The 70,767-nt window shown below is 37.9% G+C and overlaps 6 protein-coding genes across 7 annotated transcripts; 2 read left to right on the top strand and 4 right to left on the bottom strand.

The window, feature by feature from the left end:
- Window positions 1-12,981: 12,981 nt before the first annotated feature.
- Window positions 12,982-21,206, bottom strand: slc22a4 (solute carrier family 22 member 4). The gene is made up of 10 exons (XM_023429456.2): window positions 20,688-21,206; window positions 19,975-20,078; window positions 19,719-19,873; window positions 19,182-19,353; window positions 18,029-18,155; window positions 17,606-17,706; window positions 17,200-17,414; window positions 14,656-14,838; window positions 13,980-14,115; window positions 12,982-13,437 (listed from the first exon to the last, which is right to left on the bottom strand). The coding sequence occupies exons 1-10, from the start codon at window positions 21,093-21,095 to the stop codon at window positions 13,359-13,361; spliced, it is 1,680 nt and encodes a 559-aa protein (XP_023285224.1). The 5' UTR covers window positions 21,096-21,206; the 3' UTR covers window positions 12,982-13,358.
- Window positions 21,207-22,205: 999 nt separating this feature from the next.
- On the bottom strand, window positions 22,206-31,904 carry slc22a5 (solute carrier family 22 member 5). The gene is made up of 10 exons (XM_023429361.2): window positions 27,944-31,904; window positions 27,721-27,824; window positions 25,905-26,059; window positions 25,637-25,808; window positions 25,382-25,508; window positions 24,730-24,824; window positions 24,404-24,618; window positions 23,361-23,543; window positions 23,036-23,171; window positions 22,206-22,622 (listed from the first exon to the last, which is right to left on the bottom strand). The coding sequence occupies exons 1-10, from the start codon at window positions 28,331-28,333 to the stop codon at window positions 22,526-22,528; spliced, it is 1,674 nt and encodes a 557-aa protein (XP_023285129.1). The 5' UTR covers window positions 28,334-31,904; the 3' UTR covers window positions 22,206-22,525.
- A 149-nt stretch (window positions 31,905-32,053) lies between these two features.
- On the top strand, window positions 32,054-42,936 carry LOC111672087 (organic cation/carnitine transporter 2-like). The gene is made up of 10 exons (XM_023429379.2): window positions 32,054-32,547; window positions 33,068-33,171; window positions 34,367-34,521; window positions 34,628-34,799; window positions 36,915-37,041; window positions 38,671-38,768; window positions 40,162-40,376; window positions 40,651-40,833; window positions 41,894-42,029; window positions 42,295-42,936. The coding sequence occupies exons 1-10, from the start codon at window positions 32,149-32,151 to the stop codon at window positions 42,377-42,379; spliced, it is 1,674 nt and encodes a 557-aa protein (XP_023285147.1). The 5' UTR covers window positions 32,054-32,148; the 3' UTR covers window positions 42,380-42,936.
- LOC111672086 (organic cation/carnitine transporter 2-like) lies at window positions 38,018-50,017 on the bottom strand. Its single transcript, XM_023429376.2, has 12 exons — window positions 49,709-50,017; window positions 47,874-48,056; window positions 47,584-47,687; window positions 47,019-47,173; window positions 46,679-46,850; window positions 46,351-46,483; window positions 45,978-46,078; window positions 45,395-45,609; window positions 44,613-44,795; window positions 44,312-44,447; window positions 39,710-39,809; window positions 38,018-38,827 (listed from the first exon to the last, which is right to left on the bottom strand). Exons 1-12 carry the CDS (start codon window positions 49,913-49,915, stop codon window positions 38,816-38,818), a joined length of 1,701 nt encoding a protein of 566 aa, XP_023285144.2. The 5' UTR covers window positions 49,916-50,017; the 3' UTR covers window positions 38,018-38,815.
- An 84-nt stretch (window positions 50,018-50,101) lies between these two features.
- LOC111672088 (organic cation/carnitine transporter 2-like) lies at window positions 50,102-59,722 on the bottom strand. 2 transcript variants are annotated; one of them, XM_023429380.2, is made up of 11 exons: window positions 58,952-59,722; window positions 58,381-58,563; window positions 57,036-57,139; window positions 56,122-56,276; window positions 55,785-55,956; window positions 55,200-55,326; window positions 54,967-55,067; window positions 53,585-53,799; window positions 52,209-52,391; window positions 51,980-52,115; window positions 50,102-50,700 (listed from the first exon to the last, which is right to left on the bottom strand). In XM_023429380.2, the coding sequence occupies exons 1-11, from the start codon at window positions 59,156-59,158 to the stop codon at window positions 50,631-50,633; spliced, it is 1,653 nt and encodes a 550-aa protein (XP_023285148.1). In that variant the 5' UTR covers window positions 59,159-59,722; the 3' UTR covers window positions 50,102-50,630. The 2 variants fall into 2 exon arrangements, with proteins under 2 accessions (XP_023285148.1, XP_087036284.1); XM_087180158.1 differs by lacking the exons at window positions 55,785-55,956; window positions 56,122-56,276.
- Window positions 59,723-61,632: 1,910 nt separating this feature from the next.
- On the top strand, window positions 61,633-67,542 carry LOC111672076 (sodium-dependent phosphate transport protein 2A-like). Its single transcript, XM_023429362.2, has 12 exons — window positions 61,633-61,782; window positions 61,907-62,050; window positions 62,197-62,308; window positions 62,393-62,588; window positions 63,199-63,294; window positions 63,557-63,608; window positions 63,889-64,056; window positions 64,215-64,331; window positions 64,877-65,001; window positions 65,696-65,808; window positions 66,368-66,651; window positions 66,767-67,542. The coding sequence occupies exons 1-12, from the start codon at window positions 61,647-61,649 to the stop codon at window positions 67,060-67,062; spliced, it is 1,839 nt and encodes a 612-aa protein (XP_023285130.1). The 5' UTR covers window positions 61,633-61,646; the 3' UTR covers window positions 67,063-67,542.
- The last annotated feature ends 3,225 nt before the right edge of the window (window positions 67,543-70,767 follow it).

The raw sequence follows: 70,767 nt of genomic DNA, 5'->3' as shown, positions 1-70,767 counted from the left end.
TTTGTTAACAAATGAAACCAGATACAAAATAAAAGTGCATGTTGTGTAGTGTAGTTGTTTTCACCGGGCGGGAGATATCGTAGTTGTCAGAATTTCTCAACATATTTCTTACTCTATCTATTTATTATGTTTCATTTCCCTTCCTTTAGTTATTTGTGTGAAAAATGTTATTAAAATACTGTAATATAAAATAGATTAAAAAAATAAATAATAGTAATATAGAGAGTAATATAGTGGAAAAACAAATAAAGGTTTGTTTGATTAATTATATGCCACAACTAAAAATAAGTAAATAAATAAATAAATAAAATATATAAATTCAATATGAAATGGGTTTACATTTGGTACTGAGAGAAGTGTTAAGTCTGATTTACAGTTGTAGATGTTTATATCAATAATATGACAACAGCAGATAAAGTGGTGGATTTTTCCTGCAGACTTTCAAGCTTTACTTAGCATCAGCATCAGTTTGCCCTTCGTTTGACACTACCCGACAGGAAATGACAACATTTAGTACTGAAACACAATTATGTGAGAAAACCGTCTTTCATCTCAACATCATCAGTTAAACCTGAATGTGCTGGTCCCACATACTAATTTATTTTCATTATACTGTTACTGTTGTGATTTTAGATTGCAAATAGCTCAAGGAATGTAATTATGATTCACTTTCAATCACAAGGATTTGTCTTGAAGTTGCTGATGTAATTTGAAAGAACAGAGATGTATAGGTAAATTTGGTTACTCCACTATAATGACTACATTTGCTTTGCAGATTTATAATACATAGATATATAGATAGATAATATATCACTCACGGTGGCCATAATAATCACTTGTCTTAAAATACTTTTGCTTAAATAAGATTCTGAATGCATGATTTCTACTTGTAATTGAGAATTTTTAAAAAGTGGTTGTGAAACTTGAGACTGATATGAACAATTCTCCTACCACTGCTGTTTTGCTCTCATTTCATAACCGGCACCAATAAAAAAATAAATAAAAAAAGGACACCTAAACAAACATGGGCGTAGGTTACAACAACTCTGTGCTACAAGGATGTGCACAGCATTCCTGCTTTAATTAATATTTGATATGAAACTTCAAGATGGAAGGATGCCCCAAACATTAAGCCAGACAATGAACCATGGGACGTGGATTTTCAGGTTTGGATATGTCCTCTTGTGTGACTGACTGGCAGTGTTAACTCTTAATCTCCTCTGCTGTACAAACAGAGTACATACCAACACACAAAGGACATGCATGAATAGTAGCAAAGCGTCATTGCACCGTAAAAGAAATATTTGACCTTGGTGTGCGGCCTGATTAAAATGTGAAGGGTTATTGTTTCAAGAAAGCATCTGTTCCTTGATCAGCCTACAGTATCATTCAGATTCATATTCTAACCAGCTCCTGTAGACTGAGCTACATCGTTACATTCATTTGATTTTGTATCAGCATTGAAAATAAAGGGTTTATGGGTGCCAATGCTGTGTATGATGTTGAGAGAAGAAAGAGAGTGCCAACTCAACCTGCCTGTTATGACTGTTTGAGATTTAATGACTCAACTAATTATCAAACTTGGCATTTATAAAACACCAAAATAAAAAACCATATTCAGCAGTTAGACATTAGTTTCATAATGACTCATACTGAACTGCAACGATGCCTCATTACAGTACACTCCTAAGCGTACAGCCCAACGCTGTGATCAATCACAGCAGTTGTTGGAGTTCCTCCCAAGAATTCATGTCATCTGGAGAACATCTGCTTCGTAAGATTTTGTACAAAGACACGATGTGGAACAACTGTAGGACTAAATGATTTTATGATGTGAGACTGAATTAACAGTATTTACTGTAGATGACAATCTCATTCAGAGCAGTTAACTGAGCCAAAGGGCAGTTCTGAGGAACCATAGTCTTTTTTTTTTTGATGGAACTTCTGTATCTCAACACTGTGTCTGTTTGTGATCTGGCAGAAGTTGTCAACTCAGTTTCATTCTGAGATAGCTGAAAACAATGGCAGGAAGCAGAATGCAGTAGTCACCCAGTTGGAGGTTTAATCTCACTCACCAGCACTAAAAAAAAGGGTGATTTTTGCCATTTGTATTCAAACATATTTTAGATTACAGCAAATTCAAGTTGTAATTGTGTAGTAGTCTAAATAGAGTGATTAATTTATGCGTCACTGTAAGTGACTTGTAATCATTAAGCTATTTACTGGGTCAATAAAAGTCAAGGTGTAACTATGACTACGTGCACTGATACCAGCTGATGGAGAACAATAAATAACACACAATCCCAAATGAATAATCACAATCTGGTACTTGGTTGCATGTGAGGGATTGACGCTGAGAAGAAGAAAAAACACTTTCACTGAGACAGATTTAATTTAGGGATGTTAATGGTAATGCTTGTGCTTGTGTGAGTGTTTGTGTGTCTGACTGAGATAGGGAGGGAGAGAGAGAGAAAGAGAGTGTTTGAGTGTGTGTGACTGAGAGAGTGAGTGAGAGAGAGAGAGAGAAAATGAAACTAATAGTGATAATTAATCTGCTGATTTACTGGAAACACCAGAGCTGTGTTTACGTGTTGCAAGCAAAAGAGGGATGGTGGTAACTTGGAGTAGTATCATCTCTGCAGGATTCATTAAAAAGTTGAACATTGCAGTTGCCTAATTTGGTCAATCCGGTCGATTGTGAGGATAGAAAAAGCAGGTTTGTGTCATCTACGACTTATTGTGTTATTCAAGACTTCTCGCAGTTTAAAGGTGTTAAAATGGTAAACCATTCTCGACACTGAAAAAACCAATCCAAAGGGGAACAATAAATATAAATATTAAAACTATTCTTTCACAAACAAACTGTCCCATGCTTCATTTGGACAATCATCATGACCTCTCATTGCTGAAGTGTTCAGTTGAACTGCCAAGTCAAAACAACAAAAAACAAAATAGACTGATGTGCAGGTGAATGTTGGAAATTGCGGTCAACCTCAAGACTGAATCCACCTCTGCAATGTAAAATGACTAAAGGGTTATTAATGGTAAATGCTGACATGGTTTAGTTATTCAAATTGCTTTGGATACATGGGTTAAGTTTAGGCTTACTTAAAGGTTACTAATGCTTGTGTACACCTGATGACACTGGAATCAAGACCAAACCATCTACCAGAAATTTAGGAGTCATTTTTGAAATCAAATCTGAACTTCAACAACCAAGAGCAAAGTTTTTTTGAGTTTTGTTTTTATCTGTTGAGAAGCATCTCTGAAGGCAAACCACATCTGTCTGCTGTTCACCTGAACTAGTCCAACACAATCACATGAAGAGGACATATCACCCTAATTTTAGCATCCCTTTCATCGCCTTCCTCAAGGATAGAGTTCAAAATTCTATTCATCACTTACAACATGTTAAATGGATTAGCTGCAAATCTATACACTGACACTCGGCTCTTCTTACAGTTCTTACGTGTTCACAACCTGTGTGGCTACTTCTTTTAACTGACTGACTGATATCATTTATTTATTCATTTTACTTATTATCAAATTTATCTGGTTTTACTATTCTATCAATGTCTGTTGAGTGCTTCGTTAAAGCACTTTGTGACTATGTTAAATAAAAAAGGTATTATACAAATCATGTTATTACTATAACAGTGATTATTAACCCTCTTTTTGCGCGTAGAAATAGAAAAGCCAAACCAATCAGAATAACTAGAACCAAAAAGTTTGGGTGTACCTGCATGGTACTCAAAACCCTTTATAAAAAGGAGAACGAGAAAAAAAATAAAATGGTGGATGAACAGGTGTGATATTCACTATCCATCTTTCCCATCTTTCCATAAAGTTGTCCTGTTGCAGACAAATATAGAAAGTTATTATTTCCATCCTAAAGCATCATAAATAATGTCAATGGAATTATTATATAATATATATATATATTGTCAGTGTGACAATGAGATCTTAAAGTGGTGTACCTACAAGGAATTATGGGGCTTTGTGCATTCAGATGATTCCCGGTTTCTCAAGGCTGAGTGAGAATTCAACTGAATGCCATCCCAGATAAGATAACAAACCCCCCCTTCATGGCCTGTATTCGTGCTGCTGCTTGTTAAGACGCCATTTGATGTTGGCAAACACCATGACAATGAGATTCAAGTCTTAAAAGTTTTAAAAGACTTTTATTTCCATTATATGTTCTGTCAGAGGCTTTTGCAAATTGCTTCAAAATGTCATCTATAAATCATTTTCATCAAAATTGTTGAACAAGAGCCAAAGTTTAATCTCTGTGCGTCCATTTTGTGAAGTCATCAACACCGCATACCATCTGACTGTTGGACTGTACCTCATATAATGAATGGGGAAGCTACACCAAGCACAAAGTGTCGTAGTGGATGACAGCAGTGAGTAAAAGTAAATGGATCAAAACCAACCATATAAACAAAAACACACCCCTATGAGTGAAATACCTTATTAAGAATGTATCAATGTACATTCACGATACATTCACAATACATTGTGAAATCTTGTAAGTTCTACCTGTATTGTACTATAGTTGCTTGTTACTTTTCAGGTTAAGATTTTATAGACAAAACACCTGTTCTCATAAAACATGACACATTGTTCCAGGATATACTTCACCAGTAGTCTATAAAATCTTTAAAATTAGCTTGACCTCCACAAATAAACAGTAAAATGCTATTCACACATTATTTCATCAGTAATCCAATAATACACTATTTAATATATAACACTTACAGGGACCAATTGTTTACAGTTGAGTACTTTTACTTTTGGTACTTTAAATACCTATAACAATTTATGTACTTTTTCCTCACATTTCCAGTGCAGAACTTTAAATAGTAATGGAGTATTTTTACACTGTGGTATTGTTATTTTTAGTTAAGTATGCAAAAAATACCCAGGCGGCTGGACAGAGACCAAACATGCAAGCTTTCATGTTCAGTGTCATGGGTTTCAATGTGTTTGATGGTGATACTTTTGTAAATAGGAATAGCATGTTTGCCAAAAACCCAAAGATAAGAAAGCACATCCGTCTGTGTGGGTGAGTAGAAGGGGAAGAGTACTGTAGGTCTGGGCGAGAGAGATAGACAAACAAATAGAGGCAGAGAGAGAGAGATAGAGAGAGAGAGAGAGAGAGACAGAGAGAGAGAGAGAGAATAAGTCAGCTGACTTTCTGGAAAGCCCAAAACCATGTTTCTGTCTGCTTGTGGGGCATGGCTGTAGAGGCTATTTGTCATACAACTTCTGCTTGGCTTGCGCATGTAACTGTGTGTGTGTGTGTGTATATGTGTATGTGTGTGGGGTGGGGTGGGTTGACGTGGGGGGTCTAGTATGGGTAAGTCTGTGGGAACTTCTAAGAGAGAAAAATAAAAAAGAAAGAAGACAGTTTACTAAAGTCGGCTGATTTACTGGAAAGACCAGAACAGTCTCTTGCTCTCTCTGTTTCTCTCTCTCACACACACACGCACGCACACACACACACACACACACACTGAGGGGGTGGATGTCATACTGTGGCGGGATGGCACATCGCCCATACTACCTCACCAACATGCCAAGTAGCAAGACAAGGTCAACCAGGCAGCAGTTGGATTGTAATCAGCAGCAAACCACATGCAAATTTACATTATGGCACTAATGAGGTGAATAACAACTAACAGACTCCTACCTGACCTATTTACCTCATAATACTTTAAAAACACATTAGGGTTTGGTTAATCTTGTGACTCAACAACAAGTCATCTCACTTTTTATGAATAACTTTATAGGACTGTTGTGTTCATTTGCCTTCAGCTAAAAATACTCAACTGCCATTATGGTGTTCATCTGCTTTGTGTGAATATCTGAATGCAATTTATGATCCTTGAGTGATGTGTTCCCTGAAATCTTTATCTTGTGTAGTCACTCCTCTCGCTTAAACAATGGAGGTCTGGTGATATCTTTTTGTCATAAATTATGATCATTATTATGATTACATCGACAAGAAAAACGGGTGTCCCTGCTTTGGGAATAAATCTGTTTCATGATGTGACAACGCTACAGCTACAAACACAACTTGTTTAGGGTCTGGAAAACATTAGCTGAGGTGAGAAAAAACATCTTGGTTTGGTTTAAAATGAAGACTGTGTTGAGGTTAGGGAACCTTTATCGTAAAATAATGATTAAGAAACAATCATGGTCAGAGTTAAAAGAAACCAACGCTGTCAATAGGAAACATTAGGAAGCACATATTTTATTGTGTTCTCTAACTTAAGATAAGAATATCCTTGTTATGGTGACAGCATGTTATCCCCTATGCCGTCTACTGTAGTACTGTACTGGTTATTTTAAATAATAACACCTGCCCACAGCAACCCCGCACATGCCAGCAGTTCCAATGTTAATATCTATCCCCTGGATATTTTCATAGGCCAGAAGCTGTAAAGAGCAGCAAGAACAAACAAGTAAGAAAATGAAGATAATCGATATGATTTCTGGGCACTTGGCAGGAATATGGCGGGTCTTGGCATGGAGTAATTTACCTGCTGGGTTGAAAACAACTTCTTCATTACTCCTAGAATATTACCTCACACTTTAGTTGGCAGTGTTTAAAAGGTTTTCCACATAACAACAGCCAATATATATGTCAGAGTGTATTAGGGATGTGTGTCACAGTAAAGTTTATCTGAATAAGCAGATACTTGCACAGCTGACAGAGCGCTGTAAACATCCCACAAGGAATGAGCTACAGCCGTTCCAAACTATGAGGTGTGTCTGTTATTGAACAGAGTTGACACGCTCTTTGTTCTATGACACAGGAAACGCTTAATAATTATCTCAGTGAAAACCTCCCTGTGAATGCCCCAACTTCCCTCCTGTTGGTGTTTAAAGTATGTAATATGTTTAAGCCAACATGCAACATCTACATCTAAGTTCACGGCATTAAAATCATTTCTAATATCAGGACTGAGTCAAGTCAGTTCCCCATTTGCCTGAAATGACCTTTCAGTGGGAATGTCTTTGTGCTTACTATGCCATCTGCTGTGGGTGTGGTCACAGGTGAGGCCAAGTGGAAAGTCATAGCAACAACAGCTAAAGCAAAAAACAGGAAGGAAACAAAGAGCGATGATGCTGAATATGCGGGCTGCGTGACCTGTTCAAAAACATAACAAAGATTTTTATTAATTTAAGTTAGGAAAGCGTGCATTCATGTGGTTCAACAAGTGGCCTGCTGAAGTTCTCACCTTACCTCACCTCACTTAACTAGCACAGACAGTATTGCTGAGATTACACACGACTGTCTACCACAAGCTGTAATGTGGCTTGTCAGTCTTGGTAATAAAACACCCTCCAGTTTTTATGATACTTACTACAAGTTGGAAAAAAATTCTTCTTTTTGCTTGCAACACCCTTCCACACCAAAAAGGAGAATTTTGAAAAAATGCATGTTGGGCTCTTTGTGCTTTCTGAGAAAACAGTTTTATTGTAGCAACACTTTACTATTTCAGGCCTCGCTGCAAAAATTGTTACATGATAAACTCTGGGTGAGCAGCTCTAAATTTTCATGAGATAAACAGTGCCTCAAATTCATGATCAATCATCCAGACACCATTGCCTCATGTTGATGCCACAAGATCCTGAACCCAAAACTCCCACGTGTGATTTACAGGGATGCATGGAGGACTAAATTACATAACTAAGAGGTCAACTCATGTGCAGCTTAGAGCCCATTCTTTAATCTATAACATTCAGATAAGAGAAATAAAACTACAAAAATACATGATGCAATTAAAGAAAACTGCTGAGTCAAGGGCCTTACAGTTTCTCCGTTAGGTTCTGGCTTACAGTGTGTGACCTGCTATAAAGGACAGGCTCGATTTCTTATAAATCACGTGACTTGAAGGAAAGACTTGCCATGCAGTTCCACCATCTGACCAGCAGGTGGTGCTACACACAGGGGATGCTAGGGCATTTCTGAGAAACCTGCCTCGAGTTGGGAAATCCAATTCTAGGTTTTATAGTCTCCTCATCCCCTCCCAGTCCTGGCTGAGCTGCACCACAAATATTTTGACATTACCCCTTACAGTAGCAGCCAGATTAACCATGAAATTTACAAAAAATCATAAGACATGTTTTTATTAGGACTTTTCTATTAGGACTACTTTTCCTTCAGGGCACTGAATCAGCTAGATTCCACTGGATGAATTGACCACTGGAGTGGAGAAGAGCTGAAAGACGACGGTTTCCTCTTGTCTGTCAGATCAGAATTGCAAACGACTTTTTGTTTTAGACTCCTCAGAGTGCAGGATGGGTGGGGTTCACAGTGTCACGACAGCTGTGCTGAGTGCTAGATAAGTTGGCAATCACAGGAATAGCACCGTCAACAAGTCATATAACCTAATAATCCAAGTGCACTGAAATGGAGCAAAAATTAGACCTAATTGCTAATGTTGTCACTGGGACAACATACCACAAAATATATGTGACATTGTCTTAAACAAGGCTATTTACTTACTACAGGGTGTTTTTTTGTTTTTTTTTAAGTCTACTGATTTACTAGATCACTCGTAACTAGTTTCTGACAACTAGAAATTCAACAATGAGCTGTGATGGCTTTCACATCTACTTATCCCTGACCATCTGTGTGAATCTGTGGCAGCCTGCTATCTATCTTTTTCCTTTGCAGTCGTTACATCTCCTCCAGTAACTGATCATAACTGATAACGAGATAGACACTCAGTGTCACAAAACAGATTGCATGGAAACCAGACAAAGGCATGCCAAAACATTTATATGCCGTGACAGACAAACAGACACACACACACACACATAGGCCTACTGTTGAAGTTGAAATTCATCAAGTATCTTTTAGTCATCTTTGAATGTCTCTTGGAGGTTATTTTGTGTGCAAGATTTGTGCCATGTGATGGTATGGGGAAGTGTGTTTTAAGTTTGTGATATCTTTTGCACTAATGTGACACTTGTTTGTGCTGCTCAAAGGTGCTGTTATGTAAAGCCCCCCCCCCCCCCCCCCCCCTGCGGCTGGTTGAGTTCAAAGTAGATCAAATTTCACCGCCCCAGATTAGAAGATTAATTTCCGGTTTGTACTGTAGGACTCTCATTCAACAGCGCTGCAGGGTCACTGGTCTACTCTTCTCTATATACACTCACACATAAGCAAATTCCAACTGTAGATGTGTGAAAAGCTGAGTTTCATGGTAAGCATATAACAAAAAAGGCAGGTATCCAGTGAATCATTTACACTGAAACCTCAATACTTCCTTTTTCACATGCATCAACAGAACACAAGTGCCAGATAAGCGTGTCATGGGTCATGCTGTTTATATCGAGGTCTTTAATGCCATCTAGTGGTTATTCTTGATACAGTGTTTATCTAAATGTGGACCAATGGTGACATCTGGTGTTCCCTCATGAAATCTAATTTTTTTTTCTCTTTTGTTCAAACAGACTTCAGTTCAGTCGTCGTAAGGAATGAGTTATAGAAAAAGTATTTAAGACCTTAACTTCAATAAAAGAAGTAAAGTATAGCGTCAGTGTGCTTGAGTGACAAAACTAAAGGACTTGTTTTTAAGCTTGGTCGATTCCAGATTGTTTAATTATTTGAGTGCTAATATTTAAACAGTATTTCAATGATGTAGCCGGTACTCGCACTTCGCTTAGTATTTCCATTTCATGCTACTGCATACTGTAACTTTACTGCACTACATTTATCCTAGCATTTTTAGATAGATAGATAGATAGATAGATAGATAGATAGATAGATAGATAGATAGATGGATGCATACTTTATTTATCCCCTAGGGAAAATTCATGTGTCCATTAGCTCATTGATGATAATAATAATAATAATAATAATAACGAAAACGGTTAATAACTTCATTGATGAAAGTTTTACATACACAAGAGTAGTTTATTAAATATGATGCACTGTCCTAGATGAAACTACTAAATGTAAGCAGGCATACATAAGGATTTTGCTTCCGCCTAAGCCTGTTCAGTCACTACTTAAAACATAGATCGTTGACTTTGACTTGATTGGTTTTTTTTTTACCGTTTATATTGCTTATATTTACTGTATTATGCGTGATGACTGAATACAAAATACTTCAAAACTCCAAAGTTCAAGCAATAGCATATAAAATATGCATGGACAAACTACAACAGTAAAATGATACGAATATATTAATACATCAGTGAGATCGAGTAATATAATATGTCATAGTGTAACACTCACAGGGACCATTTTATGTATTATGGGTACTTTTATTTTGTACACTTCAAGAACGTTTTGCTGATAATACTAACATTACATTAAATTGTAATGGGGTATTTCTTTATACTGTAGTATTGTTACTTTTTACTTCAGCAGGCTAAATTATCTGAATTCTCCACCCACCACGGTTTACTAATCAGTTGGGTAGTTTAAGCTATCAACATCTGCTTTTTTTTTTTTATGAGATCATTTCCTGTTTTGAATAAGGGGTGGAAGAAGTACTCAGAACCTTTAAGTAGGTGAAACAAAACCACTAGTTGAATCTTTAACATTGAGCTGCATTTTCATCAAGTTCATCAGCAAGTTTCATCATCAACTTTATCATGTTTTTAGTGTAAAATCTCATGAGTAACTATAGACATCCAATAAATGTAGTACAGTAAAAATAGGCACATTTCCCTCTAAAATGTAAGAGAAGAAGCACGAAGTGGCATAAAATGGAAAAAGTCAAGTTAAATGCAAGATCCTTAATTGCTTTCCTAAAAAGCACGGTAGGCCTATATCTTACTCCTGTGATAGGAGCACACTAATCTATTAAAGATATACAATTGTACAGTAGATAAGTTTTCGAAATAAATGTGAATAATCACTTGGTATACAATACACTACTAAAAAGATTACGTTATCTAAGCCGTGGGCGCGTTTGGCGCCATCTGGCGGATATTTATGATAGTGTTTATTTACGTTTTAGCTACTGTTACCGTTACAGTTGTGAAGTGGGGACTGGTCTGGGAATAGCGACTTAAAAACCTGTTAACGGTCTCAGACCGGGCTCACTCCCATTGACTAGGCATTTAAACTAATGCCAGTTAACTAGACTCATGTTGTTATTTGGCTTGTTTCAGCTTGCTCAAACTGAGCTTCAGTCCTTTTCCTGTCTTCAAGTACATATGTAGGATATCTGTGTGTGTGTCTATATATATATATATATATACTTCTTATATGTGTGTGTGTGTGTGTGTGTGTGTGTGTGTGTATATATATAAAAACATTTAAGAGCAAGATGTAAACAGATGTAAACAGACATTAAGTGTCTCTAACAGGAATAGGAAAAAAAAAAAGAAAAGAGAAGAAAAGAGATGATTAGCCAACTGTAGGTTGGATACGAAAACGACTTTAAAACATAATTATAGATCAATAGTGCTGCATTGCCTTTCAAAAACCACATTTCACAAGGTTATTTCTACGTTATAAAAATAGGTGGAGTTTAAATTGGGAAACATCATAACTATCTCCATCTTGGTCGGTAAATCTACATTTTACGGTTTAAAATAAAGAGAAAACTCACCTTCGATGGCTTCCATCACTTATTCCATATGGAGGTTACATTATAGAAGTTAATCCATCCACAAACACGGCAGACGTTGGACAAACTGAACAAAGAAGCAAACGGCTGGGTCTCGGTTCCAGTGCAGTAGCCTGTGCTTTCACTTTTGCTTCAGTCAAGAAGCCTTCAGGCGAAAATCAGCAACATAAACACTGCCGCAGTAACTCCCAGCCACAGCTGCTGCGGGGTGCGCCAGCAGAGCCCAGATCAGTTTACCAACGGCCCCTACATTACAAAATGAAAACAGCGACTGCATGTTTTTTTTGTTGAGATGCAACGTTTTAACTAAAAAAAACTAACGCAAAAACGTCTCCGCATATTTACATTTGAAGAGGTAGGTTGCCTTGCAGATTTAAAGTGAAAGTGAAATGACTGAGTGGACTTTCCAGGGAAACAGATGACGCATCAACTCCAGGCTATACTGTTGTGCTTCCCCTTAACATTCAAAGAATTGCCTTTATGTGTAGATATGATGCAAAGAACCTTTTGAGCCCATTTTGATAAAAAAAACAGTTTACTGCTACATGCCCACACATGCATGTCTGAGAGAATCCAGCTGTTGCTGCAGAGGGACAGACTGCTGGAACACCTGAGGCCTTGTCTCTGCAAGTTGAACCGGTTGGAACCAGTGTTTGTTTTTTTCCCTGTTTTTTCGGTTTTTGTCATTTTGCAAAGAATTATATGTACTTTTTATATTATGAAGAGAGGTTTTACCTTTTTGATCAAAGTTTTGGTTACATATTTTGTTCACTGTCTCAGTGCTGAAGAAAGTATACAAGCTACAGATTTGAATCAACAGTTTCATCTTCACTGTGTATGATATTAGACTTTGATGCATTAAGCGACTCTACACAGATGTTAAAAAGCAGTTTCAACCTGTTATAAATCCGCATGTTTATAGCAATAAGAAATCAGCACAGGCTAATTCGTGCAGGTTTCCATTATTAAGCATTTCATTTTATAGTCTTCTTTTATAATATAGAAAAATGCAGCTTGATGATGCGTATAACAAATAATACTATCGCTTAAAACTGGGAATAAATGTGTACTAAATACAACAAAATACAACTCCTTTGTTTGGACATGAAAAATGTTTCTTCTGCATTTTAATAGGAATATCTTTTGTAGATGGATGTAAAATGGTTATCTAGTATTGACAATGTTGTACATGGCAACATGCTGAAATACTGATTCATATAATTAATACAATTGCATCAGAGTTATGAATATATGTGGTTGTCTTGTTTTCCTGTCGTTAAATATCTAAATTCTAAATAAATCTAAATTCTATTCTGTCCCATTTGATCTTATTCAGATGTTATTATTCATTCATTATTCATGTTTACAAAAAAAACCCTTATTTGAAACGTAGTGCTTTATTATCATTTATTTATCATTTATATAATATTGGAAAAATTCACATGATTTAACAGATAAAACTTAAGTCCCTCAGTTGAAAAATACAAAGACACACAATACAATTAAAAACATGCTGAGTCTCCTATTTTCTGTATCATGGCACAGGGTATGCAGTTAGAGATTGATTTATTGATACATTGATAAAAAATGATTTACAACATGCTTTACAATAAGTTAAGTAAGTTACAAATACAGTAACGATCTATCATTTTTCCAAAAAAAAAAACATATGTAGAACCGAACAGCTTCAGAGAAAAAAAAAAAGTCACTTGAAGTCTTGTTATAGTCTGTGATCATCAAACAACTAAAAACTAATTACAACTTGGATTCTTTACTCTGATATTCAGCCGTGCTCTCCTCATTTTCAGCTTCCTTAGCTTTTTTTCCTCTTTTCCTGTTTGAACATTGAGATAATATTTAGAACAGTGTGAAAGTAAAGAGTGAGATCCAAGCTTACAGGTCAACCATAGCTTTCTTTGGGACAATGTGAAACTACTTGGCATCTCGCATATATGAGAGCAACACAATAATCAGTGATTAAATGTTTTTTTATGAAAGAGTTTACAAAGTACCAGTAACTGTAACATGAGACACTGTAACATAAAAAGAGAAATAAGAAATAAGAAAGTGAAATAGTAACTATATCAATTTTGTGTCTGCCCTCTGTTGTAAAGTTAAACCAAGCCATGTAAATCATCATACAATAATATATAACCAATATAACCAATAATAATCGGGAATATAATGTCAAAAATATCATATAGTAGTGTAAGAAGACTCGGGATGTGTCACTGAAGCAATTTGTTAAAATTTGAACTGTCAGTAGTTGAAAGCTGAGTCAAAGGTAAAGCTGTGACCTCTACAGTTGCTCCATCTGTGTAATTAGTGAAAGGCCGTGGCCAATAAATGTACAGTATGTTCAGTGTGTAAACTCACCTGCAAATCTGTGGCATTTGTGACATGGTCTCTGGCAAGGGGTTCCCAAAAGTTTCTGGCAGCAGGAGACATGAGAGGGCACCGCCAATGGCTAAACCACCCATCAGCATGTATGGAAGATCCTTGATGTATTGTCCTGCAAAGAAAGAAAAGAACACCATGAGAAAGGCAGAGGAATTTAACATCTGGAGGTGCACCTCTGATAAAAAAAAACCCTTTATTTCCTACTTCCTGTACAGTGATTGTTGACAGAAATAAGAAACCTAGCTAGTTTGTGGGAAACTAAATAGAGATTAATGCAAGAGATTTTACCTAGGGATTTCTTACTGACTTAAGCTGCAAATAAGTTTCTTGATTAATAATCATTTAGTCTATATGTGACCATGAGTTTAAAATCTTGAGATATTCAATTTACTGTCATATATGACAAAGACAAACATCAAACTCTCACATGTGAGAAGCTGAAACCAGAGAACATTTGGCATTTTTACTTGAAAAATGACTGCAATGATTAAGTGATTGATCTATGATGATTGTTGATTAATTTTGTTGATTAATTGCAGTGATTGACTAACCAATCACTGCAGCTCCATACTCCAGAAATAATAAAACACTGCTAGGCTATTGCTAGTAGTGTTGACTAAATGCTAAAAATACAAAAACTAAATGTACTTACCTAGGTAAAGGATAAAGGGGGAGATGATGGTTCCAATACGAGCAGCCATGGAGCAACACCCCATTGCTGAATTTCTAATAACCGTTGGGAAGAGCTCGGATGTGACGGCATACACCACACAAAATGCAGATGTGATGCCAAACTTCCCCAGCATCTCAAGAAACACAGCCACACCTGGTAAATCTAAGGAAATTAAGAAATGATAATAACTTTAATTACAGCAAATACTGAAGTCCAATAAAGGAGTTTTTCCTCCAGTTCGCTTAATATGTTTTTTAGCTATGCTAGTGGCAACCCTGATAGGTCAGTCGATCAGTCTACCACTTCGGTGACGGCTAAATTATATAATATATCATTGTCATGAAATATTATACAGACATTCATGGCTTCCAGGATGAATCCTAAGGATTCCGGTGATCCCCTTTTCATGTAGCACCACCATGAGGTTCACATTTGTGGTTTGAACTGAATATCTCAGCATCTAATGGAAGCTCATTTATCTCTGTCACAGTATGAACTATGATAACTTTGGTGATCCCCTAAATTTTTCCTCTAGTGCCATCATCGGATGAAAATATTTATTTGTCCAAAGCTTTGGTTTATGACAAATGTGGGAGAAAAATTCATTGGTTGTAGATGTAAATGGTTTCTTCTGAGAAATTACATATGTACTCTGATGTTCATTGTATTCTGTATCGATGGGAACTGTGTAACTATATAACCTCATACTCAATGTGTCATATCGTGTACGTTTTTAGATGCCCCCACTAGCCCAACTGAGGAGAGAGTCTGTGAGTGTGTAAAAACAGGAAAAACTTTGGGAAAACAGGAAACTAGGTGGAGAACAAAAAATACAATAAAAGTGGATACTAAAACTGAGCTCTTTGATCATGGCTAGACATTTGCAGGCAATGTGCATCCTGTCGCACTCACACACTCTGATGTCCTTAGCCGGCAGGTGGAAGATAAGACTATGTTATCACCTATAATACATACTCATAATACATAGTTCCAAAATGACAGCTATGTAACTGGACTGGACTAAGCACATGTGACATATGGGGGTTCTTCTCTTCCAACAGCGGTCAGGCCTTCTGGTGATGGCTAAACAATGTAGTTTATTTCAGTTTGTTTGAATTTGTTAAAACTAAGCTATGTGGCAAGCAAGTGGGTCTGCTGAGATACTTTAAGTGCAACAGAATGAGCGAGGTTTTGAAAAAACATAATACTATGACATACATGATACTACTGGGCTGAACAGACTGATCAAGAGGGCCAGCTCTGTTCTGGGATCTCTCACCCCGTGCAGGACACTCTGACAGCACTGAGCCGCTCCTTCAGTGACAGGCTGCTGCACCCACAGTGTGTGAAGGAGAGATACCGCAGGTCTATCCTTCCTGATGCTGTCAGACTTTACGACAAACACTGCACTCATTGACCTCACACACCAAAGACTACCATGTGCAATACAAGTGATCTGCTGCTACTTTTTCTATTTTGTATCTTGTATGGTTAGTATTTAATTGCACATATGATATTATATATTTTTATTTTATTATTTATCTAATCTTAAGTATTTGTTTCCAGTCATTTGGCAATCTGTTTTTCTTTGTTTGTACTGTTCACTTTGATGTTGTGACCCTGCAAATTTCCCCACTGTGGGATTAATAAAGAAATATCTTATCTTATCTTACCTTATCTTATGTCAAACCTCTCAGTTTAGTGTCAACAACTTGGCTGGGTCATCGTGACCTAGTGTTGCCCAGGAAGGGAGAGGAGGAGACTGAGCATAATACATAAATTAAAAATATAATCCTTCTTTGCATGGAAACCAGGCGGCCCAAGCAAACCAACAGATGCACCCTCCAAATGTCAGTATATATGGATAGGTTTTCTTCTGTCTGTTTTTTTTTTTAATGTAGAATGTCTGCTTGACTTTGTTTGTATACATGTTTTGTTGCAGATAAACTTCTAGTAAAATTCTCAAACTCTCCATGTGCCACATGAATCCTCGTCTACACTTGATTTTAATTCACCAATTTAGAGGTTAGGTTTCTGTGGTACCTCAAACAGATCGGGGACCTGATTTAGTTTCAGTTGTAAGAGGTGCGGCTTTAAAACCTCAAGTTTGCTGAGTACCAAGAAAACCACCAAGCCAAACAACTGCAATACTAATGACATTGCCATCAGCCATTATGAGCTGTAATTGTGAACAAGTTCATATGCTGACATTAGCTGACATCTTCCTCACTCTCCTGTTAGTTTGTTGCATCTGTTAGCAACGAATCAGACCTTTCTCGGTTTATTAGTGCATGGAGTTAGGTGAAGTCTTGCATACTTCCACCCAATTTCAATCTAACCAACCAGAATAACTGCGTGTGCAAGGACTTTATGTGGTTCTTACATTTTTGGTGACAAAATCTGACTGTATTTTATTAGTATATCGATGATGATGTTAACTTATTTGCCCACCTGTGTTGACTACTGATTTTAAAGTTCAATTACTCGCCAACCTGCTTGAGGAGCTAAAAATCTGAGCATTACCTATTGGAATGAGGTGAACACAGAGGATCATAACGCCTCCGAAGAAGAGTGAAGAGCACTGGCAGAAGTGCCTGGAGCAGTGCTGGAGCAGTAACAAGGCAATTATGTAAGCCGGCACCTCAGTCAAAGCAGAAAGGAAGCAGTTGAAGTAAGGATCTCCATGCAGGTTTGAAGTGTTGAGGATCAAAGCATAGTAACTGATGGTGATGACGATCCTGCAGAGACATTCAGAACAGTAAATTGTAATTGAAATTGAGATCTGGAGACACAAAATGCGAAACCAAAAGCCAATGTAAGAATTATCTTGTATATCCTACACTTTTTGATTTTCATTTGAGCATGGCCTGTGAATGAAGGTTTTACTGTCTTATGGTTTATGTAATGTAGGAGGAAATCGTAGACATACCACAGAATTGAACACAGTAACGTAATACAGAAGATATTGCAGCTGCGCAGGATGACCAAAATGTTGTATTTCTTATCTTTAGCAGCCAATGCATCTTCAACCTGGGAAAACAAGAAGGAAAGGTTCCAACAATGAACAATTCAATCCGCAATATGTGGAAAGGAAACATGAGCCCTGCCACGCAGAGACATAGCATGATATTGTAGAGTTGGATTATTCGTATACCTATACAGACTCTTAAGACAGTATGTGGTGTAATGAGTCACTCAACAAAACATGCTGAGCTGAAATGCAACACTGAGCAAGAGATGACAGGAACAATGCTTTAAACAATAAAAACAATACATTACATTGCATTTTAAGATCTCTGAGGCACATATAATTAATGTGTATCACATGTTTAAACTTAAATCATAAACTCACCTCAGCTTGTGTAAAAATGGGCTCTGGAGGCTCTATGTTATTTTCCTTGGCAGCATTTCTCAGTATGGCCTCAGCCTCCTTGACACGTCCCCGAGCAAGCAGCCAGCGAGGAGACTCTGGGATTAACCTGGAGAGTTGAAACGTAGAGATACAATGATACAGACGAAAGCATCATATTTGCTGTGTACACCATCTAATTTTATAGATCACCGAACTACTGGCCCCCATTTGGGACTCTCTCATCCACTGCATTTGGGATACGAGTGAATATTGGCAGTGGGAAAGTTAACCAGATGTGCAGTCACCAAAGCAATCATATCATCTTTGCACAGCGTGTAACTGCACATGGTCGAACCTGCAGTCCTAGTAGGGATTTCCTTCCTGCACCTCCCCTCTAGGGGGCAGCAAGGAGCTCATTCCACACTGAAACCTAGACAAGCCCCACAAAGGTGAGATTTATACTATACAGGAAGCATTTTAAAACAGTATGATTTGTTTTTACAAGAGACAAGCGTTCCATTATCATGGTTAACTGATTGGTTTTGGCAAATGCATTCTGCTTCACTTCTGACAAGGAGCAGTGCAGAGCCGCTTCTCCAAGATTTTCTAAGGGCGACGTCATTGTCTTTCATACAGCGGATGACACATTGCTAAAGAGTGCAACTAAAATAGAAACTCCCATGGTATGATTTTCAGTTATGACTTAATTGTGTTAACTTATTCTTCTTAAGTGACCGAGCGCAAATAGACATGACCAAGCTTCCGCCACCTCCTTGTTTTTTGTTTCGTTACTTTCTTGTGCAATCGGGCACTGGAAGTCTGTGAGGTTCCTACTTGCAAGTTCCTTTGCAGTATACTTATTTCTTGTACATCATCACAATAGTCAAAAAGCAAACCAACTGGTTGATTTTATTAGTTGATTACTCACAGTATTTATTGTCTGCAGCCCTCACCCCATCTTAACCAAACTTTAATCTTTACACTGAATAAACATCATTCAGCCAAGCAGCTCTCTAATGTGATACCCCCTTGATTGGCACTTTAATGGGATTGGTTTGTTAAAGCTAAGCAGGAATCTTATCAGTATCACTGTATATTGGCCGACCTTACTGAGGGACACCACCTATCAAACACAATATGTGAATATTCTCACCACCACAGTGGGATGTAGATCAGGCCACAGGCTGCCATGGGAATCAGCAGCATCCGCCAATCACGGAGGAAGTAGGCCACTGCAGGCATTACCATGTACCCCACAGCTGAAGCCATAAAAACCCCAAGCGAGCAGAAGACCACTCGGGCTTTTGGGCTTAGAATTTCTGTACCTGTGGGTGTAATAAATGAAAGGAGAATTTGGCAAAAATAAACCTGACACTCAAATGTGTTTATTGCCTGTCATTTTGATTTAAAGCAAATTTCATGTGGGACCATCAACCAAGAGCAAGAGAATATAACTTTTCAATTTGGAAGATTCTTAGAAATCAAGATAATATGCAACTAATTTGTATTAGCAAACAGCATTTTGGGAAATGTGTGATGTCATCCAGATTATCTTCAATAAAATCGCTGATGCTGGCCCTTAGTATGGACATGTGCCTATAAGTTAAAATGTTTTCAAACAGCGCTTCTCAGAGCAGGATTATTGATTTACCCTTTACAACATTAAGTGCATCCTTAATGGACAACATACCCAGCACAAATGCAATGATATAGTTGGAGAATCCCCCAGCACCCGCAAAGAAGAAAATTAAGGTGAAGATTTCCCAGCTTGGAGAGAATATCTGTGCTGTGATTGCCACAGTTTGAAGAACCATCATGATAAAGAGTGCTGGCTTCCTTCCATACCTGTATAGGAATGGTAGTTTAGTGATGAAAAAATTACATGTTTTTTTTAACAGCAACATTGGATCATTTTGTTGAAAAAACAAATTGTGTACAGGACAGACCTGTCAGACATCTGGCCTGAGAAAAATGCTCCCAGTAGCACACCAATGTAATGGATAGAGGTGGTGAGCGGACTCTTGTACCCATTCTCACATACCAAGTCCCACTGGGAAATCAGTCAGGGCAGTTAGAATGAGAAGGAAATAATTGATTATATTAACCAAGCAAAGTTAATTGGTCATTACAGACATAGGGTTTCATATTAAGAAATGTTGTTTTATTTTTGTTTTTGTGTTGTTTTTTTTTGTGAAATGCTATTTGACTAATTTTACTTAACAACTTTTTTCTTTTAGTTAAAACTATTTTCTGTATTATTATTTAATGAGAGAATACTGAGAATAAACAAGCAATAAGTATGTATTATTAACTTGAATGTTTACCCTTTGACCTTGCTTAGTGTTATTATAACTAAAGTGCTGTCATAGGCACTATAGTTTGCTTAGTTATGGACTTTGCAAACATACTACAGTGAAGTCAATGTCTGTCTGTCTGTCTGAAAAAAGGTAAACACAGCGAACTGATTAAAATACTATTAGATTATGCTGATTATCTCATAGACAAAACTAAGTTGCCTCCAGGCATGTGTTGGTTAATTATATTAAATTTCAGCTCCTTAAAACTAGGCATAGTTACAAAAAAGTTACTAAATACAATTTCTATGTGAAAACCATAAAAACATCTTTGAAGGGAAGGTAACTGATGACTTAACACTCACCTCAGTGACAATGGTTGACTGGTAGATTGCTTTGCTGTATGTCCATCCATCCAGACAACTCTCCAAAGGAATTTCACTCACATTCACATCCACATATGGGATGATTTCATTTTCAGAGTAGTTCCTGACAATTTCCAGGTTAAGCCTTGTGCAGGAGCTGCGCTTTGTAATGCCATCAACTGATTCCGACGGAATTGTCACATTTCTCCACGTCTCACTGATGCTATAGTTTTCAGGGATATAGCACTCATGAGGTGGAGTATCACCTACAAATACTATGTAGATGCCAATAAAACCATTCGGGAGGATGCTGACTGCCAGTGCTAAAAAAATCCTTAGCTGAAAAGGTCCCCAAGATCCAAGGAAAGACGTGATGCTGTCAAAGTCTCTATTTTTTAAATTGCCCATTATGTCACCAAAACCCTTGATATTTAAAAAAGAAAAAAGAAAAAGTGAGGAGATAAAACTCAAGCAGAGACTTTGTCAATACTGGAAGGCATAAGAGAGTGTGCTCTCCTGCTTTACTTTTATACGCCAGCCTCACTGGTCTGGGAGGTTACTTAGTTACATACAGTGCTGTGAAAAAATAAAACAACAAAACAAAAAAGCTTTATGCATGACCAATGGTCATGCATAATTGTTTAACGTGCTATAAAATCCTTTGAAATATATATGATTTAGATATTTTCTATTAAACTAAACTATTAAGAAAAAGCTTTGATTATATAAAATGTAAGGCAACATCAGTCAAGGAATCCTTGAAAAGGGAGTTAATCATTTTCAATCAGGTAAAACAGTAATGAAACTTGTCATTATCGATATCATATAGTGACATTTGACTTGTTTATTGCAGCTGGTTTATAAAGATAAAAAAGTTGGAACTCACTTCCTTAGGTGTTCATTTGTGAGGGGTGACCAAAGTCCTGTTGTACAACAGCTTCAGTCATTAGTGCAGCTTTGGCATAAAAATAATTAAATAAAGCTTGAAACATCAACATTTATACAGATACCTTCATTTTGTTAACAGTAGCACTTGTTTCCAACTCTGTTAAACACTGTTCATTTCTGGTTTGAATTCAACATAGCTGACACGAGTTTCAAAGCTCATTCCTGTGTGTATAGACTCTTTCAGGCATGTCACGTTACTTAAGGTTGTCATACCGGTGCAGAGTGGAGGAGGCTTTAAGTGGTTGCAAATCATCAAGGCTGGAATACCGGCTGCAGTTTTTAGATCTATATTCATTTGTCCACCTCTCCCATCTTACATCAGGTAAATTGTATTGTATGTAATGGACTAGTGTTAGTGAGCTTTAGAGGTGCTGGCGGTTGGATTTAGTTTCTGTTGGACAGAGTCAGTGTAGCTGTTTCCACCTGTTTGTAGGCTAAACTAAGAAAACCAGCTGCTGGCTGAAACCTTTTATTCTATGGGAGAGATGTTACTTTCTCATACACTTTCAAAAATGTTAAAACTATTGGAATATGAAAATATCTTTGTTAAAAGATGAAAACAACTCAGGCTGTGTTTTGGAAGGGTTCATATGTTCCATTTTTAATTACATTCATTTTGTGATGAAAACTTAGGGACTAATCAGATTTATATGCATTTCAATGTTCATACAAAAAAATCAAAGAAGTACATTTTTCTAAAAAATATTTCTTGAATTACAAGCACCAACTGAGTAAAAAAATAATAGTTATTAAAAAAAATGACAAAAACAAAAAAATAAAATAACAAAACAAAACAACGGTTCTTGGAAATGGACTTTTGCCTCCCCACTACATGTGTTTAATTTTCAGATTCATTCTTTCTCTCTCTCTCTCCGCCTCTTTCTCTCATTCTATGGAGTAAGTGTTTGCACATCAGATTTGTCCTCATGTTGTATAGGTGAGTTCCCCCTTCCTGCATATTTCTTCTTTTTGGGTCCACTACACAACCTGTAACCATCAAAAGAAAGGAATGTTGAAAATGGCAAATGAGTAACACAGATAGCATAGAAACATATTGGCAATTGACATATTTATATTTTCTATTTGTCTTCTTTTCTTTTATTGTGCTGTAAGTTATCACATATTTATTTTTGATCTTTCTATGTATGAAGATAGTCAACGTTAAGGTGTATAGTATCCTCTTTTTACTATGGAGCTAACAAAATAGAATAAGAAATGCATCATCACTTAATCAGCTCTTTAAGCTCTTTCCAAGACGAGCACTCAAACCATTGTAAGATCTAAGCAGTTCATTAAGTCGTTATGTGACTGAGTTAGTGTGTTTATCTAATCTGTAACAATGTGTTAATGGTGACCTGAAAAATAGATGAACTACAGTAAACTGAGTGCACTGCACTAACCCCAAACATTCTTGCATCTGCTCCACTGTTTCTGGAAGATCTTTATTTAGAGTCTCTGGAAGGAAGAAGTTAACGACAGAAGAGGCAATTGTGAGACTTCCCATGAGGATGTAAGGCAGAACCTTATTATAGGTACCTGTAAATAACAAAGAAGAAGCAAAAATCCTACATTAGAAAATGAAAAAAACTGTTACTTGAATATAGAAAACATTATGTTTCTTCATATCACTGATTTTAACCCAATGCAGACTTTATTGTTCTTTTAGATACATTGAGGATATCAATACAGCAAATTTGTGAGATACTGTGCTCAACCTCTACATACCTAAATAGATGACATAGGGAGCTGTGATACTGCCGATGCGTGCAGCAGAAGAACACATTCCCATGCCTACGTTCCTGAGTACAGTGGGGTAAATCTCAGCGGTGTAGATGTAGACGATGCTGAAGGCCATGGTGAAGCCAAACTTCCCAGTCATTTCCAGAGCCAGAGCAACAGACTGGAGGGCTGAAGAGGTGAGAGAGGAGATATCTGGAGTGATTTCTGAATACACTCTCCAAATTTACTAAAATGCTTATCTTTGGTACTTAAACAAAAAAGACAAAAGTCTTTTAAATACTAGGCAAGTAACATGATCTGATTACTTCATCACACAAATTTGGAATTTGGAACCCAGTGTCACGTGAGCTCTAAGCTCATGTTATATATTAATTACATACAGCCCTCCAGAACACTGCGCATGCTTTAAAATATACTCTGAAACTTAATGATTGCCAGTGTGGATTTGGAAACTGCTTTCGAAGAATACAGTCCATGTGCAGATCTGAATTACACAATCAACAGCAAAAGTGATACTAAGCATGTGTTACAAAACAGCCTGCATATCTATTATTAAGCTGTAACATTTACATAACCAGCACCCACTTACATAAAGCCTACTTCTGGGAAACAACCTGCCAGCCCTGTGACCAGCTGTATTTGTGCCACAGGTTAAACTTATGCCCTTCTTAAGAAAGAATGAAAGAGGTCAGAAAAAGAAGGTCACAAGGATGTCGAACTTACCACTAGTGTTACTGGAATTTTGGGATATCTGTCTCTAAAATGTGTGCCTCCACTATAAATACACTGGATGTTTCATTTGTAGTTCTCAAAAAATGAATAATGAAAATATTTATTTTATAATTTTGCTCAACTGTCTTTATAAATATTACACTGCCATGTAAATGAGAACACTCATCACCAATAGCTGTGGTGAGCACTGAGTCCATAAATGTTTTACTGCATTATATGCAATTAGAATGTAAATCAGTGTTGGTGTCTGTTACGTTGTCATACTGTCATTTTACATCATAAAAAGAAGGTCTTACTGTCAGGGATGAATTGGATGAGCAGAAGAACTCCTCCTCCAATGGCAAGGAATGATGACAGGAGTACTCTTCTTGGACATTTCTTTAGCAGCCAAGTAGAAACAACATAAGCAGGGACCTCAGTGGTCGCTGATAAAAAACAGTTCATGAAGGGATTTCCACTCAGGTTGGAGGTGTTCAGGGATAAACCAAAATACCCGATGTTTATGGCCATCCTGAAAAAGAAAAATGGTATTTATTAATTTAAATAGATAGTCTCATCTTCGCTGATTGACATAGTTTTGGTGACTGTGAACAACCACTACTCAGAAAACACAACCACTCACCACAAAAGCAGACACATCAGTGTGATGCATCTGATGTTCCTGGATTTCAGAACATCAAGCATGGTATATGTCTTGTTTGGAGGCATTGCCTGGTGCTAAAACCAAAGCAAACAATAGAATTAATGAGGTTATGTTGTCAAGATTGCAGACAGAATATCTCAAATATGTTATGAGCAGATTCAACTTAGGCTTTGGTCAAAACAACGGATATAAACAGAAATTATACAATTATGTTTGATTCCAAATACTAAGAAAATGGTTTCAGGGTCAAGAAATACATTTAAAATCTAATTCTAAGAAACAGGAATAATGTTTTTCTCTGTGAGAGCACGTTTGAGTATTGATATGTGGTCACTTGACAGGGAAATGTCAGATACTTCACTGTACCTTTGAACCAGCTTTCACTCAAACTAGGCAGACTAGGCATACATGAACTGGAAGAGGAAACCTCCTTTCAGCGCATAGGAGAAAACAATGAACTGTGACCCCACTGGTGGTAGGGAAAACTAAATCAGTAAAACATTGCCAAGTGGTCTCTGCAGACATATTCCAACATTTTTTTTCGAAACCATTATGACATCTATTCTGTTCCGTAAAGACTCTATTTAGCGTTTGAACAAACTCCTTGTTAAAAACAATATGTGAACCTCACCTCAGATTTTTTAAAAATGACAGGCGGAGCTTCAACTTTGTTTTTCCTTGCAGCGTATCTCACTATGACCTCGGCCTCTTTCACTCTGCCCTGGGTGATCAGCCACCGAGGAGACTCTGGGATAAACCTGCACAATACTTTTAGGTTAGTCACAATAGGTCAGCAAAATCAGAGGATTTTGTTTACTGTTAAACTATGGATGCTCACTATTCATGCATAAAATATAGAAATCGATAAGAATTATGCGTAACGTACCACCAGAGAGGGATGTACACCACAGCAGTCGCGGACAGGACAGCAAGCAGTGTCCTCCATTCTCTGATGCCATATGCAATCCAGGGTAGTGTCATATACCCAATGCAATAAAAAAGAAAGGCCCCGAGAGTTGTGAACAGCACTCGCATAGTCTTGCTCAACACCTCTGTTCCTGTCCAAGACAAAAAAAAAAAAGTCACATTAATCATCTGTTTGTGTGCAGCTGACAAAACCAAACACAGGGTGAGGAGTATTTTACAATTCATACCTAGTACAAATGCCGATATATAGATGGATATCTGGGAGGCTCCAACAAAGAGGAACATGATACAGAACATTCTCCATGAATGAGAGAAGGACTGAAGCAGGACCGAGACACACTGGGCAGCAAGAGAGATGAAAACAACCTTCTTCCTCCCAAATCTGAATGGAAAAAAAAATGCATCATTGACAGTGATTCACAGACAGAAACTATGATGGCGGTGACATGTTTGGAGTTTTTTTTTTTATGGTCAAGCGGAGGACTGTTCTTTACAGTAAGTTGATCAATTGATCATATAAAGGCTAGCAAAAATCTCCTTTTGCTTAACATGAACTTACACCTGCAAACTCAATGATGTCCTCCAACATCTACCATGCAGTGCAAATGTTGCTCTGAAAGGTTCTGTGTGACAGTAACGGTGTCCATGCAGCTCCCCACTAAAGACAAGTTGCATGTATTGTTTCCTTGTATAATGCCCTCACAAGACACTGTGACCTTGACCTTTCCACTATTCTCTCTAAACACTACAGATGGATATGTCGCTTGACCCCTCAAAGAGGGAATGTTAGGAGAGACTAAATGAGCAGTACTCTCCTGAACTGATGGCAACATGCAGTGATACTCTTTAATAGCTTTATTGTAATGCTTAAAATCCTAATGTGACACAATAATCAAAAAGCTCTACAAACCTCAAAGCCCCTCACCCTTAGCCTCCCCCATTTCCCATCCATTGAGTGCAGAGTTTTCACAGCTGCAAAGTGTTCCTCACCGCTGTGTCCTGAGCTGCATGCTTTTTTACAACTCAAGCTACAGGACACTGAAGTCCGTCAGAGCTGAACTCTTAAAACAACTAATATCAAAAACTCCACAAAGACTCACAAGACCCCGACAAAATCACACCTGTCAGGTTCAACAACCCTACACTAACGTCTAACAGCTGCTTGTCTTCCAGATCAAGGTAATGTGCATGTGGTTTCTATTGACAGGAAGCAAAACCAGTGCAATCCAAGACATTGCTGAAATAAATCACAGTCTTGTAACTAGGAAATTAAACAAGTATTTAGGCACAATTAAATTTTAAATCCAAACGAATTACTATTACTAAAAGCAGCTGCAGTCCTGGTAAGGACGTGATTGTGTGGCAACAGTTTCAAACTTTTCTTATTAACAATCATTTTAGAGGACATTTAGAAGAAGGACTGGCTCCAGCCCCCCCACAAGCCTCCAAGGACAAGCAGTATAGCTAATGGATGGATGGATTTAGAAGACGTCCAAAGAATTCTTATCCTCTGGCTAAAGATTTTTAGCATCATCCACCACCATTATTGTTTCACCAATTTGCTCTCAGGTTGTGGAGCCTCTTGTGGTAAACTAATCCTGTCTGAATGTCTTTCTGTCCTTCCAGACCGCTCCCTAAGGACAAGAGCATTTTCATATTTGTGTACCGTCACTGTCAGAATGGCAATGGCAATGATTTCAGTGGAGGAGACTTCTTAGCTTAGTGGAAACAAGCCCTCTCTTGGAGAAAATGTCAACTTCAACAGTAGATGGGGCTGTTGTTACAATAATGACAACTAATCAAGTCCAAGTCTCCTGTCTCATTCACTACAGTGTGCTATCCTCACTTTGTAAAACCCAATCCACATATAAGACAGCTATTAATTTTCTATTTCTATGAGCATTTTCTTAAGACTTCAATTTTGACCAGAATTTCTTCAATGATGAGATAAAATAAACACACATATGTAGCAAGTTTCATTTTGGAATATAATAATATAGAGTTCATTTAGTGGAATCTCACAGATGATTAAGGATGAAATACCTGTCAGAGAGCTGTCCTGAGATCAACGATCCAACAAGGTATCCAACAAACAGAGTTGATGATGCAAAGGGAACTTTCCACTGGTTGTCACAAACAAGATCCCACTGTGAAAAGACGCAAATTACATACATATTTCAAACAAACAAAAAAAAAAGAACATAGGCAACTGACAACTTTCATCACTAACATCTTATACAGAAAACACACACACATTCATACTAACCTCAGTGACAATGTTGGACTGGTAGATTTCTTTGCTGTAGTTCCATCCATTTAAACATCCCTCTTGCTCCAGGTTAGTGAGGTTGACATCCCTTCCAGGAATGAATCCTTCAGCAGAGAGGTTTCTAACCACATCCAGCCTGTATCTGCTGCACTGGCTCTGCACCTCTTCACCATCCACTATCGTAAAGGGAATGATGGCATTTCTCCACTCCTCAGTCAAGTTGACGTCTGGAATGAGACAGTGGTGTTTCGGAGCCGCTCCAACAAAGACGATGTAAAGCCCGTTGAATCCAGTTGAGACAAAAACCGTGTTTAGGAGGAAGAATGTGGTCCAGAAGTAAGGACCAGTCTGTCCGAGGAATGCAGTGTCTTCATCATAGTCTCCCATTCTTTATAAAAAAAAAAAATACCTCCCTGCTCTTGAGGGAGAAAAAAGTCCTCTGAAATTCCTCAGACTATGAGACGTTGTATCCCTCTTAAAGTCTTCAGCTTAGTACCAGAGTGGTGGGGTTGAGCTCTCTGTGGGGCAGAGTGAGCTGGTCCCTCAGCGGGACGGAGTCACAATTCAAAAACTTCTGTTTCTAGTCCTGAGAGCATTAAACCTCCTTTCTATGGGACAACTTTTTCATCCCGGAATTCCTCCCAGTCAGACTGCTGGATACACCGTCTCAGTTTATGAGCAGACAGGAAAACTATTTATCTGAGATTAGTGAATGAGACATCTCTCACCCGCTGATTAGATTTTCTAAAAGTGAAATGATCAAAAGCTTCAGAGTGGCCAGTCTACCCACCCAGCCCCCGCACCACTGTGGTCAAAGTGGTATTTTCTCTAAACAACATTCCACACTTTTAAATACCCCAAAGAAGTGCACGTGCCTGTACTCTAAATGTTGCTAAGTAGCATTAAGACTCCCACTGGACTATTTTTAAGCCTCACTGCAGAGTCAAGCAGAAATTATAACAAATCTCTATGTTGGCTTGAAATTGTATAATAAATATGTTAATTTACTTATATTTGGAATAAACTGCTAGAGTGTGGCAAATACAAAAAACTACATTTAATTTTACAGTAATGCATTTTTAGTCTGTTGCTTAAACATGTTCCCTGCATGCTTATTGTGTATACTGATAATCACATGAGTATTTCCTGAATCAACTATAGATTTTGATCTAATGTGAATGAACTGCAAATGGTTAATGGGCTGTTTTTGACCACTCAGAAGTGCTGCACAAAAGCCACATTCACAGATCTCTTTTTTTTTTCTAAACATACAGCGCTTTTTCACTCACTCACACACTCGCACTCTGATGACACATCGGGTGCAATTTGGAATTCTGTATATTTCCTAAGGAAACTTTGACATGCAGACTGGAGGATCATCATGTTTCAGTCTTCTTTTCTCAGCGTACAATAATTACTGAGTAAAGCTTTTACTCTGATGTGTTTGAACATTATTTCTGTCACATTTGTTCTTCATTAGTCCTTGAGAACAAGGCAAAGGTGGAAAGCCATCACTCCTCCTACACTGAGAGAGGATTGCTGTATTTCACAATAAAAAACAATTGGATAAGATTTCACTGGAACAGTATAGCTCGCAGTATTGAGGTGAATTAGGTGAATTAGTTTCTAACAAGTGCTAGCCCAGTCTACTGCAACATAGACATCAGAACCAAACTTCACAGTCAAATTTTCAGTTGTTTTCCCACTGACTGTTTTCTGTCTGTTTTTTCTTTCTTTTTCTCTTTTGGTCAGCTTTTAATTTTGTCTTAATTTCATGTTTGAATTTTATCTTTGCCCTTAGTCCTCAGCATCTGCAATAACCTGTGGAAACAAACAAGAAGAGAGGGCCCCCCCCCCAGAGGCTCTAAAATTGTTTTAGATACCAAAATAGTCTGACAGACTATTAATTCTACCAATTTATAATGCAAGTAATGTAACATTTAAAAAATTGTAGGTAAAAGGAAACTTCTAATGTCAGGCTTTTTGAGGGCCCTCTTCATGTTGCGGCACTTGGTTCCATTATTCCCCTTTACTACTACGCACTTGATGATACTATCAATCAGTTTCATCAGCACCTACATGAAGATCCTTTCATGAAGATAATCAGAGATCTTTCAGCTGAGCAACAGGATGCATCCATTTGCAAGGCTGTGATAAGGTGTCTCCACACACAGTGGTGATTAAGGACATTTAACATGTGACAAGATTAGATCATTGTCATATGTGGTCACTGACGACACCCACTGCCTTTCAAAAACAACTAATCAAAAGTCCACAGACTGAATGATCTACTCCCACGAAAGTGTGAAAAGATGCGACTGCCTGATTCCGGTTCTGTGGTGCAAACAAAAATAAAGATGCTCACATGCTGTATCTGAACCATGTTTCTCATGAGTGGATAATTAGCTTAAATTATTTATTCTAACCATATAATGAAAATCACATGGCAACTGAACAGCAGTTTAGCTCTAAAATGATTTAATTTACCACATACATACATAAAACAGCATACATACATATATAAAAGTGTCTCCCAAAACTCTGCACATATATTTTAAATGATATATACACTATTACTATCTGCATATGAATCTATTATTAAAGCTGTTATTTTCTTTTACTGAATGCGGTAAATAGAGTTAAAAGGTATATGGTCATAAATAACAGATTGCTTAATTTCCTTTGCACACATTGCAGGAGATAGCACATTCCTCAGTTTCACCATAAAGCTGAAAGTCTGTATAATCATTAGCCTGGGCTTCCATGGCATATGTAAAAGATTCCCATCAACTGAGGAGGTCATGGTTTACACAGTTAAAGGCTTAATTGGGTGTGAGCAAAAGGGATTTCCTGCACGTGACATGTGAGAGATCACATGAATGCCATCTGCGCATGCATCTAAATGTCAAGGGTTAGTGTCTGGTATTTTCTTTGTTTGTTTTTACTGCTTTGTGTGGGTGTACCTAGGACTTGTTTTAATGTTTTGTCTTGTATCATAAATAAATACGTTTATCCTGAGATAATATCAATATATATTTTGTACTTTCCACTTCTGAACTTGGATCAAAGATGTGTCACAGTTGTCATTGCAGAGATAGAAAAGGTCCAGAGGGAATCTGAGGCCTGTGTGGCAAGTAGAAAATAAGAAATGTTGAAAACTGTTTTTATGGTAGTGAAGGGGAGGGAGACCGTGTCTGCTGCAATGACTCTCTCGCTCGCCCTCTAACGATGGACTTAGTTTGTGCTTTGACTTTTGATATAGCTGTCTGGATAAAATCAAGTTTCCTCATGTCCCCAGCTGGAGCTTCAAAACATGCCTGCATAGAGATGCCAGTACAAGTTCACAGGAGAGTACACAACCAAATTTGATCTGATTTATATTTACTTTTCACTAGAACTTGGATGTTGTTCCCATGCTTTTACATTTGCTTTAAAGAGATGAAAAAAGGAAATTGTAAACACACATAGTATGATAGATATGTCATGGCTACTTCACCCTTCACCCAACCAATTTTGTTTTGATTTTTTTTTAGGGGGCGACCTTTAGGCAAGTTTTCTTCACAGAATTCTAATAGGCAATAAATGAATGTGTTATCTCACTTACCCTAATCTGTTTGGTATTGTGTTTAATCACTTCAAGTCCGAAGTTTTTCAGCTCATGATTATAAATTCTGAAGCTGACAAGTGCATTTTCTCCACTGAAACTGAAGAACCTATAAATTTCTTACGCCCACTATTTTTGACCATCCAAATGATACAAATATTTAAAAGCGTGCGCAGGTCTGAAAATCAGCCTTTTGTTTCTCATCTGTGCAAAATAAAAACTTTACGCCAGTTTTACCGCGATACTACTACAAAACAAATAAAAAAAACAATTATGACACGTTTTCCTTTTGTGTGGCATTATATTACAGAGCGAACTGTAGCAAAAGGCCAGTTAATCCTGCTGGGAGTGTCTGTAGACTTCCAGTGTTTTGGTTTCATCTACATTTGGATCACGGATTGTGCCTTTAAAGATCGGTTAACTTCGGATACCACAGCCAACTTAGTGCAGCGGGTGGTGGGTGGGATGGTTTTGTCGCTCAAACAAAACCACTGCTTTTGAAATGACCACTGCGAAGTCCTTCATTCGCGTCTCTTGTTAACTCTGCCCTACTTTGTGCGCCTTGATTGTGCAGCACCGTAACCCACTGACTAGAAGCATGGCCGACTACGAAGCGGAAACCGCCTTCCTCGGCGAGTGGGGACGTTTTCAGCAGCAGGTGTTTTTCTTCCTTTGCCTGAGCATCATCCCCAACGGTTTCACCGCTCTGGCCATCGTGTTCCTCGCCGACACGCCGCCCCACCGCTGCCTCATTCCCGCGCACCTCAACCTCACGGACGCATGGAGGAACAGCAGCATCCCGCTGGAGGAGGAGAACCACAGCGGCGCCTTGGTGCCCAGCAAGTGCTTTAGATACAAACTTGATGATATGCTGAGTTTCTCAGAGAGAGGTTTACTGCCCGGCGTAGATGTAAATCTGACTAATGTGCCAAAAGAAGGCTGTCTGGACGGGTGGGAATATGACCGGAGCGTTTACATTTCCACCATCACAACTGAGGTTTGTGTACCTGCGCGGGTGCCAAATTTAGTGGAAGCTGCAGCTGCTTCCATTATAAGGGAGAATCGTTTGGTGTCTAAATGTGGCGCATTTATTGACATAAAGCCACGCATGAGTTGTTGTGTAAAACTGTCAGATATTAAAAGTTAGATGAGACGGATTTAATCACCCACTGATTAGCATTGACCACAAAAACTGAAAAAAGAAAAAAAGAAAAGAAACCAGATATCAACCATTACAAACATGAATGAAAAATGGAAATCCATTTTTGGGTTCATATAGTTGTTTCTAATATTTTGTCCACCTCCATTTAATAATTTTTTTAACATAATTATGTCGTCATTACTATCTTGCAACATATGTCAACATTACAGTACAGTCTCAATAAAAGTGAACATTCTAAACTCCACATAAATATTTATTTTCTTCTTGCTTAGAATACCATCTTAAAGAGTCTACTGTTTTACTGTATTTGATGTAGTTATGATTTATTATTCTTGTGAGTGTGTGTGTTTTGCAGTGGGACCTGGTGTGTGATGACAGGTGGAAGAACCCGCTGACATCCTCTGTCTTTTTCTGTGGAGTTCTCACTGGCTCCTTCATTTCAGGACAGCTTTCTGACAGGTGATAGACAAAAGATTAACTTAACCTCTTTGTCAGAATGAACATGTCAATGAACACTTCCCCATGACTGCAGTAGTTTTCTGCCAAAACAAAGGTCCATTCATGTGTTAGGCCAATCATTAAGCTTTAACGTTTAACTCCATGACTTCTTTCAGAACCCAACATTAAAACAAATCGGTCACATTGTCAATCAATTGCTAGATTTTTCAATTATTTAAATGTCATGAGTTGAGTTATAAAAAAAAAAAGTGTTTTGTGAGGTCACAGTGACATCGAACTTCGATCACCAAAATCTAATCAGTTCATCTTTGAGTCAAACTGAATGTTTGTCTCAATTTTGAAGAAGTACCCTCAAGGCGTTCATGAGAATGGGATGGACGGACAGCGTGGAGGCATAAAAAGCAAGCATTAGCAAGATTTCCAAGATTGGGCCTGTTAAAAGGGAACCCCACAGATTTTACACACTTTCCAAAGTCTGTTTACAGGTTAGGGGGAGTCCAACTGCATGTGTGAAAAAAGTTGTATAAGTCTTGTGTGGCTCCAGATGCAGCTGCAACTGATACGTTACCTAAAGTGATGTCATAAATATAAAAAAAAAAGGAAATAAAACTGGGTATTTGGAATTTGAAAGAAGTTTAACAGACTTCAACAGGTGCTTTTTGACTACTTGGGGGCAAAAGCTTCTTCAAAATGAGCTAACAGACACACATGCTCGACATGTCACCATATATACCTGTAGTTGATATTGCTAACATTATAGCCAACAGTTGCCCACTTACATACACCAGAGACAGAGCAACATTATCATCCCATGGGAGTCATGTTTCCGGCCACTCAACGTATGCAAGTCTGGTGTTCCCTCTTCTTTTAGCTGTGGTTTTGTGCAGACCAAGTCTGGAAAAAAAATGTGGCTCTTTACCTGCTAGATATTTGATTTTCTTCACCAGGTAGCCAAAAGAAGCTAAGAGGTGGAGTAAAACTGCACAAATGACTGATAATTCTATATAGGTTCATCAGTAAAAGTGACCCCACTCCTACCAAATGTAAAATAATGTACTATGTAATGTATGCTCTCAACATACAGCCACAATGAAAAACCATACATGAGGTCAATCATTGTGGCATGACATTGAATCACCTTCCCATCTACACAGCATGTATTTGGCGATTAATCTATGCTTTATGTCCTTTTCAGGTATGGGAGGAAAATAGTGATGTTTGTTACCATCGCAGTCCAGACAGTGTTCACTTTCATCCAGGTCTTTTCTTCATCCTGGGTCATTTTCTGCGTCGTGTTCTTTGTTGTCGGGTTGGGACAAATATCCAATTATATGTCTGCATTTGTGTTAGGTACTTTTTCCCCTCTACTCATTGAATCTCAGAACTATTTAATCGCTAACCTGTTCATGATAATGCAGAAGACTATGACATTTCTCGTGTTTTTTCTTGTGTCAAGGAACAGAGATTTTAGGCCCACGTGTGCGGACAATTTTCTCCACTGCGGGTGTGAGTCTGTTCTTTGCCGTGGGATACATGCTGCTGCCGGTGTTGGCTTTTTTCATCAGAGACTGGAGGATGCTTCTCCTAGGCCTCACCCTGCCTGGCTTCCTTTGTTTGCCTCTCTGGTGGTAGGTAGGTGTGTGCTTGCTTGTGTGTGTCTGTGTGGATTGCAACCATGTAAGACCTGGGATTATATACCCATAAGACATTTTCAGAACTTGGTGTGGTACTACTCTGATTCACGTGCTGACTGTGTATTGCTCATAGTTCTCTCCTTGGCGCCAAGCTTACAATGAATACTTCTGCCTGAGACATCGGAACTCCTGGTCCATGTGTTTTCTCCAGCTCACAAGAATTTCAATCACACAAACTACATATAGTTGGTCTTAATTCCCCAAACAGCTCTGGCTCTGGAAACAAACTCCTGGAGGGGGGCTGGAATCTATCCTTTTCTGGCGTTGCCCAGGGTGAGAGGCACTGGGTGGGCGTGGGCTGGCCCAGGGGTCTCCTGAATGAACAGACGGGTACCAGCAGGCCAAAGGGGCTCCAGCTGCGAAGGACGCAGTGTAGGAGGAGTTTGGGGAGGTCATGGAAAAGGACCTTCAGATTGCTTCAAGGAGGTTCAGCCAAACTGTCTGACATCTCAGAAAGGGGAAGCAGGGCTTAGCCCAGGCTGTTTAGCAGGTGAGGAGAACTGTTGACTCAGACTGAGGATATCGTCGTGCAGTGGAACAAACACTAAACTGAACAAACACTCTCGAGACTAACCAACCTGTCCTCTGAGGAGGAGACACAGTCTGATGGCTCGGAGGGAGTCTCACTCATATCTCTGGGGTCTTTGAGGTAGTTGAAAAGCTATGCAGTGGCAGGACATCCGGAGAGGATGAGATCTGCTCCGAGATGCTGAAGACTGGACGTTATTGGGCTGCCGGGGCTGATACACCTCTTCAATGTCGCATGAAGGCTGGAAACAGTGCCTGTGGCCTGGCTGACCAGTGTGGTGGTTGCCATTATGTCCGCTTTTTAAGAGAATTACCTCTTTACTATTTGCAGATGATGTTGTTCTACTGACTTCATTAGATTTTGAACTTCAGCATGCACTGGGGCTGTTTGCAGCCAAGTGTGAAGCTGTTGGGATCAGTCAGCATCTCCAAATTTGAGGCCATGGTTCTCTGCTGGCTCCCACTCCGTGGGGGTGGGTTGCTGCCCCAAGTGAAGGATTTTAAGTATCTATGGGTGTTCCTGAGTGAGGGTAGGACTGAGCAGGAGATAGACATGTGGATTGATGTGGTGTCAACAGTAAAATGGGTGTTGTACCGGACCATTGCGGTGAAGAGAGACCTGAGCTGGAAGGCAAAGTTTTGGATTCACCAGTCTATCTGTTTCGATCCTCACCTAAGGTCATGAGCTTTGGGTAGTGAAGAAAAGATTGAAATTGTGGATCCACATGATAAAGATGAGTTTACCACCCTGGGTGGCCTTAGAGCCGGAGAGATAGGGCGAGGAGCTAGGAAATCTGGAGGGTCGTTGGAGTAGAGCCACTGCTCTTTAGTGTTGAAATGAGCGAGTTGAGGTTCAGATTTGGGCATCTGATTAGAATGCCTCCTTGGCGCTGTCCAGTGGAGGTCTTCCAGGTTCCAAACATGCTGGAGAGATTATATATGTCGTCTGGCCTGGGAACGCCTCAGGATCCCCCAAGAGGGGCTAGAAAACATTGCTGGGGAGAGAGACATCTTGCTTGACCTACTGCCAATGCGATCGTGACCTGACCCTGGATTACGTCGTTGAAAATGGATGGATGGATGGATGGGTGGATGAATCTTCTCAGTTGGTAATATTTACAGGTTTTCTTCGTCTTCTGTCATAGTAAAATGACTATCTTCAGGGTTTTGAACTGTTGGTCACATAAAACGCTTTTGATAGACTGTTTTCATTCCTTTTTTTATTTGTAGAGTAGATTGTAGTTTATGATCTACAAAATTTTCAAATGAATACATTTGTATACATTGATTGTACCACTATGTATTGCCAGTTTAAAAGCCACAACAAAATCTGCTTATGCCAACTTAATGATGGCTAGTGTTAAGTAGGTTTTACTTTTATGGCACCACTCAATTTAGAATTATAAGGAATCAAAATGAGGAAAAGGAAAAGCCTCAATTGTATTTTTGCTGTATAGTATGGTTTCCTCTGTTGCAAGGGTTGAAGCTATCTCTCTCTCACTCTGTCGTGTTATGAGGCAGGTTCATCCCAGAGTCTCCTCGGTGGCTCCTCTCTCGGGGAAGAGTAGAAGAGGCTGAGGCCATAGTGAGAGATGCTGCTAAGAAGAACAAAATTGAGCCACCATCTGTCATCTTTAATCCTTCGCAGGTGAGATCTCAGTGAAAAACTGAGTGCATGTGTGAGTGCATGAACACCAAGGTGCTGGGAACTGCCATGGCCGCTATAGTAGCCAGATGCAGGTGTACCATATTCAATTCAGTACAAGTTGTTGAACTTAGGGAGTGGGGAGTTAAAGCTCTGTTTTCAGATAGTTTCAAGTGACTGTCAGTTTATTATAGTAGTGTTTGTGTTTTACACTATATGACGTATAGTTCTTTTGACATATATCATATAAACATGACTTTAATTAAAGTTACTGTGCCTTCACTTGAACCTGCTTGAAGATCGTGATTCAGATCTTCCACCTCTCCTGCTCTATGAAAACAGGTTTACAGAGAAAGCTGAAAAGACCAACATCAGTTAAGTCTCAAAGTCTCAAAAATAGACCCAAATCAATTTGTCAATGTCACTACATAAAATTTACGAAAAAAAGGAAAGTTATCACTTCATAATTTATCACCAAAGCCATGGGGAATGACAATGAATTTAGCCTTCTATTCTACTGAAAGCGCAATACTTCTGTAACCATATAATCCTTATACCTAAGCCATTAACCAGTCCACACACATTTCCCTGCTCATACTGGTTTGCTGTGGGTAAGCTTTTCTGGGCATGTTTGCTCGAATTGTCTGTGAGTATCGTAAAGCAGCTATATATGTATGTCGAATAACTGGATGTTACGATTCCATTAAGGGAGCTCATTGTAATACCGTTTTTCTACAAATTTAATTTTTTCATCCAGCAGGCCTTACTTACTCACACCTTTAAACCATTAACTTTGTTCTACAAAACAAAAACTGCCTCACTGACAACCTTTCCTCTGTGTAGACACATTGTCCTGCACTGTCCACCTTGGAAAGAGCCAATGGACTCTCTGCAGGGGTCAGAAAGTGTTAGTGGTTAAATCAATATCATTTTGAATGATTAATGTTTTAGAAACACAATTTAAATATATACAAGGCCATAACAGTCAAGTTTTATTTTTATGTTTACCAGTCCTATATTATTATGCTGGAACATTTTTACATTCTTAATACAAATAAAATACATAATTCGTACCACTAGCATTTGTTTTGCCTCTTACTGTGGGAAATTGGATTAGAGGTATTGTTATCCTACTGAGCCTGTGTGTTTGTGTGGAGTTGGTCATTTTTTATATTTTTCGCAATATTTGATAGAGGTACGGGCCAAATTCTCAGTTTTCTATTCAAAAAAGCAGAATCCAGAGTTGTAGCATTCAGCAAGTTGCAAAAGTTAGCATAATGTTAGAAGACACTGATGCACAAATATATTACAAATATAAACAATTATGTATATGCAGCAGCACTGAAAAATGAATAGTATGATAAAAATGAATGCTAAGAAGGGATGAAACCATATCTTACAACTGATTAAAACTATTTCTGCCGCATCATTTTGTCATTTCATGTTGGACTTCTGCCTCCATTGATTTCTGATCCTTGTGTTTGGGTACTGTATGTGTGAACATGTGCATATGCATGTGCTCACTCAGCAAGTGGCCATTCCATTACAATGTTCTCTGTAATGAAATTATTTCTAGACTGATGGCTCTGCTCGTTAAGTGTCTGTTGTTCCACGTGCTCTGCTGCCCCACAGAAAGAAAATCAGTCTGAGAAGACGACAGCCCACAACATCTGTGACCTGCTACGTTCTCCAAACATCCGCTGGATCTCTGTCACGCTGTGGCTGGTGTGGTGAGTCCCTGCTGTCCCACCTGACCTGCACATTCAGTACAGTGACCCTACATGCACAACTATACACACACACACACACACACACACTCACTCACATAAGCTCTCATATATAGACATATACACACGCTGTTACACACACAGTTTCAGCCTGTTCAGGCATCACTTCAACCACATGTCAAGCCATCTCAGTAACAACAAATAATGATCTGCTGGGTGCTGTGAAGCCTGCAGCTAAGATCAAAATCAGGTTTTATGTAACTGCACAGTATGGCTGTATTCTTCCTGCACTCACTTCCTTGCCAAGTCTGAAAACAGGTGCAGCTTGGTGTTTCTTTGATTTAGAAACCATTCCATTTAGTTTAACACTAAGAAGTCACGAGCTAATCAGAGCAGGTGGATACGCCCTAATTTGCATGTTATTTTTTTTGGCTGCTATTGAAGGACTAACTTAAACAGTCAAAAAATATTCAGGATGCAAAAGTTAAATATTTTTCCGATCTATTGTTTGCCATCACAGCTCAAAGCTTTCATTTAACATACATAAATGCCCTGCAAATGCTTCTCATATACTGACATTTATGCCTCTTCTCTTAATAACATCATCTATTATAAATTAACCAAGGCTTAAAAATGTCACCAAAACTTCTTTGTTGACTATTTTGCAACAGCTTTTACTGGGATTTTATATTTTTAATTTTCTTCAATGTCTCCCATCTGCACTTATGGTCAGAAAGCAATACTTCCAACTGTCCTTTGTATATGCTGTTACATTTCTTGAACCTGCAATAATACGTTTTTTGGCCACTTGTTGGCAGAAACAAGCTGTAGACAACAATTATATATTATTACCTTTTATCTTGATATGGAAAACAAATAGTTGACTATTTACATATGAAGCAGATATGTATAAACATTAGCAGGTGATCATTTTTCTGCACAACTACCTTCACATTGGTTTCCGGTTTTTCTGGTATCTTGTTGACTGCTGTTGTGGCGGCATGTGAGCATCCAGTCAGGATTGTCCAGTCTTGTTCTCTTGTTCTATGAGGAAGGGCAGATTCAGTCTTAATTAATCACCACATACCGTATTTGTGATCTTCACACCTCAACTACTTCAGTGACAGTGCCAACAAAGTGTCAGTGCCCATTTGTGAAAGTCCTTCCCTCAGTTCCTTTGCAGCTTTTGATTCAACCTAATTTCATATACATACATTTACAACCATTAGTTGACAGATGACAATCTCCAGACAAGAAATACTGATAAAAACCGATTGAGTGTGGAAATAAACAAGTTTCATTGTTTCTCAAAAGGCTGTAGTGCCGTGTCATTTAGCTGTACAGGGTAATAAACACCTACCAGACTGTTATGTATGATTACGAATTATCCCCACAGGAACACCGTGACTATCGGCTACTTTGCACTTTCCCTGAACACGGCGAACCTTCACGGCGACGCGTACTTCAACTGTTTCCTGTCGGCTTTGGTAGAGATTCCAGCCTACACTCTGTCATGGGTTTTGTTTCGCTGGTGTTCCAGAAGACTGAGTCTCTTCTCAACCCTCTTCATGGGAGGATTGTTTCTACTCTTTATACGGCTCATACCAGCAAGTATGGCACTTCAATGGACAACAGTTTAACGCATTTCCGCAATTTTCTCCTTCGTTGTTTTATGTAAGATCATTACCTATCATAAATTTATCATTATATAGTTGGAAAACTCAAGTTTGCTTTCTTGCTCACAAGCAAGCAGATACACTCATGCAGGATCTGAGATGTTTTCATTTTAAGTAGCAGTAAGTTGTTTGAATTATTGTTTGAATTGTCAATTTTATTTTATAACTCACATGCATTCTTGACCAGTTGAATATTTTGTACCCTCTAGACCTGATTTATTTTGCCATAACGCTCGAGATGATAGGGAAGTTTGCCGTGACGACAACATTTGCCATCGTGTACGCCTACACAGCTGAACTCTACCCAACTGTACTGAGGAACACAGCTCTTGGCGCCTGCTCCATGGCCTCCAGAATAGGCAGCATTATTGCTCCATACTTCATTTACTTAAGTAAGGATCAGATTACATCTGCGTAAAGCCCATCAAGTTTATGTCCCATCACTCATCTGTCTGTTGATCTTCATTCTCTTGAAGTTACTGGAATAATTTGACTTTCTTAAAATACTACATGGACGCACTTCAAGTTGTAAAATCTCCATCCATCTATTATCTACACCACTCATCCTATACAGGGCTGTGTGAGACTGGCTCCTCTGTTACAGGGTTAACACACTTGGACACTAACAGTCACACTTAAGGGCAATTTTAGAGTTCCCGGTTCACCTAACCTGCTTGTCTTCGTATAGCAATCTGCTATTAGCTTAACCAGCGCGAGACAGCGGACAAAACAGATATCTCTTTTCTGTTTAAGATAATATGTGCCTTTATTAATCCCCTGTAGAGGAAATTCAAATTGACACAGCAGCACAAATATTAATAACGACATAAAATATGAATAGAAATAGAATCTAGAGTAAATAAGATACATTAGAAATACTATATACAATAAAATATACAACTACAGGTGGACATATCTGTACATGGCTGTTGCTTGTTGAGCAGGTGGTTTGATAAAGTTCTTATTGGCCTTTTAAATCAACTTCAGTAATCTTCACTTCACCGGAGCAGCCTCTCAGCTCTGCTGTTTGCTGTGTGTGTGTGTGTGTGTGTGTGTGTGTGTGTGTGTGTACATTGAGATATTTGAGTGTCTAGATTTTTTAAATATTTTTAATGGAATTGCATTTGCAGGGATGCAGTGTTAAGAAAAGCAGTCCTTTTCCCCAACTGACTTGTGCTAACACGCAGCTGGACCAACTACAAAAACAAAACAAGAACAAATGTCACTAGAACAAAAGAATAAAAGCAGGCTTGATTAGCACTCAGTTTGGATAAACCGGCCTAGTTTAGGAGTCGGTTTAGTTTCAGTTAAGATTTAATGGGTTGGGTTTACTGATGCATGATACTGTTTTTTTTAAGTCTCCACCTTTTGTCTTTTTGTTTTAACTGCTCTAAAGTACCATTGTAGCTAGAGTTGTTTTTCAGTGTGTCCTCCTCTGATGCTTTGCCACAGGAAGCTATTCGATTTCACTGCCTTACATCCTCATGGGAAGTCTTACAGCTCTGGCAGGGTTGCTGAGTCTCCTGCTGCCTGAGAGCTATGGAATGCCACTGCCTGACACAATCACTCACATGCAGCAGTTCCCTGGGTAAGACTACACCTCCCTGTGATTACTTTTTCTAAAGACAAGGGTGATTGTTGATCTGGTCATTAGTTTTTTGTAGTTTTCAATTTTTATGCTATACTATATGCTATATACTATATACTAGACACATTTTAAAAAATGCTCCATACCAGGCTTTAGGTGCTTGCCTCATTTACCTACAGTAAGAAAAATAGGCCTTCACTGCTGTGTAGTCTGTCAATCACGACTGCAAGTGTCTCACTCTTTTTTTTTTTTTTTTTTACGCTAGATGTTGTCAGAAGACATCTTATGCACCCACACACACTGAAGAAGAAGAAAACGCTTGTGAAAGGAAGTCTGCAGTTGTCCCTTGAACAAGGAGCAGCACTGATCCAGCTTGAGGGGAATAACTGGGCAAACATCAAGTCTCTCTGCACATTTCTGCTTAATGGACATTTGTCAGGTATAACTCAAAAGATGGTTCTTTTTGTCTCTGGATGTGTGAAATTATGCAGGTTCAACAGGACTGAAGAACATGACATAATATAATTTCTGCAAACCTGGAATGATGTTTTCTCTAAGACAGCGCCAAAATACTGTTAAATGAAGAGTGAACCAATGCATCTGTTACCATACTTACATAATACTGCTCTGTAAATTATGAAAATAGTGTAACTTTGAATGAATAAAATTAACAGTGCATCTCTAATATTCTGAAGAGACATTAATCAGAACCAGCAGCCACATTTAGGGTTTTATGGTATTGCAACTGCAACTTTTGTTTTTAAAATGTGCATAGAAACAATTATAGGCAATATTTTGTACACATCTTTGTGATTGAAGATAACATGCAGAGTGACCTGAAAGGTAGAAAGTGTTCTACACTGTAATATAATCAAACAGTTCTGTAATAAACACTACCTTTGTGAGACTTGAGTGGACTATTTAATTAAAAAAAAAAAAAAAAAAAAAAACATTTTTAATGGACACCATTTTTCATTGTGTTGTTTTATTGGACTGACCTTTATTTCTGATGTATTTGCTCCTTTGTATTTGTAAATGAGGATGGAAATATTACAGACAACTTCGGGGATAATGTTACAAAGCACAGTACAAAGCCACAATGTCCTATGGAATTTAGTCAATATAGAAACAATTTTCTGAAATTTTCAATAGTAAAATCAGTAAATGTAGCAATGATAAACAATAAGAATATATATTAAATAATATATAAATACATTCTATATATTAGTAAGAGATATTTTTATTGATTTTATTTTCGTCTCATTCATGTACGTAAAGTTTTAGAAAATCACAATTGGCTGTCGAAAAGCAGATTTTGAGTGCTCTTTTCTAGTGATGACTGGGCATTTTATGCTGTTGGAACAAAAGACAAACACGTCATGATGTCATGATGATGAAAATAATGAAGGCATACATGGTTTTGATATTATACTAAAAGATTAGTCTAACATTTTCTGTTTCTGTTGCCATTTTCATGTCTGGACACATAGTATCAGTTGGTCCGTCTAGAATAAATTTATTTTACACATTTTTTCGTAGCAGGTTGTTTAGGTACAAAAACATGAAAAAAAAGCATAAATTGACAGAAATATTCAGGAAAGGATGCCAGTGTCATGACTGTCTTGCAGTATTTTGGTTGTTGCACTCTTAAAACAACATTTTTCTTGAAAGGTTTTGATTTGATTTAAAGTCTCATAAAATTACCCTTTTCTTGAAAATACATGTTATGACTTCTCCCAAGGACTAAAAATACTTTTAAATAATATTTTCTTTTCTTTTTCAGCAGAGAAACCAATACTCTGAGTGATAAAGTGACCACTGGTCAGCCATGTCATGTACGACAGTCAGCGACATTCACGTTTCAAGGTGAGCCAAAGCAAAACTCTATTAACTTGGGAGAACCTGGAACCTCCTGAGAGAAAGGACCAGGATAGAAACTTGAAAGGACCTCAATTGCAGTTACAGTGCTAAACACATGCTGTGTAAAGTAAAGCTCTTGAGATAAACCTAAACTTACTGAGTCTGGGCAGTAACAACTGAGACGTTTTGGTGATTGATATTCTAAAACAGGCTATAAAACAATTATGATTTCATTTAAGTGTAAAAAAGTTTAAATCATCACCGTCTGTTTTGTGATTACCAGTGAGAGTTGCCAGAGTCACAAAGTTTAAAGTCCACACATGAGGGCTTTAAATAAATCATGAATAATCTTGAATAATTTGTATATTATAAGAAGATTGACATGGTAGAAGCATAAAAAAATTTATGTATTCCTTTCTCACCTTCCTCTCTGATGCATCTGCTGAATAGTTTGAGGCAGAGGTCGTCCAAAACTCTCTGGAAGGAAGAAGGAGGCAAAGGAAGACACAACAGCCAGAGTCCCCAGTATAATATAAGGCAGGTACTCAGAGTATACACCTGTACAAGGACAAGATGAAATTATGATGGAAGAGTGTGTCTATAGAGCATCCATACTGTATATAGGTGAAATCAGATGTTTCTCTCCAAAAATTTGTCTATGTGCTGAGATAGATCCACATTAAACAAATGGTAATAATAACTACTAAAGACCAGTTTACTCACTCAGCTGGAGCAAAAAAGGTGAAATGCAGCTGCCAATTCTGGAAACAGTTGTACATGTGCCTGTCGCTGTGTTCCTGAGCATCGTTGGGTAAAGCTCTGCGGTGTAGGCGAACAGCAGGGCGGTACCAGTGGTAATAGCAAATTTACCCAGCATCTCCAGTGCAACAGACAGGTCTGATAAACCTGACGGATAAGAAATTGAACAGAAACACAAACTCTCTGTATGATTCACTCTGTAGCACTTGATTAAATGCATGGTAACTAAGTGTTTGTAGATTTTTTTTATTTTTTTTTATTTTTTAAACCTTTTTCCCCTGGGTCTAAAAGCCTAAATATATATTTTTTGGAAAAAGGCAGTATTGTGATGCACCATGTCATGATTTCTTCTGCTGTGCGGGCTTAGATGGAAAACAAGCACAGTCCTAGGTATTCAACAGAGAAATCAGGGCAGAGATGAGGCTGTTTGAACCGGCAGAATTCAGTTTTCGCCAGTTTCTGTTTTGCCCTGTTATCTAAGTTTTTGTAAAAAACGTGTTCTGCCAGTTTTGAGTGAGAGTACCACTACTAACTGGGATGTAGTCTTACAAAGAATCAGTGTAGCATGTTATTTATCACTAGCCTAGAAGTATAATTTTCCATCTGAAATACATGGTGCCACTACATCAGCATCTTATGCAACACATCTCTATTGTTCTTTCTCGTCTTGAGACAAGAGGAATTTTCTGGCAGCAGGGATCTTCACATCTGAGAAACCTTTAGCTCTTGTAATTTAAAGTGTTTACTTTGAGGCACCAGTTGAATCAAGTACAGTGACACTCCTCCAAGGAGCAAGATACAGATGACAGACAGTCGTCGAGGAAGGTATCGCAGAGCCAGCCAGCTGGAAATGTATGCAGGCACCTCTACAGCTGCTGAGATGAAGCAGCTTATATAGGGGTTTGCATGGAGTCGGGATGTGTTCAGGGACAGGCCAAAGTAGCCAGCACTCAGACTGAACCTAGGGAGACAGAGATAAAGATATCAGAGATGTTTTAATGGAAACCTACATAGAAACAGAATTTAATAGCACAGACTATAAGACAAAACCATGAAAACAAGGAATGTTAAAAATGTTGAGAGTAGTTAAGGTGAATACATACATATTAATGTAATTAACCAGTGAGCACCAGTGGACATTATATTCTAAGAATTAGCTTTTTTAGGATATCAACCAAAAAAAGCGCTGGATGAGGTCCAAAAAGCCACCTTCAATATGTGTGCAGCTATGCAGAGTTAAGATCTATGTAAATGTAAATGAGTAACTATTAGTATTGCTTGAATCTAATTGTTTGTGTATGGTGATTGATGCTCAGACAGAATACTGACCACACCATGCAAAGAATGACAGTTGTGTTTCTGATGTTTCTGGTCCATATCAGGCTGAAGATGTTGTAATGCTCCTTAGGGTGCGTCTCTGTCTCATCAGCCTGCAAAATACAAAACCTCAGTCTCACCAGCAGTTTGTTGTGTTTAGCCATGCTATGCTAACAGTTACTGGATGGACTTCCATGAAATTTTGTACAGATATAAATGCTCCACAGATGATGAATCCTACTGACTTTGGTGATTTTAGCGATAGTGAAATGTTTTGACAACTATCAGGATGTAGTGCAAGGCAATTTGGTATAGACATTTATGTTCCTCACACACATTTGCTCCTGTGTCAATACCTGTATGATTTAAATCAAAGCCAACTTACTTGTACATTGTAATTATCAAAGATGACCTCTGGTGCCTGAACTTGGTTCCTCTTAGCAGCATCTCTCACTATGGTCTCAGCCTCCTCCACTCGTCCCTGAGAGAGCAGCCATCGAGGAGACTCTGGGACAAACCTGCCTCGTCATTCAACACAGAGACAGATGTTTAGGCTGGATCCGAGGGATTTAAAATACTGCAAAGTGGGTGCATACAAGTTATAATAATCCTGTAGAGAAAGGACCAAATAAGAGCCATAGGTTGCCATGTTTATGGTGCATGGTAAGGAAAACTTACCGCAAATACATTTTCTTGTAAAGAGTTCAACCTACCACCAGAGGGGCAGGTAGAGCAGGCCAGGCACAGACAAAGCCAACAGGAGAGAGCGCCAGTCCCTTAAAAAGTAAGCGAAGAGAGGCAGCATCATGTAACCAAAGGCAAAGGCCAGACATACACCCATAGATGAAAACAGGACCCGCACATTGCCAGTCAAGATTTCAGTACCTGCAGAAAAAGAGAGGAAGAAATACGAATAAGAAAGTGCAAAGGTAAAAAATACAAATGCAATTATATTTAATTAAATTAATTATAAAAAATTAAATCATAATTATCTTTCTATATCCCTCATTATTCAAAATCACTAATGTATAAAAATATTGTTGCGGCATTTACCCAGTACAAAAGCGGACACATAGTTGGAGATCTGTCCCAAACCACTGATGAAGAGGAGGATGGAGAACACTGTCCAAGAAGTTGAGAAGATTTCAACAAACGTAAAAAATGTCTGAACTGCCATGGTTGCAAACAGAACAGGCTTTCTTCCAAATCTAGTGAAAAGTGAAACAATGAAATGAGAGGACAAAATGGGCAAAAACACACAACAAAAACACTGATCATAAAATACAGTTTTTTGTCTTCTTGAGCTCAGAGGTCATAACAATATGTAATGTAGCTTTACCTAACAAAACATGCTGTATCACAAAAATGAACCTGACACTGAAAAAAGGACTGTTACATGAAAGTTTACAGTACAGAAATTAGAAATGAAAAACTAAAAATTTCCTTTACTAAAATCTGCAATGTTTTCTTTAGCAAAAAAGTAAAACAAGCACATCTTCAGGATTTTTTTATAAGATTATAAAAAATATTATAATTATCTACATTGTTCAAATAAAGAATTATCAAGACTTACAAGTACATTAAGGTAAATGAAAAAGATGAGATGGTGTTTTCGTACCTGTCTGAGAGCTGTCCTGACAAGAAGGATCCAACAAGAACTCCTAGGAAGTAAACCGTGGAGGTGAACGGCTGCTTCCACTGCTCACTGCACACCAGGTCAAACTGAACATTCATGTAAGAATGATTAAACAATAAAAACATTAAGAGCACAAGGAATACATGTCAATGTGATGATCAGTTATTGATTTAAAGCAGCAGCATTCACTTCTTGGTCAGTATTACTGACTCTACCTCAATTCTAAAACTTGAACTAGACCAACAAGCACTCAGGTACATGCGCTCACTCACTTCAGAAACTATGGTGGATTGGTAGATGTCTGTGCTGTAGCTCCACCCGTCCACACAGTCCTCCTGCTCCAGGTCTGTGAGGTTGACGTCCCTGCCAGGAATGTATCCCTGAGCAGAGAGATTTCTGACCACATCCAGCCTGTATCTGCTGCATCTGCTCAGCTCCTCTTTCCCATTCACCACCTCATAGTGACACAAACATTATTAATTTTATTAATAACATTTCTTTTTCAGTATACTTGATGGTCATTGAAGATTCGCGATGGTGAGAGTAAGAGAAGAGCTAGTGGCAGACGTGTCAACCACATAGAAATGTAGAATACATTAATAAGGCTGAGGGGATGTGACCTGGAACCGTTACAAACTTCTGTGTGACTTCTACCTGAGGGATGATCATTAAACCATTTAATGGAGCACCCTCCATCCTCCGTCTTCACCAATTAAGCACACTTTTCCAGAATACCACCATGATCGACTGAATCAAATGCTTTGATAGGTCTTTGAAAAGTGCAGCACAATGTTTATAATATATTTATATAATTTGTTTATATAGCACTAATCAAAATCAGAGATTAAAAAGTGCTTCACAAGGACAAAATAACAAAGAAAAGACAAATGCAAACAAATCACTCAAGATAAAAAAACAAAAACAATAAAAATAGAAACACAAGTAAGCAATGTTAAAAGTGAAATATTCAAAAGATTATTCAAAAGCTTTGTGAAAGAAATGTGAATGAAAGCTATTGATTTTGCTAGTCTAAGTTATTCGGGCACGTTGTTCCTGAGTTGTGTGGCCTTGACAGCAAAAGCTCTGTCCCCTTCAGTCTTATGTATTGTTATAGGCACTATCAACAAGTTCCTGCCTGAGGACCATAGACTACGAGCAGCTTAATAAGGGGCAATTAATTCAGAGATAAAATCTGGTGCTAGGCTGTGAAGTTCTTAAAAAGTCAAAAGTAGAATTTTCAAATTGATTCTTTAAAAGGACTGGCAGCCAATGTAGAAACCTTAAGAGGGGGGTAATATAATCTCTTCTCTTAGTTTTTGTGAGCAGTCTGGCAGCTGCATTTTGTACTATTTGAAGTCTATGAATTGTTTTCTGATATATGCCACTTAGAGACCATTACAGTAATCAAATCTTGAAGAAATGAAAACATGTATGATGGTTTCTGTATTGTGAAGGTCAGACATGAACAGAATTTTGGCAATGTTCCTTAAGTGATAGAAGCAAGATTGTACTATCTTACAGACATGAGTCTCAAAAGGTGGAATCAAATAAGACACCTTGGTTTCTGACAGATGAATGAATGGCCAAGTGAGGATTTTAAATCTATTTGCACATCGTCAGGGCCAATGACAAGAATCTTACTTTTTTCTGGATTTACCGGAAGGAAGTTCAGAGACATCCAGTTTTTTATGTCAGCTAGACACTCTTAAGGTGGACAACGTAGTGGGCTTTTCAGGCTTAAGTGCGACATACTGTATATCTGTGTATCATCAGTATATAAATGGTAGTAAAGACCATGCCTATGAATTATTTCACCTAGAGGGAGCATATATGGAAAAAAAAGGACTGTTCCAAGAATGGGACCCAGGGGCACCTAAAAGTGCTTCAGGGAAGGGCGTGAAACAATATCACCAATAAAGACAAAACAATATTGTTGATGATTGTCCAGGGCTTCAATGATATAGTTCAGTACACATAATTCAGTTTTCATGTACTATGACATGATCTAAATTCTGACTGGCCAGGCTGTAATATGTCACAGTTGAGAATTTCATATTTAAAAACAAGGTGGCAAAGCCACAACTCTATCTTCCTCAATCTTACATACCTTTACTGGGATGATACCTTCCTGCCAATCTTTGGTTAAGTTAACCTCTGGAACCAGGCAGTGGTGACTGGGAATGTCAGTCAGGTAGACAAGAGAGAAAGCACCAAAACCATTGGGAAAGATGCTGGCACAAAGCAAGAAGAAAACAATCTGCTGGAAAGGTCCCCACTGACCCAGGAATGCCGTGGTGTCATCATAATCCTTCATAATCCCAAAATCCTAGCTGTGCCCTCCACAATCTTTATTCTTGTAGACCACTTTTTACTTGCCACCACCCACCTGCCAGGTAGCCACTCCCTGTACTACATAAAACTATTCCTGAGATAATATTCCTCACCTACTTATGACTGCTGTTTACTACTGTGACCTGGGCAGTAAATAATATAGCCAAAGTTGCTAGATATGCAAACATTTTATTGATTTTATTTGCAATAACAAATAACTGCAATATTTCAATTAATATTTGACCCAAACTGATCCTTATTCAAACTGTAACAAAAACGTGTTTCTGTTCAGGCAAATGCCATAAAATATCTTCTCAAGTTCATTTTTTTTGTCACTGCCAGGTTATAGATTACAAAGGTAGTAAAAAGTTACAGTATGACTGGGCACTTGTCAGGTGTCCTCAACAGACATGAACTTTGGAACTTTTATTTGACAACTGAAAAATGTATTACCAGCTTTTTAAAAAGCTTCATAGCTTGTATATGAAAACATAAATAAGATAAAAAACAGAAAAAAAAAATCAGTATTTATATTCATTATGTAACCAAAATACATTCTGTAACTTGTTTATTTAAGAGATTTGCCTGCCTGATAAACAGCTTTTTGTCTGTCTTAAGAAAAAACAAACAAACAAACAAACAAAACAAAACAAAAAAAAAGGACAAATGTTTAAATCTTAAGAACTGTAAACAAATAATCATAGTGGACTGTCCAGGTGTTCTGTGGGTACAGAGGTTTCTTTTCTACTGATGCATGGAAGGGTTATCCTGTTATAAGGAGAAAAGACAAACAATATTGTTATACTGTTTTGCAATTAAAATGAGAAAAATTAAAAAAAAAAAAAAATTTTTTTTGGTGCCTTCAATTTCATCACTATCATCACAAGCAGGTGTGTTCATCAAGTGACTCATGTCATATTATCACGTCCACTTAGAAAATGTTTTGTACACATTTTAACACTACAACTATTACACCAAGAAAGAAAACCAGATCTCTTAACCACTTAAATATAATAAAGGTTTTAAGATAATAATAGCTGTCTGTTAGCTCTCTTTTTGGTCGTTACCAGCTCCTGTGGGATACATCCCTCAGCTGCTAAATGGTTCACTATGTTCACCAGGCAGACTTTGTTTGTCTTCTGTTTGTTTTTTTGGGGTGGGGGGGTGGGGTGTACTGTATAGTTGATTTATCAGAGCTTTTCTCTGAAACCTGCTGCCTGCAGTGACCAATAATAGTACTGTGTGAGTGGGGAGAGTGAATCAAAACTGGACAGTCAAACAATGAGCTGAACCTCACTATAAAGCTCCATTAATCCAAGGGAAGCAGCGGATTTGGTTTTCAAAATTTAATTTGACACATTGTTATTGATAAATTAATGATTAAACCTTTAACATAAGGAGTCTGGAATGTACCACTGAAAATAAATACTAAATCTTTCAGTGGTTAATCATAATGATTTAAAATTGAATTTAACATTTTTTATGCTGGTCGATACATGTGCCAGATTCCAGGTTATTATTCTATTTTTAAAAGAAATTGTAAAATCTATTTACAGGGTTTTAAATTCAGTTTCCTCATTTTGCATTTACCAATATGTTTTCTTATCCCGTTCCATATCAAAATTATTTTGTAAGCCTCACTCTTTAATTTCAAGATCTGTAACTACTGGGACACACTAAATATTACATTAAATTGATGATGATGAAGTTGATTTTTGTCTACTGTGCAGTTGTGTTTTTTTACTGTGAATATTGGACTTATACTGTGTACGTATAATGGTGCACTGTGTATAAGGAGTTGCACTAATAAGATAATAACATTGTGGTTTTAAATAGTAAATCAGTACACAGTCTATTTGAGAAGCTAAATGAATAGGAACAAATTTAGCAGTGCAACAGAAAGTGAAATTAAGATTGATTTAAAATGTCAATTCAGTTAATAATGTCAGAGTTATTAAATATATAAACCATGTATTATAATTTAGTATATAGAAATGAGTTTGGCACAGCAGTAGCTTCGGGTTTATTTTATATAGGACAAGAATACCTTTCTCTTTTGTGCATCTGTTGAATAGTTTCCGGTAGAGGGCGGCCAAAACTCTCTGGAAGGAATAGAGCAGCAAAAGAAGAAACAACAGCCAGAGTCCCCAGAATTATATAAGGAAGGTATTTAGAGTATAGACCTAAAAAAGGAGAAAGGGATGTTTAGATGGGAGAAAAGGCTTGGTCTTCTATGTGTGCATTTAATCTCTTTTATCTAAACCCAGTGTACTCACTCATCTTTAACAACAATGGTGTAAGGCAGCACCCCAATCTTGAAACAGTAGTGCATGTCCCTGTTGCTGTGTTCCTGAGCACTGTTGGGTACAGCTCCGCTGTGAAGGCGAACATCATGGAGCAACACGTGGTAATAGCGTATTTACCCAACATCTTCAGTGTAAGAGGCAGGTATGGTAGATCTAAAGGATGAATAAATATTTTGTTTTTAACTGAACACACAAAAAAAAAGAAACACATAGACAGTCTTAACCAGTCTGTAACTCTTCATTTGCTACATTTAATTGAGTGTTTAGTGATCTGATGGGCAGACGAAGCCTTATGAAACTTTGTAAGCCCTTAAAAGCAGTGATTGAGATAAATCTATCTCGGTCACTGCTTTTAAGGGCCTGCTTATGGTTATTTAATGATACTTGTAAATGTTTTACTTCTGTTTGCTTAATTGTCTTTTTTTTTATTTTGTCCCTTCCTCTTCTTTTCCCCTTTTGGCACTTGACAGGCAGTCATTGTGAATAAGACATTTTTCTTAATATCTTACCTGGTAAAATAAAGCCAAAATAAAATTAGAAAATAAAAATACAGCAAGCACAGTGAAATGTGATGGCTCACACTTATAGTAGCCTCTCAAGTCTGGAGCCGAAGCAGCTATATTTTTGAGTAGAGATGCTACATTAAATGTAGATGATATTGTGCAATAGGTTACAGTAACATAATTAGCAAATGCATTATCCAAAAAGCCTGACATGAAATATTAATGTACCTTATTAATGTTTACATTCACTGTGGGTAAATGTGTCTTCATGGTTGATATCTATGGAATGTTACATCATTAGATTTTTCATAATTATGATTTGTTTTATGCCATAGTTCTCAATTGTTCTACTTTCTTTTTATCCCAAAAATACGCCTATCACACATTTAGCTGCAAAACTTTAAAAACTGGATGGATGAAGCCTTTTCTGAAGGAGCAGTGCTGTTTAAATCAGACATCATCAGTCACGTGGAATTCTTCATTTGACACCAAGCTCCAATACAACATATTAGCACAGTGCGTTTCCGTATCATCTGCCTGTCTTTACCCACCAGGCACACTTTATAATAAAGATGCAAAACACAAGCTAAGGTAATACACATAGCTAATGTATGACTGATGATGATTTATTGCATGAGTTAATGCAGGATATACCATGAGCTCCTGTTGCTCTCCATTCAGAAATGATCAGTTCAGAGTTATGTGATTCTCAATTACTTGTTTTAGTTCTTAGAAAACAAAATAAGTCTGAACAATTTCTTCTGTTTATTTATTATTTCTACTTTTCTCCATGTGTCTGAAAACTCAAGTCTCTTGGCATTCTGGGTGTACTTTTTTGCTTACTTTGAGGCAACAGTTGAATGAGGTACAGTGACACTGCTCCAAGGAGCAAGGTGCTGGCGATAGACAGCCGTCGTGGAAAATATCGCAGGGCCAACCAGCTGGAAATGTACGCTGGGATCTCCACAGCTGCTGAGATGAAACAGCTGATGTAGGGGTCAGAATGGAGTTGGGATGTGCTGAAGGACAGGCCATAGTACCCAATAGTCGTGGTAAACCTTGGCAAGTCAACGATATGTAGACATACAGCAGAGATTGAATAGAAACCTTAATACAAAGATAATTTAATATGACACATATTTGAGTAAATTCTAACCACACTTTGATTTTATGCAGTTCAGTATCGCCTGTGTTTCAATACAGGTAGAATATTCCAGAGGTTTGTTGCTCTCACAGAAATGGCTCATTAGCCTGTTTTGCTGTTTCTGAATGTGACAATTCAATCTCCTCTAGCAACTGACCCTGTGATCAATAAAACTGGCTCAAAACAAGAGGACACCCCTACACAGTTCAATATAGCACATAAGTGCATATCGTCACCTTCCTAAAATAATGGCCTAAGTCATGTTTTGACAAAAATGTTTTTTTTGCCTAAATCACCCCCTCATGATGCTGGCCACCTCTGGTAAAATCGCCTGAATCCTCAGTTGAGGGGAACATGCAATTCTACCCCCGGTTGTATAATGGCCTATGTCAAAAGTGTGACTCTTTTGTTGAGTTTTTTGTGTTTCCTGAAAAACCTGAAAAAATGACTTAGGCCATTATTTTAAGAGGGTGTCGATATACTGCTTCAAGCTCCAAATACTGCAAAAAATAATATCTATAATAATAATGAAAAATGAAGGTTTTCTATTTCTAATAACAATAAAATAATAATAATTATAAAATAATAATAATAATAATAATAATATCTAAATAATATCTAATATGATAATGGTGACAGTTCTGTTTTTATTAAAAATGTCTCAATTTACTAACACATGTGACTTATGTTACTGGTAATCAGGAGTTTGAGACATTGGAGATGGAAAGTTCAGACAGTAAAAATAACTTGCAGCATCTTTTTTGTATTTGCTTGTGTTTTCTGTATTTTCTGTGTGCCAGGCATGTGTTGCCAAAGTGATTAAAACATTTAACTCGTGTGTGTTTTAATATTTTTTTTAATCTTTAATGACCTCTTTTGAAATGGGACATACGTGTTACCAAAGTGGTGAAGATATTCTCTTCAGTTAATTGTGTTTTTCCCATTTGCAAGTTTTCATAAGTTGTAGTACAACGGGCTCTCACTGCCACTGTACTTAGTAATGTTAAAACTGTTAATAATACAGTACAGCAAATCTCATTGTGAGTTTATGGTGATTGAAATGCTCAGACTGTTTACTCACGACACCAAACAGAGAATGAGGGTTGTGGTTCTGATGTCGCGCTTCCTCAGCAGATCGAAGACGTTGTGGTGTACCTTCAGGTGTGTATTTGCCTTATTAATCTGCAAAATACAAGAACCTCAGTCTCACTCTGTTTTCTCTATTTTCTAAGTTGCCTAATATTACAGGAGTTTTTTCTCTCTTCTTTTTTTTAATTTTTTTTTTGATTTTTTGTCACCATCTTGTCAACTTACACTATAATCTTCAAAGATGACCCTAGGAGCCTGAACTTTGTTCCACTTAGCAGCCTTTCTCAATATGGCTTCAGCCTCCTCCGCTCTTCCCTGAGAGAGCAGCCACCGAGGGGACTCTGGGATTAACCTGCCTCATTATATAACACAGACACATATAGAGTTTCAGTCTGGATCAAAAGACAAACCATTAAGGATGGTGGATATAAGTTATTATACTTCTCTCGGGAGAGAATAATAATGATAATGACGACAATGGGTGCTTTTTCAAAATGACAATCTAAGATCATATGGATGCAGATTAAAGGGCCATGCAGTCAATTAAGACTTAAATTTGACATTTGTTTCAGTGGGTATGTTTCTTTTGGAAACTCTTACTATGAGATAAAAAGATGTAAAACAAATGCAACTTTAATAGTGGTTTAAATTACTGTCTGCTCTTTTAGGCTGTGGTTTCAATTGGAATGTAACTCCAATAACACTGACTTTTAAACACAAATACCTTGGTAAGAGATAAAGTCTATGATTTATGATAATTCATGGTAAGGCAAACAAAATATAAGCTTTCTTGTAGTGAGTGCAACCTACCACCAGAGGGGGAGGTAGGCCAGGCCAGGCGCAGACGAAGCCAACAGGAGAGATTTCCAGTCCCTTAAATAGTAAGCGCAAAGAGGCAGCAGCATGTAGCCAGCAGCATAGCCTAAACATGTGCCTAGAGATGAGTAAAGGACACGCACATTGCCAGTAAAGATCTCAGCTCCTGCACAGAGAGAGAAAGAAAAGCAAAGAGATGGATGTGTGCTGAACAAGGAAGAGGGCATGCAAAGAAGTACAGTATTTCTGACAAACTTGGTTATTTGCATTATCTAGATTCATTCAAAACCATCAAAAAACAGTGTCTATAGAATGAGATGTTCATATTTACCTAGCACCAAAGCAGCTACAAAGTTGGATATTTGCCCCAAACCATTAAAGAAGAGGAGGATGATGAACATAGTCCATGAAACAGAGAAGACTTGAGCAAAGGTAAAAACAGTCTGGACTGCTGTGGTTGCGAAAAGAATTGGTTTCCTTCCGAATCTGAGAATTTGAATGAAAGTAAAAATTAGGAAAAAAAAAATCACTACCAAAATGCATATACTGAAAAGGGCAGGCATGGCAATGTGATCAGCAGATGTGCTCAACACAAACAAGAAATTCACTTTAAAATAATTTATATAATGATGTCTACCAAATTGATATCTCTCTTCTGTTAGTTCGGCTGCGGGACAAGTTACAATTTAATCATCCTTATTAGTAACGGAGTAGGCCTATGGTCGCAACATAGTTTTTCACAACTTCACCCTGAATACATCTAATCAGCCAGAAAAACTGCAAATGGCTGTGAAGGGCCTTAGTAATACATATTATATAAGTTGACTACATGTTTTAATGCAAAATCAAATTAACTACAACTGTAAAATAAATGTAGTGGAGTAAAAAGTACAATATTTCCCTCTGAAATGCAGTGGAGTGGAAGTATAAAGTGGCACAAATTGGAAATGCAGTGGAGTGGAAGTATAAAGTGGCACAAATTGGAAATACTTATGTAAAAAAAAATGATACAATAACTCAAAATTATATTTGCCACTGGGTATCATGTTGTGTGGTACTGACAAAAAAACACTGCTCAAGGTAATTACAAATACCAATTCATAATTAACATAATGTTACATAACTTTCTCTGTGTAAAGTCACACTAAGTATCAAATTACCTTAAAAAAAGTTGTGGTACAGGATGACTTTAAATGAGTGGTGTAGTGTTCAGTGTATATCACTTGAAACTGGTGATTCCAATACCTGTCAGAGAGCTGTCCTGAAAAGAAGGATCCAACAAGAACTCCCAGGAAGTAAACTGTGGAGGTCAATGGCTGCTTCCACTGCTCACTGCACACCAGGTCAAACTGGAATAACCATTCATTAAGAGTTGAACAATGAAATACACAGACAAGAAGACATCCATGTTAATGTTATTGATTTAATGAATTTAGGATGTGCTCTCTATTGTTGGTTTTATATGGTACTTATTCGGATGTCTCTTCAGGTGTACCTGGTCAGATTATGCTTAAAGAATGCTGATATTCTATGTTTTTCTTATTGTTAACACTTCCCATAAAATTACCAAAACCAACAACACATTAGTCCACCTCTTAACACTTTTTGACTTGCCAATCTCTCATCCTAGAGCACAATCTTGAGATCATAAACAACTAACCTACATTAGGATAAATAAATAAAGTCTATGTGATGATAGTCAGAGCACAGTATTTAAACAAGCCTCTTTGGAGGGTTGGACAGAATTTTCCATCGCTGCTAAAGGAAATGTTAAAAAAAAAAGGTAGGCTACAAGAGTCGTTAATACACAAATGCAATTTGTTGATTGATTGAGTTTTTTCAGGAAGACAGTTCATTTACACAAGCAATGATTTCTTTAATGACACCTAATTAACACCCCAGGCAGAATTTTCCATTCTCTGCCTGAACCGTGAAATGTCATGTTAGAAAATGTGAGATCACATATTGCATCACATGTCTCACAGAAAGTATTCACCCAACTAGCACAACAATGAAACAGGCACATGCAGCAACAAAGACACTGGAATTACATTCAAATCCTAACATGCAAATTATGTGACAGAAGCATCAGCAAATACGGAGACCGAAAAAGCTGGCTAACCAGACTGAAAATGCAGTTGGAATTACAAAGACAAGTTGCATTGAGTTAAACAAGCTGTCAAAGGGTGTGCTTCTATGAAATGCAAGCACACTGTAAGGTATTTAGTAGCCTGACATGTACAAGGAAAGACATGATTAAATCACAATTTGGCAATAGCGGACTTCTTTACTAGTTCACTGCACTGAACACACCCAAATGCTGTAGAGAAAAGCCTTATCTCACACAGAGAAATGCAAATAAGATACAGACAGACAGAGAGGGGGCTGATGTTGTGCACATGCTGACACAGTAAGCTGGCACTCAAGACACCTACAACATGAACAGGAAACTGCAAAGGCTGCAAGACAAATCCACAAACAGACTATGGAGATGTGGAGTGAAGACTGAGGAAGAGGAGGATGGGGAAAATGAGAAGAACAACAGGTTTTGGCAACAAGCAAATTCATAGTCGTGGTCACATACACTCACCTCAGAGACAATGGTGGATTGGTAGATGTCTGTGCTGTAGCTCCACCCGTCCACACAGTCCTCCTGCTCCAGGTCTGTGAGGTTGATGTCCCTGCTAGGAATGTATCCCTGAGCAGAGAGATTTCTGACCACATCCAGCTTGTATCTGCTGCATCTGCTCAGCTCCTCTTTCTCATTCACCACCTCATAGTCACAGTGACACAAACTTTAATTTTAATTTATCGTAAAAAAAATTTCAGTGAGTTACTAAGTAAGGAAATGTGTTAAAACGGTGATACAACAATGGCTTTTGAACGATATGGTGTTGACAACTGTGTCCTAACAGTTCCCGTCCTTCTCTATACCTTCATGTTTAACCCTGAAATGTGGCCATATAAGTTTATCAGCCTCTATTTATCAGTTTTACAGAAAAATATTATTTATTATTGAACACTGTTGTAATATTGAGATTCCTTTTTCCTTTGCCAAGATGTTTTTTTTTTTTTTTTAAATCTTCTCAATCATCCTGTGCTCAAAATATTAAAAAACATTTTTGAGGTGGAGCTCTCATATTAACTAATAGCCTACTCACCATTATTGGGATGGTGCTTTTATGCCAGTCCTCTGTGAGGTTGACGTCAACCACCTGGCAGCGGTGACTCTGTACATCCATCAGGAAGACAAGGGTGAAAGAGCCAAATCCATTGGGCATGATGCTGGCACAGAGCAGGAAGAAGATAACTTTCTGAAACCGTCCCCATTGACCCAGAAAAGCTATGGTCTCATCATAATCCCTCATAGTCAAAAGTATCCTCTTCTTTTTGAGACTACTCTTCACTGTCTTCCTGCAACCGTCTCCTGCAGAGTCAAATATCCTTTACCGCCTTACTTTCCAAATCAACAATGTACAGAGGAATTTGACTTGGTGGAAACATTCCCAGTGATACATAAAAGTTATGGTGTCAGCCAAATCATCCACTTCTTTCTAAGACTGCTCTTGTATCCACTGTCTTCTGGCACTGTGTTCTGCAGTATAGTAAAGTTATATCATAAACCCCCTGGGGTTTTTTTCTGCAGCGTAAGTGGAGTCATGCTGCTACCTGCCTCCAGCAAGCCGCCCTGTGCAAGGTAAAACAAGCATACCAGCTGAACTCCCTACATTCCCACAATCAAAATCAAAGAAACGTGAAATCAAAAGGCCACTTGATGCAACTTGGGATGAATTGAGTTCATTGTCCATTAAAAATTTAGAAGTTAATATCCATTGACAAGAAACCATAAAAAAAAAAAGAACAGAGGTCTTGGCTCCCAAAGCTGCTAAACCGGTCTAACCAGTGGTATTACTACTGTCTGTCTCTCTCTCTGTCTGTCTCTCTCTCTGTGTCTCTCTGTCTCTCTCTCTCTCTCTCTTTTCTCTTTTTCTCTTTTTGTTCACAATTGTGTTACATTCACCTGACAGGTGCAGCATATCCAGACGCTGATTACACAACAGTATTATTGCAGAGGCGTGCCTCAGGCTGATCACACTAAAAGGCCACTCTAAAATGTGTGTGTATGGGAGTGTGGTGAGTGGTTGGCTAATGTCTGCATTGTGAACAGCGTTCACACAAGATATCCATAGTTCAGTGCCTAATAAAAGCTTTTTTTCAAAATAAAAACAGCACATTTTAGAGTTGCCTTTTACTGTGACCAGCTTAAGTCACACCTGTGCAATATTCCTGCTGTGTAATCAGCATCTTGACATGGCGCACCTGTGAGGTGGATGGATGATCTTGGAGAAGGAGAAGAAAAATGGGAGCAAATACAAAAGTGTTGCGTTTATATTTTTGGTCAGTGTAGTATATTTTTTGACGATATGGACATTATCGCGATATTAACATGTATGATTCCAGTGAATAATAATTTCTAGCGGGAAATATGCTGTCTTCACTTTGAACCTATTTCTACAAAGGAGTTCAGAAGTAGAGCGCTTTGTCACATGGTGTAACGAAACCAAAATAAAAAAAAAAAATTTACCCAGCCTGAAAATTTATTACATTAACAACCTAAATGATCAAAGAATGGAAAATGAAAACAAAAATGTCCTTAAAGATACACAAGTGTTAGTGTACAGTTTGCACAATTTGAAATGTAAAAACAAATCATAATTTCATCTGCAAAAGACAGAGGAAGTAATGTGGATGTGTGGGTCAATTTCTACTGATGAAGATAAAAGATGTTCACATACATAATAGTTTTTAGTGAAGTACCAACAGAGTTCCCCCCAAAAAAAACTTGCTGTACTGTTACTTAATTTTGGTTTACAATATGACAGAAGTGGTGGTAATGCTACAACTGTCAACAATTGTGAACACAATCAGCTTAAGTCCACCACTAGATGTTGCTGCTTCATCAGCATAATGCAGTGCTGTTTTGAAACCACTTTGCCTTTTCAGACAACAAAATTACTGTTCTTTGATTTTATGCCATCTCATTCATACATTGCAAGATCTAATAGAAATATACATCATTTTTTGATGACTTCACATATTTTTTGAGTTTTGTAGTACTCCAATTATAAATAGTAAAGTGAGTACTAAACTGAAACATGAAACTATGATATACATCCACACTTTAGTGAAGAAGGATTGAAAGAAAGAATGATGAAGACAGCCTTAGCTTTCCATTATACAATCAGTCATCCATGCTCTACTAATAGAGTTAATCTACACTGCACAGTAGCACCTCCCTTTCATTTTCTGCCATGTCTCTCTGTCCTCTCTTTCTCATCTTCTCGTGTCTAATTTTGTCTCTTTTCTCTACCTTTACTATATAAAAGTGGATGAGTTAAAAAGTACAGTTCTTTGGCTCGTGTTTTCTCCTCTGCTATTATTTCTTTGTTTCTTACTTATTAGTATCGACTGGAATCTAAGTCGGTAATCACTTTCTGAAGGAATTTTCACAATTTCATCAAAACCCAAGGTATGATAAAATAATATTATTTGCACAATCTGTATACTTGAAGCAGCACTGATTGCAAGTCATTTTTGTTTTGCAATTAATGTGTTTTGATCACAATATTGGTTAGAATGAACTTTTGTAATATTAAAAACAAATGTTTGCTCTTTCTTACATTGATATAGTAGTGTGTCACAGTAGCCTTTCATGTAGTGGTCTGTAGTAGTAATATAAATCATTAAATACTAAAATAACTATAACAAGTATTCCCACCATTAGTAAAACTACTTAAGCTACAACTACAAATATAACTTCTATTACTTCTACTCCAGAACCTCCAGAACCGAACCATGGAAACTCAGCCGAGATCAGAGCGAGTGAAAACAGTTGTATCTGCTCTCTGCAAAATCCCACTCCTCTTTCTCCTTTTGTACTTCTTCGTGTGCTCCCTTGACGTTTTAAGCTCTGCCTTTCAACTATCTGGAGGTAACAACTGTCATCTAATTGTCAGTTTTAGTTACTCTTAGAATATACTGTATGCTCAGCTTGATTTTGAATTTTAAAGCAGTCCTACTGTCTGTCCCTCCTTTTCTTCGTCTCTCCCTTCTAGGCAGGGTGGCAGGGGATATCTTCCAGGAAAATGCAATCCTGTCTAACCCAGTGGCAGGGCTGGTGGTGGGGATACTGGTGACAGTGTTAGTCCAGAGCTCCTCCACCTCCACATCCATCATAGTCAGCCTTGTCTCTTCGGGTTGTGAGTTAAAGTTTTAACAATCCAACAACGTTTCTTAGAGTTCTTATGGAGAAAGGTCTAATGCCAGCACTTTGACAAGACCTGGCTAATTGAATACCACATATCACAGATCAACACATTTTGTCCAATTATGTCTTTCTGTGTAGTACTGGATGTTCAATCGGCGATTCCTATCATCATGGGCTCTAACATCGGAACATCAGTCACAAATACCATAGTTGCCCTAATGCAGGCTGGAGAGAGAGAGGAGTTTGAAAGGTACGGCTGTGTGTGTGAGATGTGCATATAATAATTGTAGGTATGTGTATTTGAAAGTAACATCTGTAATTGTTTTTACTCCAGGGCATTTGCTGGGGCTACAGTCCATGACTGTTTTAACTGGTTGTCAGTTTTGGTGCTTCTCCCTCTGGAAGCTGTGAGTGGATTACTGAGGCAACTGTCACAGGCTTTGGTCTACACACTTCAGCTCAGTACTGGAGAAGAAGCTCCTGAACTTCTTAAAGTCCTCACTGAGCCACTTACTAAAATGGTTATTCAGGTACTTTGCCTGTGTATTTACATATGCAGAAAAAAATAAATTATAGTAGTATTCAAGACAGATACAGAAGCAAAGCCAGTAAGGGTCAGATACCTGGGAAGCACAACTTGCGAGTTTAACAGTCAACAGGAAGTAATCAATAGAAGCTCTTCAGAATGGGTGCTAGAGGTTTTTGCTAAAAATCGTACCAAACAGTTAATAAAAAGCATTAGCTTACAAGCGCCATGCTAGAAAAAATGTCACCTTTCAAACTGATTTTGCATAATTGTATTGTTGTTATCTGTTGAATTAAAGACAGCCACAGGAATAAACGGGGCAAACAAGCTTAGAGACATAAGATTAAAAAGAAAAGAAGAAGCAGAAAGAAAGAAGCAGCTTTCGAGCAATTAATTTCCAGTTGGAAAGTAGTAACATGGCCCTTCAGACACACTTTTCAGAGCTAGACATTGTGACAATGTGACATTGTGTACATCTGAGTTAGGGACACAAAGGTCTTATTCCCATCCTTAAGGTTAATGTGTAATTTCTTTGTAGACAATTGATGGCAGCAATAAAGTGTAATTCTAACACAGTATGACAATAATGTAATAAAATGGCTCTGGTTTTGCAGCTGGATCGGTCAGTCATTACAGCGATCGCTACGGGAGACCAGAGTGTGAGGAACAAGAGTCTGGTGAAGCAGTGGTGTCAAAGCACAACTGTGGAGGTATTGATACCAAAAATGTCCCATATTAATGTGAAATTACTACATGCTGCTTCTCATGTCCTAGTCCCTGGGGTGACATATTTATCTCACTTAAGTTAGGCACATTAAGCTACTTACATGTATGTTTCACCATCTATAAAGTAGGGTTGTTCATATATTGAATGTGCAAAACTAGAAGTGTACTGAATGTGTTACATTATATTGCATTCTCCTCCATCCCTTTGCCTCAGTGTGCCCTCTACCTGTTTATCATTGCTGACAGGACAATGAAACATCCTGGGGAACTCACAACCTTTCAGAACATACACAGAAATGTACGCAATTTTGTCATTTTCTAGCATTTCTCTAATTTTAGGTTTTTAGGTCTATAGAATAACATCTCTCCTCTCATACATTTTCCCTTCTATTTGTACATTTCAATGACAAGATTTCACTTGTTCATCAATCATCAATCAGTTTTGTCAGTTGTTCCCAGAGAGCAGCTGCATTCTCTCTTTCCATCACATTTTGGTAATCGAATTTTGTTTTTCACTCAAACTCACTTCTTCTGTGCATCAGACCCTCACGATATCATATCTCTGTGTCTCTGCTCAGGCAGGCATCTCTTTGTGGACTGCTCTCTGTCAGACTTGGCCATAGGTTTGATCCTCCTGGCGTGCTCCCTGTTGGTGCTGTGTAGCTGTTTGATACTGCTGGTTAAACTGCTCAACTCCCTGCTAAAGGGCCAGGTGGCCAGTGCTATTAATAAAGTCATTAACACAGGTAATAGAGCAACATGACATCACTATTCCTAAATGCATTACAGCTAAACCTATAGCTTTTCCAGTTATGCTAACCTAAAATTTGTAATCTAGAATTGTAATCTTAAATTTAACAATGATAATGTACCCCCACCTCTCCCATCTTGTCATGTCCTGTAGATTTCCCTCACCCTTTTACCTGGCTGGCCGGTTATCTGGCTGTACTAATGGGAGCAGGCATGACTTTTTTGGTTCAAAGTAGTTCTGTCTTCACCTCTGCCATCACTCCTCTCATAGGTAATACACAAACAAAGACAAAATTAAGGGTATAAAGAAAATGAAAATATAATTAAAAAAATACGACTGCATTTTTATACCTAGCAAACTGAACTTTATATCGATTTATTATTTGTGGTTTCGTTAACATCTGTAATTGCTCACTACATCTGCTGCATCATTATTTGCTACATATTGTACATGAAATAAGCCATTTGTAACTGGAAATGGTAGCAATATCTCTTTTGCTATCCACTTCAACAGTTAATAAATTATCTCCTAAGTGTTTTTACAGTTCAGCATTAACAGGATTGGCCAGATAATGGTTAAGCTTGTTTGTGAAAAAATGCTCCATGAGTAGGAGATTTGTTCAGTTATAGACATATCTCTATAAAAAAAAAAAAGAAAATGTTTTTCACACCTTTTCCTAAAAGTGCCTTACAGTTGATCTTTCTTGTTGTTAGCTTGTATCGCTCTCTTGTTTATGAATTGTCTCAAGTGTAGATTTTGAGAAATGCAGAACTGGAGCTATGGTAGCTGTTGCTAATCATACTACGAACCCTCAGGGATCGGTGTAATCAGTATTGAAAGGGCCTACCCTTTAACCCTGGGGTCCAACCTCGGAACCACTACCACAGCTACACTTGCAGCCCTGGCTAGTCCAGGAGATAAGCTAGCAGCAGCCACACAGGTACACAGACACACACAGACACACACAGACACACACAGACACACGCACACAATTTTTCTTCATGTATCTCTGTATGGTGCTCAAACTGTCACAGTATCTCTTTCATTCTCTTTACTTTCTATGTCTTTGCTCAAGCCTCTCTCTCTCCGTCTTTCTCTCCGTTTATGTATCACTGTAAGTTTAACTTAACACACATATAAGTTTCAATAGCATTGTTAGTATAAACACTTTTCTGGTGAAATTAAGCACTAGCTTAATACAAACAAGCAAACATGCAGTACCTGACCTTGGCAACCATAGCAACCACACAGTATCACCATAGCAACTATCCCAAACAAACTCATGATAAGCTAACAACACCCTACTATTACGTAGAACCACACAGAAACCACCTAGTGGCTAATGTAAAACTATTAACTGTGTGAGTCACCTTCTTAACCACACACATTTAGAAAGCTATTTTGCTAGCAGTCAAAACATCACAACCACTTAGCAAAATGTTCTGACACTATCACAGATGACTTAGAGAAAACATCTCGCAATATCATAGAAAGCACCTCTCTTTTAGCAACCACCTAGCAATGCTCTACCAACCATTTACCTACACGCTTTTTAAGATGCCATCCAAGTTAGTTTTCTATTTGTGTGACTCTTTTGACAGCATCTTTTATCATCACCTCTGTGTTTGTTTCAGGTTGCCTTATGTCACTTTTTCTTTAACCTCCTTGGTATCCTGCTGTGGTATCCCATACCAGCCACCCGCTTACCCATACGTATGGCCTGTGCCCTTGGCAACTGCACTGCCAGGTATGAGAAACAAAATTTTGTTTTTAGTCACGACAAACAGAATTACAGTAGCAAGACCTTCAAGGAAAATCTAAATATGCCATTTACTGCCTTGTGGTTGTATGCCTCTGCCAACGAGTCAAGTTGCAGGAAATATGGGCACAACCTCCCCTTCCTGAGTTACACCACTGAATAATGGCAAGACATGTTTCTGAAGAACATTATGATGTCACAGTGAAATTGAACTTTGATCGTATATAAAATGTCATCACTTCATAATTTTAGTCTGTTAGACATTTGTATTAAATTGTGTCAAACTTAGCGTATGTTTTGTGAGGTCACAGTGACCTTTGAACACCAAATTCTCATCAGTTCAGTGAGTCCAAGTGAATGTTTGAGCCAAATCTGAAGAAATTCCCTCAAGGCGTTATTGAGATATCGTGTTCACAAGCACAAACGGATGTACAGAACAGACAACCCAAAAACATAATGATTCCAGCTCTGGCTGCCACTGGAGCGAAGGCATAATCAAACTGCATAATGGAGAGGGGATAAACTAACATAATTCACACATGCACAGATACCGCTGGTTTGCCGTTTTGTACCTTCTCCTCTGCTTCCTGCTACTCCCATCCCTCGTGTTTGCCCTCTCCATGGCTGGCTGGAAAGTGATGACTGGGATTGGCGTGCCAGTTGTTATGGTGATTATATCTGTTGCCACTGTAAACATGCTCCAGGCAAGGAGGCCTCACTGTTTGCCACTCAGACTGAGGAACTGGGACTTCCTCCCTTTTTGGATGACTTCGTTGCAGCCCCTGGATAACCTCATCACCATGGTGACCCTGTGGTGCAGGCAAGGGAGAGGTAAATATCTCAGCTACTATTATGATACAAACTCAAGCACTTTACTGTATGTTGTTGGCATTATAACACCAATCTAGCTGAAATTCTTACCCTTTGCTGTGTGTTTCACGTCTAGGTTGGAGTTGTAAGGGAAATGATGTCCCAGTGGAGGTCATTTCTGTCAACCCTGATAGAAAAACAATGGAGAAATGGAAGCAGAATGGGAAAGCACAAGAGACTGATGAGAACTGGCAAAAACAAAGAGGACTCAGCAAACCTGGATGTTGTGATCTACAATATAACAACAGAGACAAAACAACAACCACCATGTCTTCAGAGAACAACATCTGCAACATGGGTGCTTTGGGGTCCATCAAGGAAAACACAGATTCAAACAATCAGGGCACTCAACTGATTAGCACTCACTTGTAGTGCTATTATCTTGTGTCTAAGGGGTGCCAGATGTTTCATAAATTCAAAGACCGGTTCATCAGTGAGAAAATGTTTTACAAAAAACAAAACAGAAAATGGAATTTCCAGGGCATCTGTAACTGGTTGCACCAACTCATTGCACTATAAGAAGAACTAGTGTAACTTTTGGGAAGGTGGTCTGCTTTCACATGAGTAAAGCATGAACAGTTAATCAATAGCTTGTCGGTTCCTTACCACCATAAAAAGTGATGATTATTAACAGGCTAGCGGGAGGACTTTTTTTAGAAGCTTAAGTCAAGTGTGAACAGGCAAATATAAATATAAAACATATATATATACTTAAGCTTTGTTCATATATAGAATTAGAACATTAAGCATTGCAGTACTTCTCTTGTGTATGTAACTGGCAAATGTTTGAAGTCTAACATTGTTTTAATGTTGCTTTTTCCCCCTCATTGAAAAATAAAAAATCTATGTTGGAAAAAAGTGTGGAAAAGTAATTAATGATGTTACTGGCTCTGATCAACTGTTCTTACAGCAGATTAAAGCTAAAAATGTTATGTTCGCTGCCTTTCTCTCTCTCACACACACACACACACACACACACACACACACACACACACACACAGTACTTGTGGGCGCTGCTTAAAGTGAAGGAATACATGAATATTTCTGTTTTGTTTTTTATGTAAATGACCGTTTTTAGTGATTCATATGAACAAACTCAACTCTACACAGTTATGTTAAGGTGTATTAAAAGCAGAGATGAGTCTGTTAGAGTGTCAAACTGAGCACTGTGGCTGTGACAGAGAGAGAAAAAAAAAAAACTGAGAAAGAAAAGAACTGTGGTGGTTAATGGTCAGTCACACACATGGTTTCTGGTAAATTCTGAGTTCAGTCAGAGGCTGAGTTGAACACAAACACACAAACACATTTCCACAGAGAATGGTTGGCATATCAGTTGCTAGATAGGTTGTAGAAAAAAATAATTGGTAGAGCGTATTTTGGATGACTTGGACATCTAAATTACTGCTGTAACTAATGATTGTTTTAATTACCAATTAATGTGCAAAATATTTTCTTGATTAATAGTTTGGTCAATAAAATGTCAAAATATGGTAAACAATGCCTGTCCTAGTTGAAGTCGTTAAATGTCTTGTTTTGTCCTACCAACTCAAGATATTCAGAAGATAATAGATATAGGGTTTATTAGCACTTTAGACATAGAAAAGCAGAAAATCATTGCAATTTAGAAACTGGAACTGGGGAACGCTTGTCATTTTTGCTTGAAAAATTACTCAAAATGAATCGATTCATAGAATGATTGCTTTTCTGTACATCAAGTTATTGTTACAGCTCTAATCCAGATTTTGGACAAAGGCACCACCATGGCTGATAAAAATCAAGGACTGGAGCTCCTGATTCACTGTGTTCAGATAAACTGCTTGAAGTGACTCAGGCACCATAAAGATAAGCTGATGCCCTTTTGAAGAGAGAAGGGAGGAGACCAGCACCCACTACAGCGATCACATCTTCCAGCCAGACAAAAGCACACAGGACCCTTCTGGGAGGGAGAGCAAAAGGAAGTTGTTGTCAAAATTAAAAACTGAAATACCCTGAAATACTCCCTGAAAACCAAACACACACAAACAAACACAAAAGAATGTATTGGGGAAAAAAAGATCACACTTTCTCTGCTTTGTAACTTAATATGTAAATGTAGTTCTACCTACTCGTTGAGGTGTGAGGAGACATGCGAAAGAACACTTTCTATTACAAAGTTGCTGATTTGGAAGGCTATGCTCTTTGTCTGTTCTGAGTATACAACATCTCTCTGATGTTGTTCTTTCTTATGAGATACATTTCTTGAAATGTTTTAGCTTACTTCTGAAAAAGTAAGCTAAAATTTTTCTTCCTAATTCCTGCCATGTTGTTACAGCCACTGATTAACTGTTGTTACATTAAATCAAAAGATTATGGATAACTGCTATATCATTACACCATAAGAACATTCTTTTCAGTTAAGCAAAGAATGATACAACAATCTAATTCTTAACTGATTTATATTAGCAAATTAAACTCTTAGAGTATCACATGGTTGCCAGTCTGCTGTATTGTAATGTGGAATGCCAACTAACTGGACAGTTATGTCAAGCAAAAAAGGTTATGTCTATCTGTGTTAACACCAGACACAGCGAGTCCCACCTGTCCTGAGAGAGTTTCAAATGAGGTACGGTGACTGTGGCAGTGACAAAGAAAAAAGCTGTGGTTTTTAACTGTCAGTCTCAACTCAAGATTTAATTTGGCACTTTCCCTGTTGCCTGTGAGAAAGTCTAGTGATGCAGATGTTTCTAAGTAACATGCAGCATGTGGTTTTTAAATAAAAGGCTTAGCTATACAGTACATCGAGAGGCAGGAAATGTTTATATCCGCATTTGGTCTTTGCAGAAATGCACCTCTCAGCTGCAGGTTGGTTTAAAATGTGCATATAACATAATTAAGTGAATTATATAACAATAGCAAGTCTCCATGTGTTGGAACCATTTGATTTTTAAAATGTGGAAGACAACTTCTTCCCCAACTCTGCCCCGAACCCATGCCTTTATTAACAAATGTTCTGCACTTAAACAATTATGACATTAGAAATTATGATAAGCAGTGTCCCTCAAACAGTATTTATCAGAGAAACTGGTGCCATTTGCACAAGAGAAATCAAAAGTGGATTCCCTTAAAATTCATACAGTATAGTGAGGAAATAAACTGCTACACAGTGCCAGTTTGACAAATGTCTAAGAAGAAACATTCACACCTGGAGGCTTTTTGGGTTGTAGCAACGTCTGCAGCTGAAATGAAGTCACACCTCAGCATGAGGAGCTCTGTCCTCTGAGAATGTTGCTTTTTATTCAGCTTTCAGTGCTCTGCACAACTATAGGGTTGAGCACTACTGTCAGCTGTGGCCATTTCTACAGAGCTATTACAAACGAGCCTGTGACTTGACACTGTTACTAAAGATATTTTATTGCTCTCATTGAATTTAGAAAAATAACATGAGTGAGAAGCAATAGCGTATAAGACGCAGAACATTGGGAAAAATAACATAAAGCCTAAGCATGAATCTATAGAGTTACCAGGCAAATCCTGGTAACTTAAAGTTTCCTGGTGATTTGAATTCCACCTGCTCAATCCAGATACACTTATGTAAAAATGAAATACCACACTTTCTGTTACAGACAGTAGAACTGAGACATGTGTGAAATTTGCCATTATGTATGGAGACTTTTGCTGTCTCCTCTCTGTATGTCTCTGTAGAGAGGCATTACAAGTAAAGGATATGTACTATCATTGTCCAGTTTGCAGAATTTATTTTTTATTGAAGCTGATATTTACTTAGTTGTACATCCTTTATACTAGGCCCCTGTCATATCATAATAACATGCAGAAGAAAAGGTTATGGCCCTTAATTACAATCTGTCTTTATAGTAGCTGATAATACAGGTTATTATTTGTCAGAATATTTAATCTAATTACTATCAGATGTAAAATGTTCAGTTTATAACTGCAAAAGCAGAGAATCTTTTATTCATTGGCAAATTGTCAGCAACAATACAACCACTTCCTTGTTTCATATCACAGAACATGATGACAAGAAGACAAGAGCAAAACTGTCTGTCAGAGGAAAATTCACAGGTCAGCTTTAAACAGCCA

The sequence above is a fragment of the Seriola lalandi genome, unplaced genomic scaffold (genome assembly GCF_002814215.2).
Source record: "Seriola lalandi dorsalis isolate HSWRI2012SDOR001 ecotype SW California unplaced genomic scaffold, Sedor1 jcf7180002054893, whole genome shotgun sequence".
Lineage (NCBI taxonomy): Eukaryota > Metazoa > Chordata > Actinopteri > Carangiformes > Carangidae > Seriola > Seriola lalandi.
The sequence above is the reverse complement of the archived record's forward strand: the minus strand, read 5'-3'. Positions and strand labels throughout refer to the sequence as shown.

Coding starts and splice junctions, on each gene's coding strand:
- slc22a4 (XM_023429456.2), bottom strand. CDS start 21,095: ATGGGCAATTTAAAAAATAGAGACTTTGACAGCATCACGTCTTTCCTT. Junction 19,874..19,974: donor TCAGGCCAGATGTCTGACAG/GTCTGTCCTGTA, acceptor ATTCCTATACAG/GTATGGAAGGAAGCCAGCAC. Junction 17,415..17,605: donor TTACTGTGTTCAATTCTGTG/GTATGTCTACGA, acceptor ATGTCTCTGCAG/GATCGTCATCACCATCAGTT.
- slc22a5 (XM_023429361.2), bottom strand. CDS start 28,333: ATGGGAGACTATGATGAAGACACTGCATTCCTCGGACAGACTGGTCCT. Junction 25,509..25,636: donor GTGTACATCCCTCTCTGGTG/GTACGTTACGCA, acceptor AGTATTGTGCAG/GTTTATCCCAGAGTCTCCTC. Junction 22,623..23,035: donor CAGATGCAAGAATGTTTGGG/GTTAGTGCAGTG, acceptor TGATGGTTACAG/GTTGTGTAGTGGACCCAAAA.
- LOC111672087 (XM_023429379.2), top strand. CDS start 32,149: ATGGCCGACTACGAAGCGGAAACCGCCTTCCTCGGCGAGTGGGGACGT. Junction 34,522..34,627: donor TATGTCTGCATTTGTGTTAG/GTACTTTTTCCC, acceptor TCTTGTGTCAAG/GAACAGAGATTTTAGGCCCA. Junction 40,834..41,893: donor TCCATACTTCATTTACTTAA/GTAAGGATCAGA, acceptor GCTTTGCCACAG/GAAGCTATTCGATTTCACTG.
- LOC111672086 (XM_023429376.2), bottom strand. CDS start 49,915: ATGAAGGATTATGATGACACCACGGCATTCCTGGGTCAGTGGGGACCT. Junction 46,851..47,018: donor TGTGTCCGCTTTTGTACTGG/GTAAATGCCGCA, acceptor CTTTTTCTGCAG/GTACTGAAATCTTGACTGGC. Junction 46,079..46,350: donor TTGATAATTACAATGTACAA/GTAAGTTGGCTT, acceptor TGTATTTTGCAG/GCTGATGAGACAGAGACGCA.
- LOC111672088 (XM_023429380.2), bottom strand. CDS start 59,158: ATGAGGGATTATGATGAGACCATAGCTTTTCTGGGTCAATGGGGACGG. Junction 55,957..56,121: donor TGTAGCTGCTTTGGTGCTAG/GTAAATATGAAC, acceptor CTCTCTGTGCAG/GAGCTGAGATCTTTACTGGC. Junction 50,701..51,979: donor CAGATGCACAAAAGAGAAAG/GTATTCTTGTCC, acceptor TCCTTATAACAG/GATAACCCTTCCATGCATCA.
- LOC111672076 (XM_023429362.2), top strand. CDS start 61,647: ATGGAAACTCAGCCGAGATCAGAGCGAGTGAAAACAGTTGTATCTGCT. Junction 63,295..63,556: donor GTCAAAGCACAACTGTGGAG/GTATTGATACCA, acceptor CATTGCTGACAG/GACAATGAAACATCCTGGGG. Junction 66,652..66,766: donor GTGGTGCAGGCAAGGGAGAG/GTAAATATCTCA, acceptor TTTCACGTCTAG/GTTGGAGTTGTAAGGGAAAT.